The sequence below is a fragment of the Heterocephalus glaber genome, unplaced genomic scaffold, assembly GCF_053883595.1.
Source record: "Heterocephalus glaber isolate CG9 unplaced genomic scaffold, H.glaber_assembly_v1.0 deba00001504, whole genome shotgun sequence".
Classification (NCBI taxonomy): Eukaryota; Metazoa; Chordata; class Mammalia; order Rodentia; family Bathyergidae; genus Heterocephalus; species Heterocephalus glaber.
The window spans coordinates 30,189,540-30,261,628 of record NW_028258324.1 but is presented as its reverse complement, the minus strand read 5'-3'; the positions used below and the strand labels follow the sequence as shown (position 1 = coordinate 30,261,628).

The 72,089-nt window shown below is 36.9% G+C and overlaps 1 protein-coding gene across 1 annotated transcript; it reads right to left on the bottom strand.

Annotated features, from left to right (window-relative positions):
- Positions 1-47,442: 47,442 nt before the first annotated feature.
- Rap2b (RAP2B, member of RAS oncogene family) lies at positions 47,443-55,080 on the bottom strand. The gene has a single exon (XM_087186388.1). It carries the CDS (start codon positions 54,553-54,555, stop codon positions 54,004-54,006), a length of 552 nt encoding a protein of 183 aa, XP_087042514.1. The 5' UTR covers positions 54,556-55,080; the 3' UTR covers positions 47,443-54,003.
- Positions 55,081-72,089: the final 17,009 nt, after the last annotated feature.

Sequence of the window (72,089 nt, the reverse complement as noted above, 5' to 3'; positions counted from 1 at the left end):
TCCAAATATTACCCAAATTACAAGCTAGTTCCTATACCTATTTTTTTAAGGCAAGACTTACAAGAATGCCTTGCAGACCAAAGTAATGTTTGCCATACTATCCTTCATTAATGGAAACAGTCCATCAAAATTTAAAGGCAACCTGATTCACCCTTCCTATTCATTTAAACAACCTCTTTCCTACTGAATCCTGATTAGAGGTGTCCTATTACAAACATATTCTATCTAAACCATCCAATCTACTCTTTGCCTAATTTATTGCCCCAACTTCCAGTAGTTCCAGTGTTATTTCCCTAAGACCTGACTTAGCACCTGATTCAGTACTAGTCACATAATAAATACTTACTAACTCAAGAATTAGCTGATTTCCAAATAAAATGAGCACTTTTTGTTCAATGGTTCTAAAGCTTTTTGCATTGTGTTGAATTTGTTTTTAGCTGCATAGAAACTCTTCTTGTAACAGTACTGCCACTTCTCTCCGAAAAGTGCCCTGAATATAATTCTGGTAATTCTGGAGCTTCCATCAGTTTACCTTCTCCCCTGGCCAAAATATGAGCGTATGACCAGCCAGATAAGCTGTTGCTTTTAAAATGTGATTTGAAATTTGAATAAAGTTGCACAGGAAATAAATATGATTAAAATTCACCTTTTGTATTATTTGAATCTATTCTACTTCTTGCCTTTTCCTAACATTGATTCTTCAGATTTATGATCCCCACCTTGTACATTGAAATACATTTTACTTTGGCTAAACTCATCTAGAATTAGATTTTATTGTTTCTAACCAAATAATTCTAATGACATTTAGATCTGAAATTCTGTGAAATTATGTAAGAAGAAAAAGAGAAAGGAGAAAATAACACAGAAGGGCTAGGGATGTCATTCAGTGCTGGAATGTGTGCTTAGCATGTGTGAAGCTCTGGGGTAGCTCTCCATTGTGCACGCATGCACACACACACAACACACACACAGATACATACACACACATATATACACACACCTTGAGTGGAAAGATATATTAAAACACACGGTATGTTTTGACAAAGATGAGTTGTCGTGTTTTAGTTAACAAATGTGAATTTCAGAGGCTTTCAGATTTAATGAGCATAGTAGAGTAATCACTTCATATAAGGGTTTAAATGTACATTCCTAGCGCTGTTGACAAGATTCTGATTTAGCCTGGGAATCTGCAAAGTTTACAAGATTCTCAGATGACTCTCAGTCCATGCTCTGGAAATACTGCTTTCAGTCTTGCTATATAAAAAAGGCAATTCATCAGATTTATGAGCCCATCATAATCTGCCCACTCCCTGATACTTTGCTAAGCAGTGCCAAACTTCCAGTATAACTGTTTTGCAGAATTGCTTTTCAATGACAAGGGTGATTTATTAAGTGAATTATAAGATATATTTACATACAATAAAACAACAAAGACTAGTTTTGGTCCTTTATTTCATTGAGCATTGATCAATGAGATTGTATAAAGGAAATATTCAACTTTAGAAAATGAAAAGGTATCAGCCTTTTTTAAAAAATCCAATTTTTGTAATTTACATAAAAGCATCTTTCATGTGAGTTTAGTTTTAATCTCTGTAGGCCTTTTATGTACACATACGTTCATTCCAAATACCACCATCTGCATAAAGAGAAGAACTCTATCCTAAAGGTGCAGAGTCCATTATGACAATACGTCCCTTAAAATGGAAGTGGGGTATGACTGACATATTAATATGTTATTAGACCAATTCTGCATATAAAGTTATCTCTAGGACAAATATATATCATGTACTATGTGATTTCCACAAACATTTGACAAATTGAGTTTACTTTTTCAAAGGTCAAGAACAGAACAACGAAAAAAGATCCCAGGGGCCGGGATTTAGTTCAGTGGTGCCACTGCCTGCCTTGCAAGTACAAGATCCCGAGTTCAATCCCTGGTACCAAAAAAAAAAAAAAAAAAAAGATCCCATATAGAGCTACCTAAGCATTTTTACATAACAAAAATTTTCCACTTAGAGTTTTCTCCTTCACTGTGGTTAGTGCTTTTCCAGATAACTCTTTATATTAAAAACTGTAAGACAAATAAGTTCCAGGAAACACCAAGGACTTGCCTGTGCTTATCTGTAATACCCGGCTTTGATTAAACTACTATTCTGCCCGAAACTTTTTATAAAATTCTCCAATAAATTACTTTCATACTGGAAACAAAAGGTAGTATTTTAAAATTATTTTAAAATTATTAATTCTATTCAACGTGGCTCAGCAGTTGTTCATTGAATACAAAGATGCTCCTGTCTCTACTAAACTCTGGGATGAATTCAAGAAACTGTGTAAAGGAGGAGATTTTATAATAGAACTACAAAAATAACAAGTTAAAAAGTTACTTTTAAAAGTCAGAATGAAGATGTCCGTGGAAACATCACCAGAGGAATGTAAGAGTCTGGCTGCAGAATGGAGTTCAAGCACCCCAGATTCATGGGGTCTGAACACAGTTAGCTCCTCCCTGCCTTCTTCCAGCGCAGGCACTCCGGGGGTTACTCCCTGGGAGGAGAACGAGCAGTAAAACCCTCCATCTGAAGCACTGAATTGGTATTTATAAGTTAATTGTGGCCTTGGAGAAGTAATTTTCATCATTTATACAAAAGTTCACTTAAATAGTCAAAGAACAGAATGATTTCTAAGACACAGAACTTTTTAATAGAACTTCAGGTCTAAATAATTTTTTTAAAAGCTATTTTTTGCCCTGCAGCTGGTACATGTGACAATCACAAGAGATCATGTGTGCTGTAACTTTTGCCAAATATCTCCTTTCTGCAACAGAGACAGGGCTAAGTTAAAGGGGAATTAGCTTCCTTTTTGGTTTTTCTTCCCCCTTAATCTTAGTCTGTCTGGTAATCCTTACTTTTGATGACAGACCCAGACTTTAATGAGTAAAGAGGTATTTATTGCTGTTTCCTTCATTATTTTTAATTGAATTCAATGTGACTCAATAATTTTTTATTTTGTTTTGAATTTTGCTTTATTTTCATTATATTATTCATTTTAATTGATATAAAAATTATACATATTTTGGTGTACCCTGGGATATTTAAATACATGTATATATTATAATGTTAAAATCAAGGTAAATATATTTACCTCTTCAGATGTTTACTATTTCTTTGTAGTAAAAACAAACATCCAAAACCCTTCCAGTTGTTTTTGAAATATATACCAGTTTATCATTATTTATAGCCACCCCATAGTGCCATATAAAAGCAGAATTTATGTCTCCCATCTAACTATAACTTTTCCCCATATTTCTTCCCCATATTTCCCTTCCACTAAACTCCCTGTTCTCTAGTGACCACTATTCTATTGTTGTTATGGTTTACATCTAGATGTCCCCCTAAGGCCTCATATTCTCAGTTATAGGCAGGGCTTTTAGGAGGTAACTGGATCATGGGTATGTGGTACTGGATTAAAGGTGTGTGGTACTGGATTAGCCCAAGGATTGGTTTAGCATAGTTCTGGGTGTGGCTAATGGGAAGACCCACCCTGGGAGTGGGTGACACCAATCAAAAGGCCTGTAGCCTAGATGGAATAAAAAAGGCAAGAAGGCAGGCCAGCCTGCCATGGACTGTTTCTCCTCTGCATGCCGCCCACCTTGGAGCTAGACAATTATGGACTAAAACTTCTACCAAATGTGAGCTAAAATAAACCTTTCCTCCTTTAACTTGTGGGTGTAGGGATTTTGTCCCAGCAACAAAAAGGTAGTAGCTAAGACTACTGTCAACATTTTTGAGATCAAGTTTTTTAGATTCCACATATGAGTGAGATTGTATAGTGTTTGTCTTTCAGTGTCTGGCTTATTAATCACTTAAGATAATAACCTGTTGCATCCATGTCACAAATATCAGTATTTCATTCATTTTAATGGCTGAATAATATTCCATTGTGTACATGTACATTTCTCTTTATCCATTCATCACACATAGGATGGACACATGTGTCTATGTGATGGACACATAGATTGTTTCCATTCCTTGGCTACTGAAAATAGTGCTGCAATGAACACTGGAGTGCAGATATCTCTTCAACATACTGATTTCTTTTCCTTGGAGAGATATATAGATATATATAGATACATAGATAGATCTCTCCAAAGGAAAAGAAATATATATATAAATATAAATATATAGATAGATATAGATATATCTCCAGTAGAGGGACTGCTGGATCATATGGTAATTATACTGCTTTCCATGATGGCTGTGCTAATTTACATTCCCAGGGGTTCCTTTTTCTTCACATTTTCACCAGCATTTGTTACCTTTTGTCTCTTAGGTAATAAACACTTTAACTGGAATAAGGTGAATTTTATTGTACTTTTTATTTGTCATGATGATTGGTGATTTTTAGAATTTTCCATATACACGTTATGTTCCTGTATGCGTTGTTTTGAGAAATGTCTATTTCAATCAATTGCTCATTTTTAAATCAGATTATTTGTTTTGCTATTGAGTTGAGTTCCTTATGTATTCTGGATATTAACTCCTTGTCAGTTACATAGTTTGCAAATTTTCTCCCATTCTTTAGGTTGTCTCTTCACTCTGTTTATTACTCCTTTGTGATGCAGAATCCTTCCAGTTGGTATATTTGTCTCTTTTTACGTTTTCGATCAGCTTCTGGAAAGGATCCAAAATATGAATATGATGGTCCCTGACCTATAAGGACAAATCTTCAAGGTAAAATGGACAAGAAGTAGCTTAAATACTGTAAGATGACAAGTGAAGCTCTTGAATGTGGTGTGTCATATATTAGCAAGGAAATGTTATATAATGGTACACTTATTTTAATATTCAAGAAAATAAAGCATGCATAGTCTTAAGAAAGCCAGGAAAATATTCTGTTAGATTAGAAATGTGCATGTTATTAGTGAATGTTTGTCTCTCTCAATGACAGGAAGATTATCTCCCCTAAAGCAGACGTGGATAATGAGAGAGAAGAATTCCTATCTATTGGAATGTACATCTGAAAGATTTTCCTGTCAAATAACAGTGATCCTCAGACTCTTGGAAGCCTGAGGGCAAATTTAAATGAAAATAATACATAGTTAGCCATTTCAAAATCATTCCCAAGCAGTCTCACAGAATTATCAATAATGAGTAGTAAACTGAGAAATTAACTTTGAAGGAGAAGTATAAAGTAGAATTGAGCTCCAGGGAAGCCATTTTTTTCCCTCTCATTTGAAAACTAGGATAAAATAGCATTCATTCTGGACTTTGTCTATTTTTTGCAAGGACTAATCACACCTGCTTTCCTCTGCTTTCCTTGTAGAAGCTACTCTTAATATTTTTTAGTTACTGCTATAAAAATGTATGTGTTTACAAGTTAACTGTATTTATAGCTGTGTAAAACTGCTTTAGCTCCTATGTAAAATGCTACAGAGCTTTGACATAAATTTTTTATGTTGAACAAGGCCATTGGTGGTGGAGTAGAGCAATTTTAGAAGCCAATCGGCCAACTTAAACTATTTCATAAGCTATCAAATAGATAATGCTTTAGCAAGTAAAAAGCCTACATAAATTTACTATGTAAAAAGGAGTGAGGACATGGGGCTGGGGATTTAGCTCAGTGGTTCTGACGCCTGCCTCACAAGTGCAAGGTCCTGAGTTCGATCCCTGGTACCAAACAAAAAAAAAAGAGTGAGGACAAATGTTTGAAGATCAATTAGTAGTCAACATAACAGAATTCTGCTTTTCTAAAAACAAGGAATTAAATAACCTAGAAGCAAGTTGTATGAGTTGATGAGACAGAATTGATTCGAATAATCAATCTACTTAGTTTGTGAAGTCAAATGTCTCCTTTTGTCCCATGCCATTTCCCATTTTATGGTTTTTCCTATATGTGATACATATAATACAGGTTCTAGATAGTAGAGTGGAATGGAATTGTCCTTATCAATATTTTATAAAGCTACTGAAAGATGTATTCTGAGTACCCATCTTGTTCTCAGTGCTCTTCTAGTCTCAGGATTTCTCTAGACTTCTATGGGATTTCCAGCAAAGAGGCAGATACAGGTGGTAGCATTGCCTGTGCTTTCAGGAAATTTGCAAGTCCCATCCAAGGACTCAGGAACATTCTTCCCTACTCTGTATTCCCAAATTCCAGCCACCACACACACAGGTTCAATTGCACACGCATACTTCCTGCCAATACCTGGCCTTCAACGGATTCCTTGTTATACTCAGTGTAATGCCCAGTGTGTGACTGGGGATACAACAAAAATGAAAGATTGAACAGGAGAACTCTTTCTCTCTCCCTCCAGTGACTTCGGTGAAAGCAACACATCTCTTCCATATCTTTTTAAATTCTTGCAACAAAGTAAAGTATATCAAGAATGATGCCAATATTTCTGCTGACATTTTAAAGACTAAATTACCATATCAAGGCCAGACTTTCTCATGAAACTTGTCTCACTGTTAAATGAATTGGATGTGGAAAATATCAGAACTACTGAATGGATGAAGGAATAAAGTCATTTTACTTAACCTAACTGTACTTCCCAAACTCTTTCACATCGTGGTACATAGAAAACCACAGAGGGAAAGGGGGCGCATCTGGAGATGGGCTGTCCTGGGAGCCGTGGATGCCCCAGGTTCAAGAAAACTGCTATCTCAGCATACTTGTCACGTGTTCTTGCACATCATGAGGGAAACTTTAATCAAAAATTTGATTGTCATTTCATACTCAGAAATGACTCAGTTGCATTTTCCTAGTCACCATCTCCTCTAATACTTTCAATGAGACTAAGATATATCTTCAGAGGACGGGTTCACAATTTGAAATGACTGTGGGATGAGTCTTTTTATACTGCTGGGATAGCACATACGAGATAAATAGAGAAAAATCACTGAAAAAAATTTAACAAGGATGTACCAACTGAACCCTCTTTGTTTTATGAATGAGGGAACTAGGTCTGAAGTTCATGCAGAAGTGTTTAGTGGCAGGAAGTTGTCAAAATAGATAAAGGTATCATTGCTTCACTTCTGCTCTTGGGCTTTTTGCACCACATCAGTGGTTGTCAGGCGAGGTTCTCAGGCTGACAGTAACAGCCAGCTGAGAATTTAGAACTGCTACTTTCGAGGTACCGCCTCTGACCTACTGAGTCAGCAGAAGTAAAGCCCCAGCAAGCTGTGTTTTAACAACTCCTCCCTCCAAGAAGTCGTATCTTGAGAACCATTGCACCCCACTGCTTCTCGTATCTGGGGAGTCAGGAAGCCACATACTAGGCTGAGCCATTTGCAAATAGAGAGATGATGCTCTCTGATTGGAGGAAGAGACATTTGGGTAAAAGAGTTAACAGTAGAACAGAGTTCATGCTCAGGATTTAAGTGGAAACTATAGTTCTCTGCATTCAGTTCTGCTGTGGCTTAGGCGTGTGTGCCTTCCTAACTTCCCCAGTGAAATTTTCAACCTGCACATTCGTAAACTTAAGGAACTTCTAACTTCATGGTGAAAACAAGTAAAGTATTTTAGTTTTCAAGATGCCATTTCTTGCTTCTTGTGTTAAATATAATTATTTTGAAAATCACAAACCTCTCTAAATTTAGTTTATATAATATGTGGAAGATTAAAAGGTAGAGAAAAAATAATTCTTGGAGGTAAGACAAGCTTGAATTTGCCTATTTCACATCATCACTATTAAGTTCCTGTTCTCTGAAAAACATTCTGTTTTATTTTCCATATGACTCACTACCACATTTTTATTCCTTAGATGTGGGTCCTACTCTGTGTGGATCAGGATATCAAATAACAAAAATACGAAAGAAAAATGCACAGCTTACATTTTAATCCAAGAATAATTCTATCACAAGGAACTAAACAAGTAGAAAATTCTCTTTCATGATTAAAAAACTCATGTTGAGCTTAATAATATTAATAGCATTAAAATACTTTTGAGTTACATCCTCGGGACATCCATGAACAATAGCAGCTTCAATAAACTGTTATCATTAAATTCAGTTCATACAAAGATCTTAGGAACTGCTCCTAAAAGAAAAGAATACATTAAACATTACTCATTTCCCTTTATCCCTCTATATCCTTTCCCCTCTTCCTGGATAATGCCTTTTAAATTCTTCATCAAATATTTACTCAATAAATATCATTGACCACTGGAAAATAAAGCCCCTGGAACCCACTGAAGCCAAGCACATAGAGGCATAAGCACATAGGGGTCAGAATTTTGTTAGGTGATATTTCTGTGAAAGAAAATGAAGACCTTCCAGTGAAAAGTACATTATTATGTAAGAATGTTTATCCTAGACTTTATGCCTTTTCTTTGTAAAAACAGACTTAATTTTAGTTGTGAAGATGTAATTAGAAACTCAGAATTTTAAAGCTCCCAACACAAGGGAAAAGAATGCTATTCGCTTTCTAAGTTTCTAGGCCTTACACAATAATGTGGCATTGAGGTCTTTGAAAAGTTTGCTTAACAGAGAACTATAAAGCCTCAGGGATCTACCATGGTGGTGACAATGTGTTTGCTGAGATAGTTCTGAAGACATTTTTTTTGCAACTCAACTAGTCTTTTGTATACACTAAAACCACATTCATAAAATGTCCCATGGAAAGTAAAGAATGTCTCAACTCATTCTGAGAGCACTGATACAAACAAGAGAGTATTGCTACAAACCAGGCATGGTGACACAAGCCTGTAATCCTAGCACTCTGGGAGGCTGAGGCAGGAGGATTCTTATTTCAAGCACAGTCTAGGCAATTTAGTGACTGTGACTTAATGAGAACCTGTCTCAAAACAAATACATTGATAAATAAATAAAAAGGGCTGAAGATGTAGCTCACTATGAAGGGCTTGAATTCAGTCCTCAGTATCACTCACCAAAAAAAAAAAGAAGACTACTATTATTTTCTACTCCACAGGGTAAAGAACATGAATGATTGAGAAAAGGAGCTGTTTGCTTAATAAAATAATTATATTGTGAGAGTTGATCTGGGTTTATTCTGTGTGAACAGAATAAAAATATTGAAAAGTACACCTAATTCTCTAATGCACTGCAGTGACCACTGTATAACTTAATCTTTTGCCTCTGATGATCCCAAACTATAAGAGTCCTGGTTTTCTGATGTAGCCAATTAGTGGCTAGCAATTTAAATGTATTCATATAATAAATAAATTCATTATATTTCTCCACCAAAGCCTGGGATCATGTTTATATTGTTATAATCAATATTTTAAACAAGAAAATGCATTTTAATAATTTATCTTCCATTATAGCTTTGTAGCATGATTTTCATATGGCTAATACAGTCACTTTCAAATGCACCGTAAGAACAATCAGCCAGTTTTCTTCATGACAGCAGCCTGTCTTATCTGTAATGTTATTCTCATTCTTCTGCTTCTCCTTAATATTTCTGCAGGCACTCTGAAAAATGATCAAACACCCACTTAATGGTTTTAGAGGCCTATGATTCCATTCTATCACTTTTAGAAGAAAAGTGGACAAAGGAAGGGAGCCCATATTTCCAGTGAGTCTCCTATGGGTCAAATGCAGAGTTGGGGAGTTTTGACGCACATCCCTGTGAGTGCTATAATCCCAAGAAGTAGTTGGCATTGTGCCCCTTTCGCATGGGGGTAAGTGTGAGGCCCACAGAAGTAATTTAACAGCATAACCTACAGCTGTAAGGGGACGGAAATCATATATTTGAACTTAGTTCTGTGTAACTCTAAAGTTCATGCTTTTTGTAAACTAAATAAAATATTACTCCTCAAATAACGACTTAAAATTCTTACCTTTATGTAATGACTAAGATTTTCAAAGCACTGTGCTGAGTAGAGGGCTTGTGGGGGCCGTTGTAAGGATCAATGTAATAACCGGTGTAAAGCAAGGTCAGTCAATGCATCCTGGGGAGGGAGGCATGGAAGGTAGGTAGTGGGGCTGTCACCATTGCCTCCTGATAGAATTCCTCTGCAACACTGCACTGCTCGTGCAAGAATTACTTTAAAAGTAAAGTCTCACACTTCTTGTCAGGAGGAATATGTGCAAGCAGGGAGTGGAGGGAAGCAGGTGTGAGACAGGCTTAGTCTTTCCCAGCGAGGCAGAATGGAAAGCTCCCATTGGGGCTCCTGTCTCCGAAACCATCTCCATTTCTGCCTCACCTAACTGATGCTTGTTCTGAGCTTGCCTCTCCTCTCACGCCCGCTACGGAAGGCCTGTTTTCCAGGCCTGAGCAAGCCAAGGGGCGCCCCTGAAGTGCGATCTGCTTGCTTAAAAGGAGGAGAGAGCAGTTATCACGAAGGGGGAGGGGGGGTCCCGTCTGACTTCCGGGCCCGCATTCCTGCTCTCCGGATAGTAGACTGACTGCAAAGGGCATGAAAAGTGTTCAATATCAGTGACTCACAGCGAGACAGGAAATCTCAAACGGACCCGCCCTTCCTTCCTGCCCTCGGAAGAGCTGAGCTGCAGAACCACAGGCTCAACCAGCCATGAGTCTTGCTGAGAAGAGGGGCCGCGAGTTAGAGGCTCTGAAAGTGGGTTAAAAGGGCAGGGCCCCGCGCAGAGCAAAGGCGCTGTAATTGTCTTTCTCTTCCCTCTTTACTCCATATCTCCACAGGCACATCCTAGCCTTTATCATTTACAAACATAAAAACAGTGACCTAATGTAATTGAGTGGTCCTCACCAACATCTTGTTTAAAAAGTTTAAAAAGGGGATAAATGAGTCATTGTAGAAAAATGATGCACCTAGAGACAATAATGTTAGGTGAAATAAATCAGATACACAAGCTTAAATATCGCGTGGTTGCTCTTATATGAGAAACCTAAAATAAATTAAAGAGCAAAATAAAAGATTGATAATAGGAAAGAGGAAGATGGCTCTTTTGCAAAAGGAAAGGGGACCAAGAGATTGAGGGAGGGGAGGGGAAGGGAAGAGGACGAAAAGAATTAAGATGTGTTTTGAACATGAACCAACTCGCCTCCCCAGAATTAATGCAATCATTGTGTACTGCGAACATCAACTAATAAAAAATAAAATTTTAAAAAAGCATGCAAGAAATGGTATCAAACTCCTTCTAATGCACTTTGTTGTTCCCTGTCTTTGAATATAGTAATATGTTCCCTGTTTAAAATGCCATTTCCTCCTCTTCGCCACCCAGTGTGTACCCACAAGTCCTGTGGCATTCACAATTCTATTCCTCTCCCCCAAAGAATCTATGGAACACCTACTAAGGAGCAGACATAGGAATGAGGAAGAATACAGTTACAGTTTGGGTGGTCCTTGGAACCTAGTGCCGAGAAATAAAGCTAAGAAAGAAGAAAGAGTGAAAGAAAGGAAGCAGAAAGAGAGAAAGGAAGGGAAAAGATGGAAAGGGAAAGAGAAAAAGGAGGAAGGAAGGAGGGAGGGAGGGAAGAAAGGAGAGAAAGAGGAAGAAAACCACTAACTATCATATCATGGTTGAGTTATGCAGAGTCAGTCAGCAGTTACTTTATCAGGTGTCAGGGATCCAGTCACCGAAGCTAAGCTCTCAATGACCAGAAGGAATGATGCGGAGATAGAGAACAGCTTTTGGCAGCAGGAAGCATTTGTTCAAAGGAGTTAAACAAAGAGTTCCAGTTAGAGTTACCTAAGAAATGAAAGGAGCCAAAATGATTAAGGAGTAGTCAGGAGGAAATTCCCATTCACTTTATAAGGCTAGTAAGAATTTTAATGGAAAACTAAAAGCAGAGGATCAATACCATATAATCTATTTTATTAAGTCATTCTGGCTATTTAATGCACACTGAATTTTAGGAAGACAAGGAAGAAGATGAGTTAGTAACATTTAGTAACTACTCAGTATTAGCACATAATTTTTTAAAAAAATGGATTTATGAGGTTGGGGATGTAGCTCAGTAGTAGAGACCTAACCTAGCATGCATGAGGCCCTGAATTCTATCTCCAGCACTACAAAACAAAAACAAAAACCCCAACAGATTTATGTTGTTTCTTTCCTCTTCTACTTAGATAGTACCATCTGGGAAATTAGGCATGAACCATCGTTACCCAATGAAGATTTTCTGCACAAATAAAAGAAGGAATGAAAAACACAAGGTTCACACTCTCAGAAAGCTTAAAGTCTCTCTAGAACACAGACATCCATTCAAATACTACTCCACAGTAGAGAGAGACAATGCCATTACCACAGACATTACCAAACATGTTATAATTCTGAAAATTAGAGCATTTGGGTCTGACGTTTTTAACCCAGTGCAATGTTGCAACAGGTGGCAGGAGATTGGCAGTGAACTCAGTGACATGGGTTCTGTTTTCGGCCTCTGATGTTTCCGAAAATGCCTCTCAGAGTACACAGACTCAGAGTTCTGGGTCAAGATGAAACTCAATGGCCCGTTAAATAAAAAGTAAACAAGAGTGTCAGATATCTTCGGATTGTTCAAATTACAGCAAATTTCTAACATCAGGGATAAAATAAGTCCCCAATATTTCTTCTTGAAGCTATAACAAGGTCAGTCAGTCATGAGGAAGAGTGGGCTTTGTTTTATGTATTCCCTTACCCCCTTTCTGTACTTTTCACTCCTTAGGGGTTCCTTTGCCTCTTCTCAAACATTCAAGACCCTTAAATTGAAAAAAATGATAATCTAAGCCCCTCCCCTGGGGTGCTGGCTCTCCTTCTCCAACCTTCCTTAGCTACCTATGTGCATTAATTAGCCTCATATCAGAGCACCACAAAGTTTAGTGCCTTAAAATCATAATTATTTAGAAAATTTCACAATTTTTTGAGTGATTTGGCTCTTGCTTCTGGATTAGGCCAGCTCAGACGGGGCTGCCAGATCTAAAGTGGCCTCCTCCTCATGTCTGCCGCCCACCTCAGGAAGCTGGGGTGCTCAAATTCTTTCTTGACATGGTCTCTCATCCTCTAGGAAGCTAGTTCACAGGGTGGCAAGAAGGTGCCCAGAAGTAGGAGACAGCAAACCCTAAGTGCAAACTCTTTTCAAGCCTCTGCTCCACATTTGCTAATGTCCCTTTACCCAAAGCAAGTTACCTAATCACATCCAGGATTAGGGGACAAAGAAACTCAAACTTTTGATGGAAAACATGGCAAAATCCTATTGCAAAGGGATATAAATTATTAGCAATAATTTTGTGATCTATTACTCTATCGTTTTAAAGATATTTTATAAATTTAGTTTACTTAAAGGTGACAACAATTTTTTTCTCTTTTAAATTTTTATTTTTATTAGTACATGTTTGAAGTTCATAAAGATGACATTCATCGTGGGGAGTTTGTACATGTGTGTAACACATCTTAATTCTTTTAACTTCCCCTTTTCTATTCCTCCATCTTCCCTCCATCTCTTGGTCCTATTCTCATTGGCAAAAGATCTCTCTGTTTCCTATTACCTATCTTTTATTTTTCTCCTTAGTGATTTATGTTTCGGGTTTCTCATATAAAACATGATATTTAAGTTTGTGTGTCTGATTTATTTCACTTAACATTATACCCTCAAAATCCATCCTCATTAAGCTGATGAAATGCTTAACAAGGTAATCTGCTTTATAATATGGCAAAAGACTTCACCTCAAGGGAATTGAACACCAGGATAAGACTTGCAGTACGCGCCACACAGGGAGAGCTGTTCTTCTGCAGCCCTTCCAGCCTGACCTATAAGCAGCCATCATTCTGAACACAGTTCCATACCTTTCCCTCCACTCTCACCCCTTAGAAAGGTACATCGGAGTGTACTTGAGAGGCACGATTTGACTCACAGAAAAGAATGTTATCAATCCCACTACTATATGAAATACCAGCACATATATTGGTTGCATTAATGTGTGTGTGTGTGTGTGTATGTGTGTGTGTGTGTGTACAACTGTAGTGAGAGAGAGAGATGGACAGTGAACATGCATGAACACCAGCTCCATTCAGGATGCAGGTCTATGGAGTCAGGAGGCATCATGGCAGAGTGAAACTGACATGGGCTTCAAAGTCGGAGGAATGTACTTCCTGTGTAATCTAAGACAAATTCCTTAGCATCCTCATCTATGGGGCATGATGCTTTTCCTACAGAGTTATTATAAAAATTAAATGCAACTATATATATATATATATATATATATATATATATAATATCCAGAAAAACACATGATTCATTATAGACATTCAGTAATTAGGAGAGAGCAAGAGTCTAGCCTAGGTTCTTGTACAAATTACATTCCCTCCTCCCTCTCTCCTTCAGTCCTACTGCTGCCTTCCTCTATACCAGTAACCCAGCCCAATCAGAAAAATGAGCATGGCAGGCAATGAGGGAATTTAGTGCCATTTTTAGATTCTATCAGGCAGAGAGGGTTCCAGCTGAGGTGGTAGGTAGTTAAAGCAGTAGGAAAGAATGACCACAGAAGCCTTAGACTTTTAAAAGTAATCTTCTGGCCACTCATTGTCTGCCATCATGAGGCTAGATAAATTCACAGTATGAGTAACTACTTATATCTAGATTTGGCCATCAGACTATGTGAATTTAGCATTCAGAAATCATAGGTAAATTGTTGTGAAATATTGCAAGCAGAACACATGCCTTTCCCTATTGCCTCTTCACATCCCATTCTGCTGAAATCCCTGTTTTAAAATATATGTGAAAAGGAATAAGTCCGTAATAAATCCCAGGATTGGGGAATCAAAAATTACTATATATTTCTCCAAGGTAAGTGGAGTATGGGTCCACAGATTGCCTAGATTCAAATGACAGTGGGGCCAATCTTGAGCTGTATAACTTTGAAGAGCTCTGTTTCATTTTAACATGTGGGTAATTATAGTATTTTTCTCATAGAGTTCTTGTGTGGATTGGCTGAGTTAGTACACAATAAGCACTTAGGACAGTTTCTGGAATATTGCTCAATAAAAGTTAGATTTCACTGTTCTAAATCAAAGCCAAATAAATCTACAACCAAGAAGTTACAAACATCCTTCAATATCCATGGGAGATTGTTTCCATGATTCTCTGCAGGCACCAAAATTAGCAGATGCTCAAGTCCCTTAAGTGATCTAGTACTTGCTTACAACCTTCCCACAATCCTCCAGTACACTTGCAATCATCTCTAGATTGTTTATAATACCTAATGAAATGTAAATACTAAGCTTTAGTTGCTTAGCTGTTTTGTTTAGGGAATAATGACAAGAAAGAAGTCTGTGCATTTTCAGTACAGGTATGATTTTCTCCTAATATTTCCAATCTGCAGTTGATTGAATCCATAAATGTATAGCTCACAGATTCAGAGACCCAATCACATACAAATGAAAGCTGGAATTTCAAAGCTTAGAATTAGCAAGAATTCCACAAGAAAGTAAGACAGAAAACAGCAATATTGTTCTTTCTTTTCTATGGAAAAACTACACAAATCTATATTCATTGTGTTCTCCACTGTCATGTCTACATGCAGGGATCATGTGTACCCTCAGTTACACTAAAATCAAACAGATACTCTCCAAAGAAGTGAGAGAAACAATGGCTATGGCCCCTGTTGGGGTGCTGATACATAATAGATGACCTTCTGTTTTTGTTGACTAAATTAATGCTACAACTAAAGGAGATCACTAAACGCTACATTAAAAAAGGAATCCATATATGGGCACCTTTTCTGAAGCTTCACTATGTGAGAGAAAAGATTCAAAAAACTCTCTGAGAAATGAAACAAGTTATGTGTAAAGAAGTGAGAATCGGACTAGTATCACTCTCCTCCCCAGGTAAACTGGTTGATAGAACATAATGGAAAATGTTTCAAAAATTCTGATGAGGAAAGATATCTGCCATACAAGTGCTTAGGGATTTTTACTTACCATGTTTACTTTCTGAAGAAGAAGAAAAAAGAATTATCTGGTGAGACATTAAGGCAAAAGTAAGTAATCTAAGACAAAGAAGATCATGGAAGCCAAGAAAAAAGTGAACTTGACCTAGAAATCTATGAAAAATAATTATTGGGTGAGAGCTGTCCAGTAAGCTTAAAAAAACCAGAGACCAAATAGTAATAGGAAATCAGAGGATTCTCAAGAATAAGACTTCAAGTGAAATATTCCTGTAGGAAATATTATTATTAAAAACTGAGTGATCAATTACAAGATGAAAACATTTTAATTCTGTACACAATAAAAATAAAGTTGATTATAAATTTCAAGTATGTAAAAAGATGTATAAAGAAATCATGGTCGATCTATAAAGCAGACTATGATATTGGGCATTATTTATTAAACAAGAAAAGAATCTATTTGATCTACATATTCAAAATATTCTTCAAGTAGTACAAATTTATTAATGTGGGTTATATCTCTTTTATGGGTCTAATTATGCAATTTTGTAGTAATTTAAGTAGTAATATGCAGATAATTACAATCATGTCAAATAGTTTTATTTAAACATTTTTAATTAGCCTATTAGCGAAATATAATTAATCATTAAGAACAAAGCCAATGTGATAGAATATGACTGAGAGTATAGAGTTGGGGGATGTAGATGGAACACAGACAGAGCAAAGCATGTGGAGCATTCATTTGCTTCTTTTATGTGATTGTGAATCCAAATTTTTGAAGTTGGTAGATAAAGAAATGTTATTTAATGTCATAAATGTAAATTCTCAGTGTTCCAGCTGTGGTTTTTGAAAAAGTTGGTTGAAGATATATGCCCTGTGTATTTCAGCAGTGTCACTTTGAATGTCAAATAATATTAAAAGTATGTGAAGAAATAAAAGCTGCTTAAAATATAAAGTGTTTTTTGTTGTCATCAAAGTGTATTGCTTCCATAGAAGATTGACCATGTGCTTATGCATCCTAACTTTGCATCCTTTGAGCATGCATATGCTTATGCATCCTAACTTTGAGCCATCCAGCTGTTTTCATTAGCTGTCTGCTCTGCACACCGCTTTTGATATCTATTTCGTGTAGAATTGTAGGCTTTTAAAGTTCAAAGGCCTTTCCCTAACCCTAACCCTCATTTCACAGGTGAAAAAAATGAGGTTGTGTTATATTAAGAGACTTGATAAAAGTCAAACAGCTTTTAATGATAGAGATGTCTGGGAACTAAGTATTCTAAATCCTAGGGCAATGGCTTTCGACTACATGGATAAATGTTATCTACGTAACTTCAGAAAAAAGTTAGAACCCTGCATATGATCAGAGAAAGTGTTGTGGGATACATAAATAAATAAGTTCCCAACTTGTATAAGTTTATTCTATAACTTGCATGCCATTGTTATTTTATTACCTGAAAGTTATTTGATTATTTCAAATATTAATAGAGTCTTCTCAGTCCCAACAGAATAGTGTAGACTGGCAAAGGGCCCACAGTATATGGCAGGAAGGAGGGTATGAGAAGGCTCATATGGAAAGGTGGGAAGGAGGGTGCAGCTTTCTCCTTTTAAAACAATCATTTCTTAAGAACAAGAAATACTTGCATCCTTTTCTACGGGAGGATCTCAGTTACCCTAGGACTTCCTACTAGGCCCTGCCTCTTATACTTCCACCACCTCCCAATACTCATCACCTGGAGACCAGCCCCCGATCAGTTGGATCCTTGGGGAACACCCAAACAATTTCCAGACCATAGGGCTTTATTAAGTGTTCAATAAAAATAAGTTCATGGATTGTTTCTGTGACAGTAACTGATTGTGTCAACTTGAGTAAAAAATGCCCAACTAAATTGGATCAGCAAAGTTCTGCGTTTGGCTAAGGGATTACTGAAGACAGAAAATCCAATCTGGGTTGTGTGTAGCACCAGCCAATAGGCTTGACACCTGGAAGGAATAAAAGGGAAACAAAGAAGGAAAGCTTGCTTCAGTTTCTTCAGTGTAGCTCCAGTCTTTGCCTTCACCTTGGACATCGTCTTTTGGCTCCCAGCGCAGACTCTTCAGTGTCCAGCACTACCCCTCAGCCTCCTCATGTAGCCTTGCACGAGACACTACAGGGAGCTCCAGGCCTTTGACTAGATCCTTTGGATCTACAGCTCTCAGACAGCCCTTTTGTATCCTTCCATACCTGACTCTGCATGTTATTCCATAGAATACGTCTGTTAAGGTTTGCATTTCTCTGCTCTTTCTCACAGCCATTGTAAGCCTAGCTTCTAAATCCTTATATACAGTATTTATATATCTTGCATTAAATCTGTTTTTCTAGTGAGCACTGACTGATACAGTTTCCTTGTGTTTTTTTCTTTAAATATTATGTTTTGAAAAGTTGCAAGAGAGATAGAAAAAATATCCAATTGCTCTTTTCCAAGATTTACTAAGCTTTAATATTTGCTTTCTCTCTCTTTTTTATATCTACCTCTCTACCTTCCTATCTCATATATGCATATATACAATACATATATTACAAATTTAAGACACACATGTTTTTTGCTTTTTTTTTGGTGCCAGGGACTGAACTTAGGACCTTGCGCTTAGGAGGAAGGCACCGGAACAACTGAGCTAAATCCCCAGCCATACATGTTTTTTGAATCATGTAAGAGTAAGTTGGGCAAATTGTGCCTCTGTATGCCTTAAAATTTCAGTTTATCTTTCCTCCAACTAGATATTTTTGCTTTTACCGAATCACAGTTTAACGACTAAATTCAGGAAATTTTACATTAACCCAACACTTCAAAGTCCATTTTAATGTCCTCAGTTGTTAAAAAAATTCTCCTGTACAGAATTTCTCTCCAGTATGGGATACTGTCTAGGATCACATAGTGTATATAGTTGTCATGTCTCCTTAGTCTCGTTTAATTTGGAGCAGTTCCTGGGCCTGCCCTTGTCTTTCATTCTATTGACATTTCTGATGAATAAGACCAATTATTTCATAGAGTGTCCCTCTTATGGTTTGGATCTCTCTGCTCTTTTCTCACTAGGAGAAAGCAATGATTCACTCCGAGTTAGATTGCTGCATGACTGACATGGCTTTCCTGCGGTATAACATGGGAAGGCACTTGCTGTTCCTTTACCTCTTATTAGTGATGCTAATGATACTCTGTTGGTTAAGTAATATGATATCCCATTTCTACATTATTTGTCCTTTCATTATTATTAAGTAATTTGTAGAGAGGTAATTGGAGACTGCAAAATTCTTGTTTCTCATCAAATTTACCTTTGCTTGGTTGAGTATCTCTTGACATTTCTAGCTGTGATCAATTTTATGCACTGTGATGGTTCCAAAATGGTAATTTTCTAACTGCATTTTTTGCTAGTAGCTTTCTCTTACTACCAGTCAGCATTTTTACTGCAAGATAGAGCTTTTCATTTTCCTTATTTATTGTCAGTTTGGGTCTCTCGATTCTTGTTTGATTCAATTATAATCCATTAATAGCTCTCTCTCTCTCTCCCTCCAATTGTTCCACATTTGGCCAGTAGAACTCACCGGAGCTAGCTTCTCTGTCTTTTTGATGTATCGTCATTGTTTATGTACTTCCTTATTTCCCAAACCAAAAATAATTAATTAACTGTTTTTTAAATTCCAGTTTCATCCTGTGCCTTTCCTGCCATAGTCCTAGGATCTGCTTTTCTCCAAAAAGCCATAGTTCCTTAGCTAGACCAACTGATTTTTAAAATTCACATCATGGATATTAATCATATCCTTCTGAAACACAACTTCTGGTTTCACTAGGAAACAATCTGGTGCTAGAAAGGCTTTAGGTCTTATTCAGCAAGAAAATATTCTGTGCTTACTTTTTAAATTATTTTTTTAAGATTATGAAGTATATGAGAAATGAATTCATAACAACAAAACTATGATGGAAATATTTTGATTACCACATAAAATTCGTCTATAAAACAAATCAGCTCAATTAAAAACCTAAAATTTTAAGTGATTTAATAATCATTTGATTCTCTTTACAATGCAATGAAGATATAAATTATATCTTAGAATTTTTCACAAATCTCAAAATGACTCAGCTGGAAAATAATATATAAACATAAATGCAAAATATCATTTGAAATATACAATATGACATACACAATATGAAAACAATACAAAATGTAAAACTCTTAGAGCATAGTATATTTTATAGTATTTATAGTACATTTTATAGTATATTTTATAGTATTTATAGGACATTTTTCTTAAGAGATTTATGAAAAAGGTAGCCAATCATGAGAACTTAAATAAAAATGTATGTGTGTGTCATTAATACAATACAGATATGCCCTCCCTACCTCAGTAGTGTGTGCCCAATTTCCAACTTAAATAATATTTCATTTAAAATTTGACTTTTTAAAAAAGAGCCGGGCAAGAAAATGAAAAATACAGATGAAAAGAACATCATATTGCAAAGGCAGGAATTCATGTTGTTTCTGCCCAAGAACAGCAGGCCAGCCAAAACCACAGAGCCCTGTGGTAGCCTTTCATTCTGAAAACCAGCTGTGGCAATACCTCTCCTGCAGCCATGAAGCAATTAAATATCTAAGAATGGACAATCTTCCAATTACTTTGCAAGTGTTAAAACCAACACCAGAGCATGTTGTAACTCACCATATGCTGTAATTAAAGCTAGGAATTCACACTTTTATGTGGCCATAAAATCTCAGCTTGGGAAGAGAGGCTGCAACATCTGCAATCACAGCCAACATGAGATCAGGCATTGATATACGGAAGACACACCTTGCTTCCCACACTCACATTCATGTTCTCATACAATCCCTCCGTTTATTGCAGATTCCCCAGGCTTCTCAGTTGCCACATTTGTAATAGTGAGAAAGAAACTGAGATCAGAAGAGACCGCAGAGCAAGACAAGAGTCCAGGAGCATGACTGGACTAGAGTTTTCAGGTCCTGCTGTTTTCTTTCAAGTAATGAAATAAGTGAACAGAAAAGAGGAGCCAGGTTAAAAAACAGAGTGGAGGCTGGGCAAGAAGCAGTGATAAGATACTAGCTAGGAAGGATCAAAGTTGGCTGCTCTAGGCCTGCTGAGTCTTGCTCAATTAGAGAGAAGCGTCCTCTTCTTGGTGAAATGACAGGATTTTAAGGAAAAAAAAAAAATCTTCTAGTGCTCAAGCAAATTGCAGCCCATTGCAATGAAAATGTTGTAACTGATGAAAATATCTCAGTTGGAAGAGCCATATATTAGCTGGACTTCATGGCAGCCACTTTTCATTGGTCCTTCAACAGGAGAGAAGACTCAACAGGAAGCTGCAGCTTGTGAGAATTACCTGATTTACCTGCTCAGAAAACTGCTAATGCTGGGAACAGAATGGATAAACACTAATTATATTTTGAAAGAGAGTAAGGAAGAATCTGCCCAGAGGAACCAGAAGTTGCAAAATTGGCTCCCTCCTCCATAACTGTTAATGTGGAGGAGGAAAACTGCACATTGGCACACTGCCTGTTGCATTCCTAGGAGGCAACTCAGGACGCCTGAGGGGAAGCCAGGAGTGACTCAGGATGACACTGAGCCCTGAACTAGAACCCTGAAATGTGTCTATCTTTCCACAATCTGGAGAGCAGAGTTCTGAGAGACACACAGGACTTCCTGTGGGGTGGGAGGAAGTGAAGAGTGAGATCAAATTGACCTTCAAGTCATGACCTGGGTGACTAAGCTTGAGACTTTTTCACTTATTGTTTGGCTTGAGCTCCCTAAAAAAGAGAACAAGGTGGCATTGTCCTATCACTGGGCCCATACACCATGTCTCAGTGTCCTCTGGCTTTGCTTCTGTTAAGTTTATAGTGGATCCTTGTCAAAGCTGGCTAACAGCACTGTTTCTTAGATGTTATAATATATTCATAAAATAAAAACTAACATCTCACATACCAATCTACCCACTACACATTTTTTCCCCTACCCTCACTTCCATCTTCACCTATATGAGAAAGAAACAAGTGATGGAAATGATTCTTTTTATCAAATAACTTACTGAATATTACAGGACGAAGCCCGTTTCAGGCCATTTCCTATATTTTTTATAGCTACAGTGTCATTATCATTGATGTTCAAAATGTATGTCCGCACCACTGCAAATTCTACATCCTGAAGGACTAAATTATATTCATTATAGATGTACTGCTATTCATTTTATTACACTCAAATTTTTGACAATCCATGTGTAACATATTCAGCAGAAATGATAATAAAGCAGAAAAACCCACTCTTCAAACAAGCTTCCTAAATCAGTTACTGACAGGAACAGGAGAGAACAATAATGGTCCTGCGTCCCTTTGGGCTGATTGTTTTCATAAACAGGATGGATTCAAAGCAGCTCTTCTTAATGTCTTTGTGTGGATGAGATGAAAATCAAAGCCAAAATTTTCATTCTACTTTTGACTCTTTAACTGTAAAAGCAAACTAAAGATAAATCATTTAAAAATATCATTCAAAAGATCAATACTCTGTATGATCACAAACATCAATTTTTCTCACATTATTTACATTTGTGCACATCTTCGTGAGATACAGACATATTAAGGAATGAATCTGGGCATTTGAAAATAGATGAATAAACTAAGGAATCACAGAATACTCTTTCAAAGGGAAGAGAAGAAAAGGGTAATAGGTAAAAATTGGATTTAATTATAAAGATAATGATTGGTACTGACATCAGAAAGTAATGAAAATTTAATATTAAAGCCTAGAGATAGAGCCTAGTAGACTTGTTCTTTTTCTTTGTTTTTACAGAACTTATTTTTTAACTTTTTTTTGTTTTATTAGTACATGTTTGCAGTACATAATGGTTACATTCACTGGAGGGAATTGGTACATGTGCATAACACATTTCAATTCTCCCTCACCCCTTCCCTCTACTTGCCTTTTATTTTTCCAGGATCAGATTCATTTATTTATTTTATATGACTTTATAAAATAATCATAAAAACTATAATGCCATCTTTAAAATTTGACGCTGGAATTTGGAACATGGTAACAAATGCCAGCTGAGGAGAGCTATATTCACAACTTATACTTGTTTTGTTTTTTTTGTTTTGGGTTTTTTTTTTGTATATCCTTTACAACTTGTACTTGAATCGCCCTTGGAAATCTTCATACATTTTTCAGTTCAGTGTTATCATTCAACCTATTACTGGATGCAGAGTTCCTTAAAGCAAAGATTTTACAGATCATTGGGATGAATCTCAGTCACCTTTGGAGGAAGATGCTGGAAGTCAATAACCAGATTGATCCATGGTGGTCTGTCTTTCTTTACATTAGCAAGCAGGTGCAGTGAGGTCTGACACCACTTGTGTAGGCAGTGATTTTGTGCTAAAATCTTGGAGCCAAACAAGTGAAGCCTTACCCCTGCTTGACTCTGTTTCCTTTCTAGGACTCTGGTCACTGGTGGTGTGAGACCTGGTGCCATTGTCTTCCTCTTTTTAGCTCCCTGGCCATGACGTGACCAATTTTACTCTATCCTTGACCCCTTTAATGTGTTGTCTCATTATAGGCACAAAAGCAATGGGGCCAATCAACCACAAACTGAACCCTCCAAAACTGTGAGCCAAAATAATAGTTTTCTCTTTGTAAGTTTATCACATGTATTTGTTATAGTAATGAAATCTGTCCATAATTATTATATGTATGTATTTTAAAAATCTTTTTAAAGGGAGAATTAAACACATGCATTAAACATGGCAATTTACAAGATGAATATAAATTAATACTCACAATAACTGTATAATACATGCCAGTGATCTCTACATGAGGAAACTGACTCCCTGGCCAGGTGTGGTGGCACACACCTGTAATCTCAGCACTTAGAAGGCTGAGATAGGAGGATTCCTGTGACTTTCAGCCTGGGCTACACAGAGTTCAAGGCCAGTCTGAACTACATAGTGAGGCCCTGTTTCAAAAAACAAAAAAAACACAAAAAGAAAGAAAGAAACTGATTTCCAGTGAACATAGGGAACTTGACCAAGTTACAGAACTGATTGAGGGACAACAGGGATTTAATAATTTGTTCTGATTTTCAAGGCAAACAAAATCTATAAATTCTTATAAAAATTACTAAAAGAAGAGTAGGAGAGACACAATCTGAAGCAGCAGTACTAGAGAAGTACACTGATGATTCACTGGGTTAAAGTTCCTTGTTTAAAATTCATTTTCCTCAATCACTTATTTTACTCAAAGAACATGCCTATAATTCTCAGCTCTTGGGAGGTTGAGGCAAGAAGTTCAAGGTCAGCCTGGACTACATAGTGATTTCAAGACCAGTTCAAACTACATAATGAGAGCCTGTCTAAAAAACAAACAAATAAAAAGAAATAAAACAGAAATGAGTAATATGATCCTTTCTCTGCCTTTTGGCAGATGATGTTTTAGGAGTCTTGAAACACACAAAAAAATTGCATCAAAAAAGATGTAGGAGTCAAAGCTCCCAGCTGACCAAGAAATAAAAAATTGGGCCAGGGATTTAGCTCAGTGGTTCTGCCACCTGTCTCATAAGCACCCTTGTTCAATCCCTGGTACCAAAAAAAAAATTGTAGAAATAAAAAATTAGTTCATGAGAAATTGAGATTGTTCTATGGAAAAACTGTGTACTCTGCAATGTAAAAAAATGAGTTCTACAAAACATTGAAGCTGAAAAAAGAAAAGAAACTTGAGTTTAACTGATGCTTTTGCAATATTTTAAAAGTATTATGTGATTAGAATTTTAAAATCCAAATAAAATCTGAATACTTCAGCCATCCATGCCATTTTAATTTCAGTTATCTTTATTTACTGGTAGTCAGTTTCCTTTAGCTACTGCATGACTTTAACAAACTCTATTCCCTATTTGGAGTATAAATTTTCTATTTGAAAACAATAGAGGGCCGGGGATTTAGCTCAGTAGTTCTGCCACCTGCCTTGCAAGTGCAAGGTCTCAAGTTTGATTCCTCAGTACCAAAAAAAAAAAAAAAAAAAAAAGAAAGAAAGAAAGAAAAAGAAAAGAAAACAATAGAACCTAAGTAGCTAAAAAGTCTGCAAATAGTCACTCAATTTCATTCTGATTCTATGGTTCTATGAAAAACAAGTATTTCAGTTTTGTTTAAGAACTTTGTTCACACTATTCTATTGTGTAGTAAAGAAATATAGATGAGAGGATATCTTTGGAGTTATGCAATATATATGTATATAATCACGTTATAAATAAAAATGTAAAAATTGACGTTGGTGCTATGATATCCCAATCAGAGCTAGAGATAGAGAAGGTACATGACAAGGAAGATCTGGTACATGCACATGGGCCATCGTCTTCCCCTCCTCCAGCCTTAACAGTTCTACCAATAAGGCCAAATAGCTCAACCTTAGCCCCTTTCACCCATATATCTTCTAGCAGGATGTTGTCATATGTCCTTCTCCTTTGACACAGCACTTACTGTTCCTTGATAAAGAATTTTACTGGAGAAACTCAGCATTAATCATCTGACATTTCTTAAAGGTGGTGATTTTGTTTTTATTGGGAAGTCATGGACTATCCCTGATCCTGGGTTCTGAGTGCCACTGACCTCTCCTCAATTGCAACAACAAAGTCAAATAAAATCACACCCCTGTAACATTTCCATGACTCTTAGGTAGGCGGTGTTTCTCTGGTTATCAATTACTAATTTAAGCGTACCACCTCCTTTACTACAAAACAGGCATCAAGTCCAGGTTACCAATCCTAGCACCGGAAAAACAAGATGATTCTAGGAAACTGAGCCACAGAGTGATGAATAACTTGCTGATTATCCAGATCATGCCATTAATGAGTATTTTCCAGTAGATCTTTCTTAATATCTAGACAGGATTTCTGATTCATAATCAGTTCACTGTGTTATATGAAGTACTTTTCCATGGATGAATATGGTTTTGAACAGAAATACTGACCTCCTTGACAATGTGTGAAAAAGCAGAGAAGTAAGTATAAAGGTAATGTTTACTTAAATGTCAAATATTTATAACGTTTGCTGTATAAACAATATTCTTTTAGACCAGTGATTCTCAAAGTGAGATCTACAAATCACTTGAGGTCTTGGGTAAAACTGGGCAAGTTGGTCCTTCTATTGTCAAAAGAAAAATAAATAATATACATCAGCAGTAATAAATTTCAAGCTTCCCAACAAAAGTTAAAATTTTGGAAAGCTTATTATCTCCACTATAAGATTGTGGGTTTCCTAATACGCTTTTCTGAAAAGCTTGTGAATTCTAACAAATGTGGCTTTCTTTGACACTGTTGATATTGTAATGAAATGTGAAAATATTTTCAAGACACATAAAATTAGGAACCAATGTTTTCAAAATAACCAATATATAATGTTACAGACTCATGCAAGAGTAATGATTCATTTAAAGTGCAAGATAGCCAATGGATTTTTAGTATAACAGAGATGAGAAGTCCACTGATATGGTTTCATATGAACATTGTAAGCAACATTTATGAAATTGCTCGACAACCTGGGGTAATATCAAAGAAGAATATCTATAATTATCTTTTAAAAATAAAGGCTATTTCCAACTAAATATCTGATTGAAGTCAAATTTTCTTCAATCAAAACATTATCACAAAAGACTGAATATAGGGCCGGGGATTTAGCTCAGTGGTTTCACCACCTGCTGTGCAAGTGCAAGGACCCAAGTTCGATCCCCGGTACCAAAAAAACACAAAAAACAAACAAAACAAAAAAAACACTGAATATAGAAATAGAGAAGAGAATCTAAATGTTTTTCATTCATCAAGCTATTGAGAATAGCAAAAAATATTTTTAAAAATGTCATTCTTGTGGCTACTTATATTGTTTTATAGTGTTTTTTTTTTTTTTTGGTACCAGGGGTCGAACTCAGGTCCTTGCACTTGCACAGCAGGCAGCGAAACCACTGAGCTAAATCCCTGGCCCCATATAGTGTTATTTCTTAATTAAGACATATTATAGATGTTAATATTAAATGATATATTATTTTTATGTTAGTTAAATATTTTTTAAAACTTTTCTAGCCAAGCGTGGTGACTCATACCTATAATTCCAACACTCAAGAGGCTGGGGCAAGAGAATTGCTTTGAGTTTAAGGCTAGCTTAGGCTACTTAATGAGTTCAAGGCCAGCCTGGAATATATGATGAGACCCTTTTTCAAAGAAAAAAAATGTATCAGTTAGTATGGTGAATACTAATAGATAAAATTCACAAAAATAGAAAAATCTTGATTCTCAATTTTTAAGAGCAAGAAAATATGTCCTGAAAATAAAAAGTTGAGATTTTCCATGTTTGATGGTTAACACTATATTTTTTATCCAATTTGATTATTTTAAAATTTTTACTGTTTTAGATCACTCATATTCTAGTTACATGGTTTAGTCTTAATTTTGAAATTCAGCTGTGCTATAATAAAGTTTTAAGAGAACTTGGAACATCATAGTCATTAAAATTTTTCAAAAGAAAGAGATTCTCAGTCTTCAATGTGATAACATCCATATAATTCTGTATACAGGAAAAATAATGAAAGAGAATTTGAAGCCTTTTGTAAGAGTATATGACTAGATACCATAGAAATTACTTAAACTAATTTCAATATTGACTTTTATTTTGGTACTGGGGATTGAGCTCAGGACCTTGAGCTTGCAAGACAGGCACAGCAGCACTGAACTAAATCTCCGGCCCAGTATTGACTTCTTACTAAATAGACAAAGCCTTACCCAGTTCATCGTCATACATAAAATAGAACTATTAATCATTTGTTCAAAGTGGCAGAGCAGAGCAGTCACACCTAAAATATTATCCTTTCGAAGAGAAGATGAGAAAGAAATGTAACAACCTTTCCTGAGAATCAGCATATCATTTCTATGGCATAAAAGCATGAGAGCAAAAAGTGTTTATGTTTGTTTTTGAAAGTGCACTAACACATCAAAATCCAAAATGTAATAAGGACAAGATTAGATCAAATTTTCTCCCCAATATCATTGAGACATTTGATTACATGAGAAAATGTGTCATGCTCCTTTGTATTTTCTTTTTGTTTTCATCTATTAAAATTAACCTGATCTGCTGAGTATTGTAGCTAGAAGTACAGGCAATTGTTACCCAACTGGGCAATTTAATCTTAAAATAAGAGGCAACACTTACTGAGTGGTTCTACATGCTAGTTATTTTTCTGAACACTTTACTTGAATGTTGGCTCCATTTTACAAGGAAGGAAACTGAGTGAATGAAAAATAAGTGTCTTGCCTATAAACACACAGGTAGCAAATGAAGACATTCTGGCTCCTGTGTCACATGCTCTATGACCTTATGACCTGAAACTTTATCACCTAGTGTGTGGAACTTCTCTCCTCTGAATGAGCTCGTGTCCACCTATAGTGATACCACAATGAAAGTAAAGATCTGAAGAGAGAGTTGAAGTTTTAAGTTGCATATTAGAATTTCCCAGGGAGTGTTGAAAAAAATGAGAGAAATCCTGATACTTCAGAAATTGATTTTATTGATCTGGGGTGGATCCCAGATCTTGGTATTTTTCTAAAATTCTTCAGGTGATACTAATGTATTAACAAAAGCTTTAAAATTATGAAAAAATGAAGCCTCTCACAACAAACATTTCATTTTTACCTATTTACACTTTGACATTTTAATATATTCAAATATTCATATTTTTGGCATATTCACATAATCACAAGTTCTTCATGTGCTGGCATTTATCTCATCCACAATTAAACCTTAAAATAGTTCAGGTTTTCATAGTTTATCTGGTGGCTGAGACAAATGGATCATTTAATTACATCCTGGAACAGACCAGAGAAGACCATGAGGGTTTGGGGGCATTTTTTCAGATATAAATTAATTCACAAGTTAAAATTAATTCCCAGTCTCTTATTTTAATCTTATATAATTCTTGCAACTTGAATTCTTTCTAGTAAGTCAGTCATACTGGTATCTCCATCTCATTCTTCTGTGCTGGATCCCGCTCCTCTAAATGTTGGTGAAAACTTGAACTCACACATGCAGTTGGGTTGTCTATGCCATGAAAATATGGATCTCAAATATCTGTCTCTAAGCTTAACCTCCTTGTGAACTCCAAATATGCAACCACTCCCTCAACAACCCCTCATGGATGCTGACAGCCACTTGACCTTCACCAAAACCAAAACCAAGCTCAGATTTTGTACCTAGACTTGATCTTCCCTTATGTTCCTCAGCTCAGTAAATGATACCATCATTCATCTATTTGAACCTGCCCTCATAATATTCTTGACTGTCTCAATGTATGTTTACTTTGCCAGCTACTATTTGTACATGTACCTTAAAAATTCATTATACATCTTGGCCTCAATTCACTTCCTATCAATTGCAGTGTACCAATTTCAAGTTGACATCAAGCAGAATCCTACACACTGCTTTCTAAGAGCACCCTTCTTTTACACTCCTTCCCCGTTGTCCAAACTAGGTCAGATCATTTCTTACTCTAGTTCATAACCCTCCCATGGCTTTTTATCACAGTCACAAGAAAACCCTGTCTTCAGCCACATAGACAAAGCTCAGTGTAATCAGTTGTTTGCTCCTAACTTCCTTACCTACGGTTCTCCCATTGCTCACTGAGCTTGCCAGACTCACAAGCTCCCTGACTCTCCTCAAAGGTACCAAGTGTGTCCTAGCCTCAGGGCCTCTTCTCCTGCTAATTGGTCTACCTGAGTTGCTCTGAGCTCAGACAGCTCATCTCATCCCCATGTGCTTCTTTCCAGAGCCTGTGAAAGTCTTCTCCTCAGAGAAGAAGCATCCCCCCCAACTACCCACCTTGTTCTCCATCCATTTCAGATGTTGAATTTTTATTCATAGTATTTATTGCTGCCTGATGATATCTATCATCCATCTATCTATCTATCTATCTATCTATCTATCTATCTATATCTCTCTATCTATCTTCCCTATAAACTCTATCAATGCAGAGGTTTGACCAGTTTTATTCACTGTCTGTAAGCTTAAAAAAATGCTTGGGTGCACAGTAGGCAACCAATAAATGTCTGGAATTAATGACTGTTTCAAGGAGGAAACAATGAATCAAGTGTGTGTATGTGAGTGCTTTTAATACATATGTCTTAAAAGAGTAGATTTAGGCTTGCAGCCAAATGAGTGAAAGGTAGCGATTTCCCACCTATTCCCTGCCCTGAAGCTTCTCCAGCTAACAAAGTCCCCCACAAGAGCAGTAATATGTAACAGTGAATGAACCTACATTGACTCATCATTATTCAAAGCACAGAATGTACTGCAGAGCTCACTTGTGGTGTATATTCTGTGGGTTCGGACACATCCATAGTGACACTGTACATTACAATATACAGAATAGTTTCTATGCCCTAAATAGCCTCTATCTTCTACCTATTTATCCCACCCTCTCCACCAACTCCTGTTTACATTTCTTTTTTTCTTTCCCCTCTGTACTGCAAATTGAACTCAGGACCTTGCGCTTGTAAAACAGGCATAGCACCACTGAGCTAAATCCCAGCCCCTCTCCCCCAACTCCTGATGACTACTTGTGGAGTTCCTTGGACACCCAACAGGTCAGTGTCTGCTGGAGTTGACTCAGGTAGCGGAAGACTGCTAACTCCAAGGAGTAAAAACATCTTGAAGACAGGATTATTTTGCCAGCTCGGGCAGAGATGGACCTTATGGGGGAAAAAAGGAAGTGCCCCAGGAGACAATCAAATAAAAGTTAATTATTCAGCCAAACTGTCACTGTGCCTTGCTTGCCTGCCTTGCTACCTAAAACAAACATCTGTGCTCGCAAAACTCTATTGGCTTTGTGGTTCTTCAATAAATCTGGGGGTTTGAGTCAGTCGGGGCTTCACTCCATTCCAGTGAAGACTACCTCTCCCCCGCACAAAGATATTCTCTATCGTCTTCATTTGTCACTCTAACAGGGTTTTCTGGCCAGAATCCGGCAACTACTGATTCTTTTACTGTCTCCATAATTTTTCCAGAATGTTGTATATTTGAAAGAATCAAGTATTGTATTTTGCGACTTTGGGTTTATTAATTTGCAGCTGGCCAACTTCTGCCAGTCCTGGTGCTCTTCTGGTAAGGGTTTGAGAATATAGAAGAGTCATTCACTTAGGAATTATAAATTGTACCCATTTATAAGACAGTGATAATGATCAGTAAATTTAAATTTATGTGCTTATAATTTATAATTTATGTGCTTCTTCATAAATCTGCTTTTGGAACCCTTATTTTATGCTCACATTGAATCATTGTGTGGTAAATATAACAAGGGATGTATTAAAACTGAAATTCCATTCTAATTGTGACTGTTTTCCTAGTTCTAAACATGACTATATTTGATGCTAGGGCTGCCATAAAAAGTATCACAGACTGTGTGGCTTACAGAACAGAAATTTACTTTCTGATAGCTCTGGGGCTGAGACTTAGATCAGGTGTCAGCAGGATCGGTTGCTCAGAAGCACTTCCTTGGTTGGTAGATACACAACTCTCTTCTCTTTGTATCTGCAAATAGTCTTCCTTCTGTTCATCTCTGCCCTCACTTCTCCTTCTTCTAAGGACTTCAAATTGGATTAGGGTCCACCCTAAGGACCTCATTTTAATTTAATTATCTCTATGTAAACTATGTCCAACTACAGTCACATTCTGAGGCACTGGGGGTTAGTTATGACTTTAATGTATGAGTTTGGGAGTGGAGGGACAAGTCTACATAAAAATGCCACATCAGTTATTCCTAATTACTTTTCAGTCCAACTGGGCTAAATTATTCATGCCTAAATATATGAACTCTATCATAATTATAAGTCATAGTCCAAAGAACTAAATATCTGGGGGAAATACAATTATTGATATTTAAATCCATATAAAAAGTCTTTCTCAAATTAATATTACAGAATCCCAAACCCCAGCTTAACTATAATGATGAAAAACATAGTATCGGCCTGGTGTGGTAGCGTGTTTGTAGTCAGCTAGTTGGTAGGTGAAGTAGAAGGATTGTGAGTCCCAGGCCAGCCTGGATACTACAATGAGAACTTGTATCAAAAAAATACATAAATGGAAGAAAAGGAAAAAGATAAATGAATTCTCTATAATCATTTCTGTATTTCACAGAGAAAAAAATTTTTAAAGTTGATCTGCAAACTATCAGTGAAAATATGACTAAGTGCAAAAAAAAAAAGAAAAAAGAGAAAAGAAAAATACTTTAAAAATGAAGTTACATTAAAAAGTAGTGACTTAAAAATAAAACTTGAAAATGCCATAAATGAACTTGACAGTACTGAAAACATTAATTTAATTTAAAACTTTGTTTTAGAAATCGTTTTATTATTTTTTAAAAACTTAACATTACTTCTTAAGCACTAAGTCAACTTTTTCATCTTGCTACTATCTGTCTGCCTCTTTCCACATGGGTTGATAACTGAATCCCTATCAGTGCAGACCTGGCAAACAATAGAACACAAGTTAACAACAGAAGGTTAAGGATTGCAGATTTTAGTCCTAGATTCTAAGCAGAATTGTTCACTTAATATTTAATATAACAATGGGAATATCTGGAGAAAAAATTGTATTGAGTTTTGAAAACTAGACTTGTTGATCCAGTATTACATCAATTTGTCTGGGAGATAGGCTTAAGTAAGTTATTGGGTAGAAAATCATTTTAAAACAAAAAGCAGGATGCAGTACCCCTTGATCTTCTTATATATTATTTGTACCCTAGCACTAAAGGACAAAAATCATCTGTTATTCTTTTTCTTTCTTTTAGTGATTAATATAAAATGTAGAAAATAAACCAGATTTTTCTAAATCCTTTATTATCTATAATCACAAAAACGTTATAGAAAAAACTCCATAATTTGAAAGCACAAATGACTTTGATATGAAGCAATGGTTTAAAATTTTTTGAATAAAAATACTTAATGCTATAGGGATTATTGATGTATTACTTAATCTGTTTTCAACTAAAGCCAAAGAGATGAATCCTGAAGTGCCAGCCCTGAGTTATTCACCATAAAATGCCTTGTTTAATGCTTCTTTAATGAAATCAAATTGTTAAGATAATGAAAATAAAGAGAAAGGTCAGGTCACTGAGGATAAGCCACTTAACCTTATATCTTATTGCATATAACAGCATAGAGTAAGAAACCAATGTTCATAAATTGAATTTATTTCATATTCCTAATGCTCATGAATAAATCATCTTCGGTAATTGAATAATGTGTGCTGCTTTTCTGAAAAACCTCCTATCAACTGTTAGGGTTGGTTTGTGCTTTCCAGATGTGATATGTTTCTGTGAGGGAACTCCCTATGGAGTCAGAGACAGGCTGCATGCTGGGATACTTACTGAATATGAGTATTTAAGAAACAATAGGAAAAGTCAAGTAAATAAAGACTCCCGTGGTAAAGAAGCTCAGCATAGTTCTCTCAACTCCCTAAATTAGCTAGAAATTAGATCTCGTTTCTCACAAAAGAAAACAAAAGGTAATCTCAGTACATTGTTTTAACCCCTTCCCACAAGATACCCTTGTCCAGAAATCCAATTTAGATTAAAACTAAACTTCAAACTACTTGTGTGTGGACATACACCTTCATAACCACAATAAAAAGGCCCATTTCTTTGTTCTATTGCTCCAGATAATTTTTTCTGTATTTGTATTACAATTACACAATTCTCCCCCAAATCTAAAATATAATTGAAATATATCCGCAACATATCAAAACTAAGTATAACATTTTCCTTTATCTCTTAGTAGCTTAGTAATCCACTTTCAATCATCTTTACCCTTCTGAAATTTTGTTGATTTTTTCATCCAAGAAATATACATATACATATAGAAATTTGAGACTTTTCTTTTATTCAAGTTTTATTTATCCAAAGTCAAATGGGAATGCTTCGAGTCTATTTAGGGAAACTAAAGTAAATCCAAAGGAAAAAGTAAGCATTTATTTGCTCTATATAAAGTGTATCTTCCTCCCTATTGTTTTCTGTGGAATTGGACACTAAGTTAAAAGGCAGCTTTCACTGTGATCATAAGTCCTGCAAGAGCAGCAATCTGCTGTTTTCCTGCAGAAAACCCAACAAGTGATGATGCTTGCGCTGCAGACTCACTCTCAGCCACAAACACTGCAATGATTCCCTCTAACTCTATTTTTCTTTTTTCATTTCAAACAAGTCCACCACAAGGCAAATGAACAAGAACTACTCTGGCCTTATAAAATGGCTAACCTTACATATACATCACTTTGTAAAGAAAATAACGATTTCTTAAACTTGCAGAATATAATTACTATTGGTGAATAATACATATGATACACTGACATACTGCAGAATCATATTTTAGGGGTTTTTTAAATATACAATTTCCCTGGGTATATTTAATTTCTCATGCAAAAACTAAGAAAATATATTCAGTTGTTCTTCCCAGAATTTGAGCCTGCAACATTCATTTCACTGTCTTATTTCAAGTTGTGTCTAGCATTTCTGTAGGACACTTTTAAAGTCATCTGACTTGGACACCAATTATTTAAAAATCTGAAATGCTTGAATGGATTGAGTTCTTAAGATTAATATTTTATAAGCTTCTTCCTATTACTCTTTTAATTCTAAACTATAACTGATACTATGGTCTAATTAAAACACTGGACATTAGTGTGATTCAACAGAAGAATAAATGAAAAGTCCTTTTCAATAAAATAAAAATCTCAGTTACGTTTCTGAACATCTACCCAAAGTATTTAGTAAAAAATAAGACTTTTATCTTTTGACTGTAGCTAAAGGAACGCATTTGCTAATGGTAGTTAGGTACCCAAAATGACATTTTTAGAAAAAGTTTGTCTTTGCAGCACTTATAAACAGAACAGCTCCATTGCACAGAAATAATTGTTGCAGTCTAACAATGATCTCATTAGTCATATAGCAAAAAAAGTTATTAAATAAAACAGAGGCAGGAATATTTCTCTGCTAATAACACAAAAGAAATTCCCATGTAGCGAAGTAATTTTTAGAACCAAAATCAGGGCATTTTTGTCTCAGTGAATGTGTGGCAGACATTATTTTCCTTTGATGAGAACAACAGATATGTGGGGAAATTGTAAAACATCAAACCATGTCATATAAACATGTCCAATGGTGAGTAAACAAATATAATTTGCTGAACAGCATTGACAACATTGAATTCTGATTTCCCTCTACAGCTTCATGAAGATATGAGATCATTTTACACTTACAAGGCAGACAAAACTTCTGAGGAAACATTCTAGGCATAACTTGAACCATAATTATTTGAGTAAGAGTTACATGAGTGTATGGAAAAGTTTCTTGGAAAAAAGTTAGAGAAATGCCTTCCTAAGCAAGAGACGTGTCTCTTCAAAATCTGTGTTAGTTACAATCACATAATTTAATGTAATTTATGTGTAAAGTAATGTATAAATGAATGAATTTCTCATTTCCTGGCTATTGGTAAATCTTGTGGCAGGGTTTTAAACGGTTATAAATGAAATGTAGAAATCAATGGGAAAATGTAAGTAGCTGCCCCAAACATAATCTGCATTTCTTTTTACCCTACCACTCTATTCTCATATCTCGTTTTATAAATAGACAAGACAAAGTACTTATTATACCAACTATTTGAAAAAAAACATAGACATAAGCCAGTATAAAAAGTCTTCACATAAAGGTTTCCAAAATTCAACTGAATCAATTTACTTATAAATTTCTTGAATTATTTTCATATTGAACATGTTTTATTATAATAACAAAAAAGGCAATAAAATTATGAGGAGATACCAGTAATTCTATCCAGGGAAATGATCCAGAGACAGCTATCATGCTTCCTTTAATGAAGTACAAACTTGGATTGGCATTTTAAATACAATTATTATGTAGCCATCCAATGAGAGAAAAAAGGTAGTTTGATTACCTTTAATTTACAGAGTGAACCAACACAATTTGGAAATGAAAGGAAATAATCATAATTATTTAGCATTAGCATGTAACATAACTTATTTATGTCTGTAACAATAAGGACATAGATCACAGTTGCATTTGTTGTAGACAAATATTTAAATTAGTTGGCATTTCAGGAGGAGGAGACTGTGAGGATAAGAACATGATCTTTGAAGATAGTGGACACATTAGAAAACAAGTTCATTGTCTTTTTATGAGAACTACATCATAAATCAGTTACATTTTTTACAACTGAAAAAAGAATGTTATCTATATGTATGATTATGCTGAAGATTACATGAGATTATACATATAAAATACTTGGCACATAGTAAACTATTACTATTAACCATCAGCGTTTCTAGATAAAAGTATCTGTCAACTAGCCTAGAAAAACAACAGAAGACCTCTTGATGTCAGGAAGGACAGCACAGGGGAGCACTCAGAATTTAAGTGACATACAAAAAAATTTCTACCAATAAAAACTGAGAATTATATATGATAAAAATATAGATTTTATAAAACTCATTTTTTAAAAACTATACCTACATTGTTAAGAGGGATTTAATTCAGTGTTAAGCATTGAATTAACTAGACTGTAAATACCAGAGAAATCAAAATCTTTACAGATATACTTTCAAATGGAATGCAAAGTCTATGTTAAACACTAATCAGGTTTATTTTGGTAGTACTTTATCAAAAGCAAATATTTTCCTATGGGAATATAATAAACAATATATTGCTCAGGCTATGTAAAATGAAACTACTATGGAACATAGCTGTCAAAAATATAATTTCTTTGGTGGAAATTCTAATTATCCTGTTTTAATCATCACAGTATATACATATATTGAATTATTTCATTGTATCTCCCAAATATGTGCAATTATTATATATATTAAAAATATAAAATTAAATTTAAATTTTAAAAATAATAAAAACATAGAACTTCCTTAATTAAAAATGTTTTAAATTTATTCTCTAAATTTTGGAGTTGTATAAGGTGTTAATGAAAACCTCTTACATCTATTCACTTAAATTATTTTAGTTTAGTAATGATCAAAATATTATCTTTGGGCCTAGGGATGTAGATCAGTCTTAGAGTACTTCTCTGCATTCATGGCTCCTTGGATTGATCCCAGGTACTGCAAACAAAACAAAATAAAAATAAACAATAAACTATCTTTGCCTTCAAGAGAACTGCAGGATTTCACAGATACTTAACTATCTTTGCATAATCTGCCACATAGCCTATAAGGGGGTAATTTAAATGACTTATTCTTATCTGCTAGGCTTTTTGGGTTACAATTTAATTATAAATTGAATGCAGAATATGCATTCACTAGCACTGCAATTCACTAGTGCTTTCACTAGCCCTGTAAATTTTCTGGGCATATTTTCCAAAATGTATTCTTATTAAGAGAGGGCAAAAAATTCAATAATTCAACCAGCATTGACCCCTGTATATTTAGTTGATATTCAGACTTTTGGAATACAACATTCTAAAATTAAATTTAGCCTGCAAATCACTCGCTGACATTCATAACCTTGGTACCTGATTTTGAATGACACCAAATTTCTAAGCCTTCATATTCTTTTCTAAAAGAGAACTTAAGAATCCAGAATAGTCAAAATAAATCATTAGAAATTAGACACATTTTCAAACTTCTTAACTTTTCAACTTATGTCTTCTTTCACTTACTTGAAAATAAAAACAAAAATTAACCTCCTAAACTCAAATTCTCTACCTTGAAAAACAATTCATTTTAAAGTGTTTTTTCCCAAAACCACCTTTTTCCTACAATGAAAGCCTTGAATTTCAGAGAAATTATTTAATCTTGAAAATTTGTCTACATGTAAGTAAAAAAAGTATAGTAAAGACAAGATACCTATTTATAAACTCACTTAATGGCTATATTGTACACCTACACTGCAGGTATTGGAAATGAGGTCTATGGCAATAAGGTCCATTAGCATCATTGTGGAGCTTCTTAGAATTGCAAAAACTCACAATAACCTAGACAATTAGAACGTGCATTTCATTGAGGTCCCTGGGTGACATGCATGCATATTAAAGTTTGAGCTTCACTAATAAAATTGATTCCTAATTAGAACCATCCAATTTTTATATCTTAATACAGAAATTAAGTTTATTCTATGACAAAATTACTCTATACACTTAAAAACCAGGAAATGTAGGCTAAAAGGTATTTCAAAACTCATTTCTTCTAAACCTCCACCCACAAGAGAAGTCAATTGGAGGAAAAACAATCTAATAGAGATCCATTTCATCCTTAGTTTAAACTTTATTTTCCTTCTCACTCAACCATCACTCTCCTTTTTCTTTTTAGAGCCCATGAAGCCCATTGCAGGAAACTGAGCTAAATTGCATTAGAAAACAGCTCAACTTTCAACCAAAGTGGGATTATTGAAGGCATAAAAACTATTTTTAAAAAGAGATGATACAATTACATGACTTCATTTCATATGGGGCAGAAGTTCGTGCAATTTCTAGCAACACAATACAGGTACTTGAAGTAAATGTTTTCATGCAATTCTAAGAATGCTATATTTGGAGCCAAAACAAACCAGTTGTTCTCAGGAAGAAAGCAATAAATGGTCATCCAAATTACATTGAGTTCTTGTCTTCCTTTAAAGAGTAGATGATTACTTGAAGTTCTAGAGAATCAGAAATAGTTCAAACTGAGCTCCACAGGAAGTGGGAAATAAAGCTCATCATGTCCTACCCAAGAGAATCTGAACAGCTGCTCTTTAATTTGGGAGACTGGATGATGACTGTGACAAGTGAAAGTGCCTCAGATTTAACTGCGTTGGAGTCTGAGTATTTTTTATATTCTATTTGACAAAATGGGAGAAAGGAGAGATTAACTACAGGGAGAAAAGAGACTACAGACAGACATTTCTTCTACCTTTTAGAGAATACTATTGCTTCAGTGGTAGGAAATTAGCACATATATAGTAATATATTAATAATATAATTTTCATATATATATATATATATTAAGTGTCTAAAACATGCTCTTAGCCCAATAGTCCATTAATCACTAGGATTAACTAAATCAGCGCATCAGCATGAGGAGTCATCTGTGGCCAAGGCCCCATCTGGCTCTTACTCTTCTTCCTCATTTCCAGTCCTTCCTCCCTGCTAACCTTCAGGTAATCAAGAGTTTGCTTATAAGACTTGATTTAAAGTGAAAGCAATTAAAAATACATTTTAAAATTACCAAAATAAATCAAAATTCAATTCAGAATATATTATTTTCACCCATGTCCAATTTTTCTACATAATCATTTAAAATGCAATTACATGATTTGTGCTGAAAGGTCTGAGTTTTTAATGTGATTTTTCAAGAATGCAAAACAGATTAATTAAATTTGGGGGAAATCTATCTTTATCACCATTCAAAAAGAGATTAATATATTTTCTCTAATTTACAGAATTAGAGAACTTAATCTCGGATTTATAGATAAGCACACACACTTCTGGAATAGAAGTTAATTATTGGCAAAGAACTTATAGCATATTGTTTTCATTAATTGACTTCCAGGATATATTTTAGCTCCTTATTCTCTAAAACAGTTTTTTTTGCTAGTGGTACAATTAATCATCTAACAGAGAGTTACTACAGAAAAGTGCTTTGTAATACAAGATCTTTGTCCTCAGAAAGACTATATTATTATCAGAAAGACTAATAGGATGGGATGTGCTAGATTTACCTTTTAAAAGTGATATTGTGATACAAGTATTACTTTTATATACAGAGCAATCTCCAGAAACAAAACAGGTAGCTTAGAGGTTCACTATTGCATTGCAAATGTCAGGAATATGGTTGATTTTGCAATAAGAAGTTAAATACAACATAAACAAGAGCTAGATAACATGTCATCAAGTTGTTAATTCCTCACTCTTGTGGGTATTAGAATTACTATGAGATCAAGTAGGCAACCTCTTTCCAGGGAATCACAAAGGCAGACTGCAGTGGAGGTCATGCTGAACTGAGAACTGAGTGTGTATTATTTCCAATTTAGCCATCACCTAACTTTGTTGGGCAAATCACCTTTCTGGGTATTAGTACTTTTATCTTTAACTTGAAATTTTCATCATCAGTGAATCTTGGATGGACTCTCAAATTCTCCTGGGAATTTATCAGAAGTGCTACTTGTGAGGCTCCACATGCCCTTACTGAATCAGAAATTCTGCAGGTGTGGTTCAGCAGTATGTGTTTGAATAAGCCAGCCAAGTAATTCTGAGGCACCCTCAAGTTTGGGAACCAATGCACTTAGTAATCTAGCTATATGTGTTTACAAGCTTGCTTATTTGTCCTAGTATTAGGCAGGTGGATAGATATAAGGGGAGGAGGGGCCCAAAAGAGCATGCTTTACCAATTAAGTAAAGAAACAAAGATGTCAATGTGTATTACATTTATAAACATTTGTTAGGTCTCAGACCTAAAGCAATCCCACATAGCACAATGGCATTTTAAGGGTACACATTGTGTAAAGTCCTTCTGATAGGTGGCCAACTGTCCATCTAGTTCCAAAACAAGGCATTTGGCTGGGCTGGCATAGCCTACAGCCCAGTGATATAAGGAAAGGAAATGTTCTTTAAAGATTGTCCTACCTTGGACTGGGACCTGGTTTAAATTAAGAACCTTCTCAATTTTCTTCTGTAAATTTCTTACATGATTAAAACCCCGGAGGAAACACTGGTCATCTAAAAAAGACAGGAAGACATCTTGCAATTCCAAAGTGACTTCTAAGTAAAAAGATGGTAAGCATCATAATTACCCTAGTTCCCTGAACTCCAGGAGCAATTCTTATGTGCATAAAAAGATATCCAAACTTGAAATCAGTGCAGATGCCTTCATAGCATCACTTGCCTTCTGGCTTGAAGATCTCTCTCTCTCTCTCCCCTGCCCCCCACCCCCATCTGCTTTACAATAACTATGCCTCTAATTTTCGATGGTGCCTATTCATCTTGACTGAAAGACCAAGAACGTGAAGGGCCTATTCTTTCCTGTATCGGGACCCAGCTTCCCAGTGACACTGGCCCCTAGAACCCCTCAGTGAATGAATGAATGATTTAAGGTATCATCTGCATAGTAATCTATTTTTCCCTCAAATTTTCATCAGCCTTCATCCATGACAATTTTATGGCATGTATCACTCTTATACTATTGTCAGCCTGTATTGTCATCTGTGCACATGCCTTTACTTCCTCTACAAAATAGACACCATCCATAACTCTCCTTTCTCATATCTTATAAAGCAATGGTTCTCAAACTTGAACGTGAATGAAAGCACTTGAAAGGCACAGATTATTGGGCAACACCCTCAGAGTTTCTGACTGGGTAGGTATTAGGTGACACCTAAGAATCTGCATACTTAAAAAAGGTGCTGCTGATGCTATTGGTCCTGAGGTCCCACCTTGAGAACCACAGCTACAAAGCATAGCACATTAGGCACATAAAAAATTTTAATGTGTTATACCATAAATTTCAGTGGTTAGCTAGCAGTGATTTGCTTTATAAAACAATGCATTTGTTTTCAAATGATTAAAAGGCTGGTCTATTAGAATGAAAATTTCTTACCTATGCAATAAATACTATGCAAATTTTATTTACAGCTTTTTAAAGACATACCAAGGCATAATTGCATTTGGAAAACTTACGCACGGGAAGGCACAGGTTTATAAGACCAGATACTAATTTCTCCCAAAGTTCTGAAAACATTTCAAGGTTGCTTTCAACAACCTTAGAGAAAATTTAAATTCCATTAAATGAACACTCCTATTCCAAGCCATAGGTTTTCAGAGTTGAGGAATAAAATAACCTTCACACAGCTTTTCATTCTTCAATATTATTTGACTGAAGTTGATGCAAAACTTTGAAATAGTCTAAATTTTCTAGTAATTGTGACCTAGAATTTTAATGTTGCAGTAAAAATTATTTCTTTTTCCTTTATAGCTGTTGATTAATTCATTCAACTAATACTGAGTGCAATTTGCACTGGTCCCAGTTGTGGGCACTGGGAATAAAAGAGTAAGTTAGAGACCTTGCCTACAAGGAAAATCCATAATAAAAGTCATTGAGAATCTGTAATGTCTTATCAGTCAAGAAAACTCAATCATACACACTACCCATCATGAATTTAAATGTCCATGCTAAAATAATTTTTTTCCTGATTCAAAACACAATAAACATGAGTGAAATCCTAAGTAAATATTTCTATTACCCTCAATCTAGAGATTGTACAAACACCCCACTGCTCTCCACCATCATCTACTTTTTCTTCCTGGAAACCACACATTTTATCTAAGGAAAGATAAAATTTAATTAGAGACATATTTGCACATATTTACAATGGTATGAAGCAGCAAGTTATATAAGAGTAAATAATGGTTGCTATGAGAACCTTAACTTAGTATGTATTTTGGACAAAAGCTTTAACTCTTCAGGCAAACTATGCTATATAAAAATTACCAAGAGAAAAATATGCTGAAGGATGAATTTTTTAAGACAACAAACTACACACTAAGTTCATGTTTGCTCTAAAATATACACAAACAATAGCCAAGAAAATATGTTTTACAAACTTAAATAAGGGAATTATATTTCAGCAAACCTGATACAACAATAATCATAAAGTTCACTGACTTTCTTAACTATATCCATTTGATTTTTGATAAAGTATTCTACTTCTTAATGAAACTAGACTCTATACAAAGTTTGCATTCTGATACTAAAAAATGTAAATATCAACTTCCTGTAATCTATTTAAGCTCTGATGTGTAATACTTTAAACTCTATTTGGAATTCATTGGAGAAAATAAAGTCCATTCCTATTTTCTGGCAGAAAAAAAAAAGACTATGTTTTCAATAATCTAAGTAGGCCAGTCTTGAAAAATAATAAAAGAAGATATTTATGTAGTTAAAAAAATTTTTAATATGTGAAAATTGGCAATTCTCATTGTATGGTTTTTTTTTTTTTTACCATAACTGATCATTTTCATCATATAATTAAAAAAAAAACTGCATGTGCAATGACTGAGCAAAAGTATTTTTCTAGGAGGTCCATTATTTTATTTCTGTTGTATTATCTATTCTATTATTCAAAATTGTTAATAACAAATAAATTCTATTACTGTAATTAAAAGGATACATGTCATGCCAAAATCACTAACATCATGATAAATCTAAACTATGATATTTGGACAATTAATATATATGCTTTTTTTCTATTCAAAAAGTGCTAGTCTCTTGAGTAAAGAAAATTTAAACAGGAAAATAGGTGGTATTTTTCTATAAAATATTAACTAGGTTAATTAAAAATATTAATCAAGGGCCAGAGAAGCTCAGTGGAGCCATGCCTGCCTGGCAAGCACAAGGTCCTGAGCTCGATCCCTGGTACTGAAAAAAAAAATTAATCAAATGGTAATTTATCAAAGAGTGACTTTCATTTTCACTGAAAAGACTCCAGTGAAAATCATTTCCATGCTATAAAAAATAAATGCAAATAATGACATTGCAATATGTCCTGTATACTTTATTTGTTTAAATTTATGAATACATAGATTTTCTTGACTACTGGATATGGTGATTCATAATTGAATATTTCCCTTGTTGGAGATTTTTTAATTAGAGAGAAAACATAAAGTTGTGAAACATCACAGATGATTGTAAAAGAAGAAAACAGTATAAGAAAAACAGGAAATTTAGATATAACAAATTTGTTCTCTCAATCTTAACTGTGATCAAATTACCAATTAAATATAATATTTTCATTTTCAATTCAATGCAAATATACTATGGGGGAAATAAAATATTATTACTGACACCATTCCAACACAATTATTCTTAAATTTGAGTAGCATGTTTCAGCTACTCAAATCACTTCCTTTCACTAGTGTTCTGCTTTTACTCTAAAGATTATTTCATATTCTCTCAAGCTTCTTATAGAGATCCATCTAGCTAGGTAGAAACTTATGGTGGGCTTGAAGATTGCTCTTATTCATTCACAAAACTGTGATTCTCCCTGTGTACTAAGGACTTTTGATGTCCAAATGTGCACCCCATGAAATGTAAAACCACAGTTGCGCCAACAAGTAGGGTGCTTAACAGTCTGACTGCTTAAAGTTTTAATGGGTCTATTGCATAGGTTTTTAAATACCTATTTCATTTACAATGTGAGGCCCAAAACAATCATGTCTGGTTCTGAGTAAATTAAATATTCATGGTTATTAAGTTGATACCACGTTAATGAACTTTCTGACAAGCTACTTAATGCTGAATTCTGGGGGCTGGCAGCTACAGCATATGTACTAAGCGGAGACTGCCAGCTCTCAGAGGCACTTCATTACACTGCAGGCACCACTGCCTCTGCTGCTAGGTTCCCGATGCCTGGCTAAGGACCTTGGGCACAGGTAGGTGTGTGCAGTTAAGGAACAGCAGTTTATTTCAGACAAAATTAGTCATTTGTAGCTGATAAAAAAGAAGGAAAGGAAAGAATAAAGAAGGGAAGAAAAAAGGGAGAAAGGATTAGATTTAAAGAGTGAAAATAAAAGGGAAGAGAAGACACACAGGGCTTTCTTTCCATCCCAAAGTAATGAAGTCAGTTGTTGAATTAGGGCCCTGGATTCAGTTGGAAAGATTGGGAGGTGAACTGAGGGAAGCTATGTAAAGGATGAAAACCCTCCAGCTGTCACCCAGTGAAGACTTAGGAGCACCCAAAACAAAACTGCAACACAGTTGCCCTTGAATTCCCTTCCCAGGCTTTTCTCATACTTCTTCTAGATCTACCTAGTGATCACTCTGCCCTGAGATTCTCTCTGGCCATCACAGCAACTAGAACACACTTTCCTTTTAAATCCTTTTCTCTTTCAAGGTAAGCAACCCCTGCCCCCCATCAATAGCAATGCTATGTATTTCTCTTTGGTGTGGATTTGATGAACTGATCAAAATCACATTGTCTAAAGCATAAGTATTGGTATTTTAAAAGAAAATCATTATCTCCAATGCATCGGAGTGAGGAAAGTCTTAACTGCTAGATCACTCTAGGTTCAATCTTCCTCTCCTCTAGTTTATGCCTCCTCCATCCCCCCAGGTCAGGTTTAGAGCAGTGGCCCTTAACCATGGGCTATTTTGCCCCTAAGAGCAAGAGGCCTGCCTATAGCTTGGATTGTTACAAGTGAGGTGGAGAGGGTGCTTCTGCCATTTAGTGGGCGGAGACCAGGGTTGCCACTGAGCATCCTAAAGTCCACAGGACAGCCCCACAGCAAAGGATCATCCAGCCTTACCTCTTCATAGGACTGAAGTTGAGAAGTCCTCAGTTGAATTACATTTATTACAACAGCATTACTTCTCTAACACACAGGTTCCTTCACTTTTTTTTTTTTGGTACCGGGGATTGAACTCAGGACCCTGCGCTTGCAAGGCAGACAGTGCCACTGAGCTACATCCCCAGTCCCGGTTTCTTCACCTTAGGCTAGCAGAAGTCCTGGGCCTCAGAAAACTTAAGTCATAGTGATCACAGTTTTAACACAAGGAATTCCTCTAGAATTAGAGGAACATAGGACTGGGGTGTGGGCTGAATAATAATTTCATCCCAGCCCACAGTTTATTCTCATTTACATTCTTATGGCTTAGCAACAATACCAAGACCACCTGCTGAATAAACACTACTAAAATGATTTAAAAAGTTTTTCATTACCCTTACCAGTATTTATTCTTCATCAATAACAAAAGTTGGATTGTACAAAAACATAGGGAATCTGTTTTGCTTTTTAGGTTTTGACTCTGCCTTTCATGATATTCTCTCAAAGAGAATGTTAAGTGGATATAGCACACACCTGTAAACCCAACACTCTGGGAAGCTGAGGCAGAAGGATTACAAATTCAAGCCCAGCCTGGACAACTTAGAGATCAAGACCCTCTCTCAAAATAAAGACTAAAATAAAAAAGGTTGGGATTATAGCTCATTGTGAAGGCCTTGGGTTCAATCTCCAGTGCCACTACCAAAAAAAAAAAGTTTTATTTCTAATTTTTTTTTACCTCAACCCACCCAGGAGTAATGAGAAAGAAGAAATGGCTTGGAAATATTTTTTGGCAGTTCTAAATATTTCAACAGAAATATCTCTACAATCTAATTCTTTTTTTAAAAACTTCAAAACTTCATTTATCAGTTTTTTAAAAAGAAATCCAAAGATTATGCCCAAACTGAAAAAATAATGTGTTTATGGACAATCTTCTCTTGTTGGAACTGTCTCAGTTTGGACCTCAAATATAGTTTGAAAATATTTCTTTACATGATTACATAAAGACATTTATATAGCCATCAGTTAAGCAGTTCTTAGATTGTTAACCAATTAATGTAAATTACATTGGTGACAAAGAAAATAATTAGCATAAACTAGATGTGGATAAGTGAAATGATACACAAAAGGAAAAATAACAGTTTATATGACTTAGTAAAGCAAAAATAACTACACCAAAAGGAGAGAACTCCAACTTCAAGACTTTTTCTACTGGGTGATGAATGTTGAAATTAAATTTAGAAATAGTCTTGTAATTCTGTTACCTAAATTTAAAACTATAGAGAATATATTTTTATATAAATATATTTTAATATATTTTATTACAATTACACTAATACAGATCTCTACAGAGGTGCTTTTCTTGAATGAAATATAATTCAATGTTAGCCTCTAAAGAGAATAAAGTATTATATTCTATGCTGTACATTGTACTTTTGTGTCATGGGTATGTACAATATTAATAGTAAAATATTCTGAGTTCATGACTAAAACTAGATTTTAAATTTTTTTATAGTCAGACAGCATATAAAATACTGAAATCCTTATTGAAGGTATATAAAACTGTAATAAATCTGCATTTCATAAATTGTCCTATAGCAGATTTTTAGAAAATAAACAAATACCCTTACCTGAACTATTCACTTACTTCTGTGATTCTGCAGCTTTCCATATTTAAAATATATTGTTCAATTCATGAGAAAATCTACACAAAACAACTCTAGAAATCATTTTGCAAACTGCAGGTGGTTAATAATCACAAGCCCTTTCAAGTCACATGATTTTCCAATAATTGCTATTATTTTTTCTTACTTGTAACCCTGCATCTCTTTACCTGAGCTCATTGCTTCTTCTGTTAAGTACAAAAGTCTTGAGAATAAGAGCTTTTATATAAAATAACTATTAGCCCAGCAGACTTAAAATTTCAGCTTAATACTTTGGCACATTCATTTTTGCAAAAGATTATCTTCCAAAAGGAATACCCTACCCTGAATTTTCTGTACACAAGGGACTGCAAAAGATATTATGCCAAGCATTATTTCTTGCTTTGAGAATATACCCTAAATTGTCCTTTCCTTTTAGTTCCACATCTTAAAGACACTAAAAATTTCATATGGCCTTTTTCTCCATTTTTCCTTCTTTCCTTTAACATGAACATAGGAATGCAAAATGATTTCCTAGGTGTTCAATTTTACCTAATTTCAGAAAGGAAGTTGGAAATGCACAAGAAATGAAATGGCAATAGTCTTATTATGCAGTGCCACATACAACAAAACAATTATTAGTTACTTAAACTTCATGGGATCAATTTTTATTTACAATATCCACATGGCTAAGAAAAGGTCCAATTTTCAACAAATTTATCTACTCTATCACCTGTCAGACAGACCCACAGCATTATAACTGATGTCACATGCAGATATGCTTTTCTATATGCTATCAATATGTTATTCTTGCAGCTAAAAGCAAAAAAAAGCATAGTTGTTGCTGTTTAAGCGTTAAAGGACTTTCATTCAGTTAAGCATTAGTCTTCACATCACAAATAGTAGTATGTGCTCAAGTAAATGTTTCTTAAATAATGAATCTATTTCAGCTATGTTTGACAACTTCCATTGCAATTCTTAACAATAAAGGAACAATCTCAGGCCTTTTGGGTTGACACCTATATTCTCAATGCACCAATAATCTTTCTTTTTTTCTATTAAAATTTTTTTTTGTTGGCCTTGCAGTTTTTCACAATTACCACAAATAAGCCAACCACACATTTTCAAAACTCTGATAAACTTAGTCTCACATAATCTTGCAAAATTCATTTTAAAAAGAGTAAGTTTGGTCAATTGAACAGGAAAGAATATAAGCTGGTATTCTCTCCAATTTATCCAACAGATGAACACTCACAATTCCAAAAGCAATAAGGCCATTTTGTTTTTCCTCTGTATGCTAGTTAGCTATTTGGTTCTCAAGTCAAATAATTTCACTAATTAAGGCTTCAGAACTTGTCATCCCTTTATTATTTTCTTCTCTTTAAGTAAAATAGTTCAGTTCTAATAAATGTTAACCAGTATTAGAATGAACTATAAAATAATTCTGATTGTCTTAGACATGGTAAATGAGTTCATAATACAGGACACTTTCAAATATATTATCCCAAAATAAATATAACCTGAAAAGTTCAACAGTTTAACAAAATCAAGGAGCAGCAATCCAAATTAATAGTAGAAATAACCATAAAATGAAAGCCAAGATAAAAATGTAACAGTCAGAGTTTCATTACACTGTTATTAGCAGTAGCTTTTCCACTATGGAGCCCTCTAAAACTGTCATAGATATCAAACTATCAGTCATAAATGCTTTAACTTTTAAAGTAAAATTTAAACTTAGATCAACATATAAGAATGTTCTTTTACCAAATGGGCAAACTAAATTTAAAAAATAAAAACACAGTCATTTCATTTTATGTGCATCTTAAAGCAATCAATGGTAGAAGAGACAAAAACCTACCATACTCAATAATTATTCAGCTTCTATTATTATTACTATTGAAAGGCAAGCAAATAATCCAAGTGCAAAAAATATTAAAAATGAGTAAGATCTGAGTAAAGTTCTTTCTCCCTACTCAAACATGTTATTATTCCAACTTCTAAAACTTAGCTATTACTCCTTCAGCCTATGAACTCGTACTCAACTCTTGGAATTGTAAATAAGAAATTTGTAAGGAGCAATTCCACTGTTATTAGTTTTCAACTCACTAAAATTTTGGAAGCTCCCCAAAGTACCATTAAACCCAGATCTGTTAACAGAGTTATGGGAATTTCCATGAATAACAAAATAAGAAGTATGGTACAGTTTTGAGGTACATATTTTTCCAAGAATAGATAACAACAGAACTACATGAGAATGAATTAACTTGTGGCTAGAAATCTAAGACACACATGTGTGCTTAAAACGCACAACCTGATAATTTAAATTTTCTAACACAATTTATTTTCATGAAAAATTAAAACATTGCATTTTTAAGTTCAAAGATTAGACAATTAGTTTAAAGTATTCCCTTTTGTCAAAGATATTATTTTCAAAATTGTTTTTTTCAAGGATTGGGGATGGTATGTTGATCAATAACACTATGCTTCTATTTATAATTATTTTCTCTTTTCAAGCCAACTCTGAATTAGCACTGAAACCACAAATTGTTCATATCATAAGGTGCAAATGATAAAAAAACTACCTGCAATGTCTACATTATTTCATAAACCACAGTTGAACAGTTTTAGTGCAATTGATTGTGTCCTCTTTAGCTGTAAATTTCTACGGAGATTTTTAAAAAACTGAACCCAGGGCCTCATACATACTAGACAAGTGCTCTACCACTTAACTACCTCCCACCCCTTATAGACATTATTTTATAGCTGTGTAGAGAGCACTCTAGAATGTATACACGGGTCTTAAGTCCGTGCCTCCAAACACCTGGGCAGCTCTAGATATAGTACTCATTTGGAAGTTTGAACCAAATCATTGGTTCTCAGCATGTGGTCCCCAGGCCGGCAATAGGACCATCAGCTGAAAATTTTCTAGAGATGGAAATTATGAGATGCAATCCTAGATCCAATGAATAAGAAACTGGAGGAGGGCCCAGCAACATGTGTTCTGAAATTCAAGTGACTCTAATATGTGGTCAAGTTTTAGAACCTCTGAACTAGATGATCGTTAAAGCCTTCTCAAATCAAAATCCTACTATGATTAAATCAATCATTTCATCTACAATGAGTGCCATATTCGACTGAGTGCATTCAATGATTTCAATAGTCTAGATAAAATGCTTTAATGAATAGCACCTCTGTTAGTATTTAAAAATTTGCATTTTCATAAAGACAAAATTTATATTAGCAAACTTTGCATAATTAAGCACAGTGACAAGTGTTTGATATATTAACTAACAGAGGTAATTTCCACATTAAATCTTGGTTCCTTTCACATTTATAATGTAGAGATTTATACTGACACTTGTAAAAAAATAACTCATGCTTTCTGACAGTTAAGGTGCAGATATTTTGCATCTATTTCACAAGGCCAGTTACTATACACAGCCTCTTCTCACTTTCCCATTTTCCCTGTGACAAATAAATACCTGGATATCACTTAAAAGGCAGTGCTGCAACAAAACTACAGTTCAAACAGCTGAAGCATTTTAGGCTTCCATCTACAGGGAATATGTAACTAATCAGGAAACATGAAATCTCATATATTAAAAGAAGATTCTAATCTCAAATAGATATGGTTCCAAAATGTGATTTAATGAAGTCTATTTCAACAGTTAACGATATGGAAATTGTTTTATCCAAGAACCGCAACTCCCAAATATGAAGTCTTAGACTTGAGATGATACCTTAACTTTCCTGAGGCTACAAAAGGAGGAAAAAACAATTCTTTGAAATGACACAAAACCTGGATTAACTGTCATGGACTGAAGGAAAAGCTGTTAAAAAAACAGCAGGGGTCAAGTTTAATAGTCAGGTTTTGCTTCCCAAGAAGGCTCTTTCCCCATCCAATTTCTGTTTTGACAGGCAATTGCCTGACAACAAACCCCTCCCTCCTAGACTCACTTCCTTTAACACTCTTAACTCAGCCCAACTTCTTCACTGAAACAAATGCTCTCACCTCTCCCCACCATAATACCAGAAGGGTTCCTCTGGCCACATCAACTGATGTATTCTTAAAAACATTTTTTCTTAAGTAAAAGGAATGTCTCTAAATTTCAATTTTGTTAAGAAATTAATGGACAAAGAGCTCAGAGTTTGTAACTATTTTCTTGCTCCAGGCACACACAAAATTGTTGTAATCGAGAAGCAGAAAGCATTTGTTACAGTAGTTTGTAAAGACATATTAAAATCTCCTCTGCCATCCTACACCTACAAAGAATTTAGTCATGCAAGTGACTAAATCCTGTATGGAGATGATTAATGCATCCAACAATCTATTTATTTCCAATTTTCCACTTTCAAATACTTCCTGTCAGGAGTATATACATTTCTTAAATTAGCTGTATACTTGGCAGCATTTTTGTCAAAAGGTTCCCACATCATAATAAGTCAACAAATAGCTTTTCAAAGAAATCCTTCAGACAGTACTTGAAACATCTTCAAAATTTTCAACATTTTAGATCTATTTAAACCACTAAATTTATTCAAATGCCAGAATAAATCTTTGCGAAGACATAATTTGAGAAATTTCCCTCAATTTTTTCTATTTAGAATATTTATGATATTGCCTTCCAATTATGTTTAAGTTTTGATTCAGAGTGGAAAAAAAATGGCATTAGGACCATTACAGGACAAACTGGTCATCCTCACACTGAATATTGAAATGCCTCGTGGGAAAAAACATAGTTTAAGGCAAGATATGTTAATGCAGCTCAGAGAAACTCTGACCTGTAAATTCTTTTGGCTTTGCCAAGGGAATAAATCCCTTTGTCAGGCTTCAGTTACACTTCATAAACCTAAGATATATCAAGTACTCTTAATGTATACACACAATGCAAGGAGGCTGAGGCAGGACGATCCCAAGATCCAGCCCAGCTGAGCAACTTAGGAATTTAGTGAGCCCCTGTCTCAAACTGAAAAATTTAAAAGATGGGTGGGGATGTAGCTCAGTGTGAAGGCCTTGGGTTCAGTCCCCAGTACTGCAAATACACACACACACACACACACACACACACACACACACACATGGATTTTTCTCTTATTCTGTTCTGACTAAAGACATTTTTAAGAAAAATAAATAGAAAAGCTCACACTGCCTCCTACTGTTAGAAAGAAAACTTATAAGGTCAGATATGGTCCGTCCACAAACAGCAGTGTAATGACAGCAAGGGAAGTTTCTTAGCTTTTTTCTTTTAAGTAATCTAACAATGTTTCCAAATGAAAACCTTGAAATGGTTAGAATATTGTCTATAACCCATATAGATACACTGCAAAATGCACAAAGTACGACTTCAGATTTAGAAACTATGCTTCCCAAACTTTAGACTTGATATGTGACACACAACAACTTAAAAACAAAAGGTGTCACCCTACTTTGCCAGATGGTTACTGTCCCAGATCTAAGGCAGTATTAGAAGTTGGTTTCTTCCTTTCCCTACTTAGAGTGGAATAAATTGCTCCATGTCAGCAGAACAGAATCAAAATATACCTTTTCATCTTGTAGTGAGACTGTATAGCCTTACCCAGGGCTTCCTAGACACTGAGGATTTTCTCCCCATTTAAGAAGTTGGAAATATCACCCAACTTGTCACTGAGATACGTCTTCAAAATTCGACAACTCTGACGACATCATTCACCTGCCCCTGCCCGCCTCAGCCATGATACTATTATTCTGATACCGTAAACCACTGAATATGAAATACAGAAACACAAACAATAGTTCTGGGGTTGTTTCTTTAAAAATGACGTTTGTATTAAAAGTCTTAAAATGAAGAGACAATGATTAAATGAGAGGAATTAAAAATTACAATTAGAATTTTCTTGATACATCACAATGGTGAAATTTTGCTCTTTGCTTCTTCTGGAGGAATACCCTCTGAGAGTTAATCAAAACATTTAAAAAGTAATATAAAAGGGGAACTAAATACCTGAAATTTGAACAAAGGTTAAAAAAAAAAGGAAAAAATATTGCAAGACATGGACATTTTAAAATGCGGAAAATGATAAAGAAATTCACTAAACAACAGGCCCTATTGTCCTGGCTCCTTCAGGAAGATTACTGAAAGGAAACTGGGAAGTGGTTTGGGGAATAGCAGATTCTGGGATGTGGGAAGTTCACAGGTTGGCACCGGCTGGAACAGCTGAGTTTTGAAGGCACTCTGCAGACACAGGGGTGCTGGGGGCCCTGAATCACATTTACAAAGTCTTTGTATTGTGTTTTTAAAAGCTAGTCTTTAAAATTGTTACCACCAACCAAAAGAAAAAGAAAGCTAAACTTAAAAAACACACACACACACAATAGTACACACAAAACTGTGCAGATCTGTAACATTTTTTTTTCACAGCTGATAAAAAAAAATACTACCATTCTCCCCCAGACTCCCCTTTGATACAGTAGGTAAACAAAATAGATTTTTTCCACAAATATCAGCAGACACTTTCTGGCACCCCACACTGTATTGGCATCAGTGTTAACAGTCCCAGTTCAGATGTGCAATACTTCAGATTGGATACACTGTAACAAGAATCCAACTTTGCATAGACATCCTCAGAATCGCAGTCACAGGGTTGCCCTTCCAAGCTGGTAGAAAAGGAACCCGATTTTAATTTCCAGCTATTCCTGGAAAATAAGGGAAAAAACAAAAGTTTCTTCCTCTCCTCCTGCTCCTTCATACGGTTTTCCCGGACTTCCTTCGACGTGTGTAAAACTTGAAAATAGAAAACAGTTGTTGACAACAAAAGATGGAGGGGGGATTCCCCCCTTTCCACCTTCCCTTCCACTTCCCCCACCTCCCAACCCCATTTTTTCCAAGCTGAAACTTTTGCTTGCCGGGTGTCAAGCTGCCAATACAACGCCCTAATGGCTACTTAAATGGGGAAATATGCGTCAACCAAACATCAATGAGAAACGTACATGTTGCAAAGAGCCACATTTCCACCAGGGTATCAGATGGTCAGGACCGGACAACCCCCTCGAACAAGAGGTGAACAAGGCAGGGGATGCTGGCCAAGGAAGCCAGTAGGGCTCCCAGGACATCCCGACCAATACAAAGTCGTCTCCAATCTCAAAGCAAGAACAGAAATCACATTTAGAGTCGGATGCGTTTGGCTTTTGTGCACAGAGCGGGGCCAGCGCTCAGCAACCGCGGACGCCTCAGAGGATCACGCAGGCCGAGCAGCAGCCCTCGTCGCCGTTGGGCTGCGCTGCGTAGTTCATCTGCCGCACTATTTCGGCAAACAGCTCATCCACCGAGGCTTTGTTTTTGGCCGATGTCTCCATGAAGGGGCAGCTCCACTCCTCGGCCAGAGCCTTGCCCTCGCCGTAGGAGACCTCGCGCTCGCCCTCCAGGTCCACCTTGTTCCCCACCAGGATCATCGGCACGCGCTCGTACCGCTTCACGCGGATGATCTGGTCCCGCATGGGCTTGATATCCTGGAAGCTCTGCTGGTTCACGAGGCTGTAGACCAGGATGAATCCCTGGCCGTTCTTGATGTACAAGTCCCGCATGGACGCGAACTGCTCGGTGCCCGCCGTGTCCAGGATCTCCAGCACCGACGGCGAGGAGTCCACCTCTATCTCCTTGCGGTAGAAGTCCTCGATGGTCGGGTCGTACTTCTCGATGAAGGAGCCCGTCACGAACTGCACGGTGAGCGCGGACTTGCCCACGCCGCCCGAGCCCAGCACCACCACTTTGTACTCTCTCATGGCTCCCTCAGCGCTCTCCCCACGCCCGCCGCGGCCCCGTCGGGGCTGCTGCGCGCCTGGGAAGGCTGGGCTTGGTGGCTGGACTGCTCCCCTTCCTCACTCCGCAGGAAAAACCCAGGAGGGGCTGCTTCAGGAGCTCGGGGCGCAGTGATCACCACCCGGGACCCGGCGCGGGCGGCGGGGTGCTCACCGGGCGCGGGTACGGGGCCCCGCAGCAGTTCGCGGCGGCAACCCTGGTGGCGGACCGGGAGGGAGGACAATGCCGGCTGCCTGCGCGAGGCGACGGCTGGGGTTCTTCGCCGCGGCCGCCCGGGAGGTTGGGAAGCGGAGGTGGCGGAGCGCTGCGGAGGTGGCTGCTAATTGTGCGTTGGGCCGGGCCACGCGTGGCATGGATCGCCGCGGAACGTGCGCCCACCGCCTCGGCCCATCGCGCTCTCGCCCGCAGCCTCCGCGGGGCGAGGGCTTCCTACTCGCCGCGCGCAGCCCGGCCCTCCCGTCCCCTCCCTGCCCGGCGGGGCGAGCATGCCCAGTGCGAGCGGCCGCGCCCCGCCCGAACTTCCGTTCCTGGTTTTCTGCTGGGTCGGGCGGGGGCGGGACGGTGGGCCGGGCTCCTGATTTGAGTGCAGAGGAGCGGATTCGGAGTGCGGCAAGCCCTAGAACGGGATGAGGAACCGTCTGTGCATAGGGAGTTGGGACAGCTCGGAGGAGAGGGCGGCAGCTGCCTTCTTCCACGGCTCTGCGGCTCTGCGGGACGGAATGGGCCGTGCTTGGGCCAGCCCCGGTCCTCAGGCGTGAACCCTGCCCCGGGCCCCGGGCGGGTGTATGTCTGCAGGCCGCACCTCGCCACCCAGTTGGCCGGCTCTTCCTGCTCTGTACTCCCGGGACAAAGAAAACTCGAGGGACTCCGCCTGTGACACTGTCCCGAGTAGGGATGGAGTGGCCCTTGGGGACCCAGCGCTACCCGGTCGGCCCGGACGGCCCCCCCACCCCCACCCCAGGCCCTGGCCAAAACCCGGAAAGCGGACGGCTTCCCAATCCAGTAGTCTCGGGGTGCCCGCAGTCAGGGTTTGCTCAAACAGCACAGCAGCTTTTCGGGTTTGGAAGTAGGAAGCTTTTGCACCACACACCCACACTCTGTCTCAAATTACCTCTCCCAGACTCTGAACCTATTGGTCCTAGGGCGCGAGTCTTACACCCCGAAGTGTCTTCCTATTGGCTGCGGCCAAGGTTTTCTCAGTTTGGGCTGCTTCATTGGCTGAAAAGTAGCCTCCGCTGGCGATTGGTTATTTATAGAGATTGAGTTGGGAGGCAGAGGCACAGCTGTTCTTTCTCCGCCGCTCCCCCGCCCCCTTCCTCCCACTTCCCCAACCCAGTCGTTTTGAAGCTAAGAGTGAAAAAGGAAGAGGAATTTAGGCGGAGAGCTCAGAACTAAATATAGTCAGTCCTTTGTTGGTTCTTTAGAGAGAGTCTGACTTCTCGTTGCCCAGTCACGACTGTCCCCTGAAGGGAAAACCGCTAAGGCTGATTACAGTTCTTGGTGTGCAAGGAACAGTTTCCACGATTTTTTGCAAGGAGGGGGAGGGCACTAGATGAGAAATGAGCCACTTGGAATTCGTTTCACCTGGAGAACTGAGGGGGAATGTCCAGGCTTGCCTCTCGGGAAACGTCTGCGCTACTGGGTGGGTAGTCGCTAGATTTGGCTCGCTTTCGCGGAGGCGCGAGGGAGCTGCCCTGACTTGTTCCGAGTCTCCCCGGTTCCCCACCAGGAGAGACGTCAAGACTTGTCTGCAGAAGGCGCTGGCAGCGTGAGCCCTAAGTGGGTGGGGAGGGATTTCAGCGTCAACCTGGCTCCGTGACCTGCCCTTTCTATCTGGTGCCCTTGCCCTCCGTCCTCATCCGAGGGATGAACCAGCCGGTGTGGTGACACTTGGTTTCACTTCCTAGTCTAACCGTGATTCATGGCCTCGTTTTCGAGTTATCTTGCAAACCCCTGACTACCTCTAGCTCCGCAGCGGGAAGTGACCCAGGACGTGGTACTGGGCGGACGAGGGCCGCAGCCTCTGTCTTGGGCTAAGGGAGTCTCACCCCTGCGCCCTGCCATGTCTTTTAGTGCAGCGAGGGCTTTCACCTTAACTATTGGAGTGTTTGGATATCATTATGCTTATGTAATTCTCCAGGAAAATCTCTCAGACATTCTTTTGTAATGTAGCTGGATAGACTCTCACCAACCCTTACCCAGTGTTTAATGTCTGCCAATTATTACTGTACACATTTTACAGACAGGAAACCGAAGCCCTAAAATGTTCAGTAACTTGCTTGAGATTCCACAGCTAGAAAGTGACAAAGCTTAGGTTCCAACCAAGTGTTTGGCTGCAGAGCCTGGTCTCAACAGTAACGGGTCAGACGCATTTACAAGAAATTTCTCAGTTTTTACTCATTTTTAGGTAGAACCTAGAGACAGTATAATCAGACAGGCTCTTAGAACCAAGCAAGAGAAACCTCTGCTTACCACCAGCCCCTGGCAGTCCCCTTGCCCACAGGGCCGAGGTAATGACCATCTAGATGCTGAACCCTCTTCTAGACCAGACTCCAGATACTCTGAACTCTGGAAAGCTCATCCCACATGGTGCCAAACTCGCTTCCGGGATCTATATGGGACTGATTTCAACCTTATGTCAAGAAATGGCTTTTTATTGGGGTGTGCACTCTTAGGTGCTTTGGTGCAGCAAGAAGTGTCAAGGTCAGTTTTATCCTCCCTTATAAAGTCTAGATCTGCCTTAGGGAGAGTCCAAGAAGTCCTGATTCATATCTTGGTTGTCCAGGTCCTTGTGGAGAGGTATTTCTTAAGGTGGAAGGATAGATCATATTTTCAGTTTCTTATCTTGATTTATAACTCAAATACTTAGATAATGCTGTATGGGCCTGCCTGTATACTCACACAAAGGTGTGGTTCTGAGTATGACATCGAAGAATATGCTTTATCCTTATAGCTCTGGTGTCTAATCTCAAGTATTGGATATTAATTATTACTTTGGTTCTTGGACAAGTTCCTTAGGGTTCCTGAACTTAGTTTCCCTATCTTTAAAATGATGATAATAAAAGTTGCCTTACCCATCCAGCTGTACAAAGACACTTGGCAAGAATCTAGCCACCAGAGCACTCATTTTACAGCAGAGAAAGCTGAGCAGAATTAGAACTCTGGTGTCCTGGCTGCACTTTCCACAGTGCCCTAGGAGTAATGATTAACAGGTAATGGAGAGGTGCAGTGGCCCATGCCTACAGTTCTAGCACTTGAGTGGCTGAAGCAAGAAGATTGTGAGTTCAAGGCCAGATCGGGCTAACTAGTGAGACTCTGTCTAGAACAACCAACCAAACAAAACATAAAGCTAATGGTTGGAAACTGCTTTTAAAGTTGTAATATCCAGACCCAGGTGGCCTGATAGCCCCATCTGGAAGGGACCATCCATAAAACTCCACATAGCATATGGATGAGGATTATTGAAGCTTGATGACCTTCCCAGGACCAGAGAGGTAACACAATTTGTTTCTATTACCAATTCTTCAATAGCAATTTCAATTACACTCATATTGTCTCCCATAGAAAGACTTACTATGTATGGTGTACTGGGATTAAAGATAAAGGAAAGAATATTACTGATGTACAAATTTTGAGGCTGGTCACTTCCTCCAATGAAATATGTTAGGAGATTTGTTTTTAACCTCCACTTACAGCATGAATCACTATCCTATACCATAATTATTTACATAGCTAAGTCTGGTATCCTAAACACTGTGTGAATTACTTTAGGCTATGGTCCATGTCTGATTTATCTTTAGAGCCTCCTCTGTCTTTCACATCATTTAGCACAGTAGGATGTCTTCAATAAATATTTATTGATGAATATATGAATGCCACTTTATTCCTTTTCTGAATTCAATTTGTGACATATATCAGTCTTAGGAGAGACATAATATTTCACAGATCTAAGGAAAAATGTTTACTTAACATTTCAGTTTCCCTGAGTCAAAGATGCTAGGCTGGTGAAAGTCTACACTTTCTTGAATAGAAATTCTTTTTTTTTTTGGTACTGAGGATCGAACTCAGCACCTTGCACTTGCAAGGCAGGCAGTAGAACCACTGAGCTAAATCCCCAGCCCTGAGTAGAAATTCTTAATTAGTGATATCTTGAGAAAAGACACCAAAACATCCTCTGGATAAACCTTTTCTCTGATGAAGAAGACTAAATATTGTCGGATAACAGGGAAAAGCTTTCCTGGAAAACAATCTAAAGTAAAAGCTAGGACAGCTCAGCTTTTCATACTGAATACTGTTTAAACAGGTTCCAGCCTGGCTGCTCTTCTCACAGAGGTATTACTGCACTCCTTTAGGGTGCTGGGGTTGAGCTTTCAAAGACTATTAGATCTGAAGCTTTTAAGTCCTAAAAAATGAAAAATGAAGAAACTCTCTGCTCACTGGTCCTCATTTACGTAAAGCAGAGGTTGATTTCATTGATGTTTGTACTATTAGCTAATGTCACCTATAGGTAAACAAATATAGACAAATTCTTCTAATTTTGAAAACACCAAGAGTAAGTTGATAGTGGCTGTGTATCCTTATTTTAAAATGGAAATGTAAGATTAATTTAGTCTTGCAAAATTCTCAATAAATATTTGTTAAGTAAGTGAATGTGTTAATGTATAATAAATATAACCATCTAGCCAACTTGGGATGTCTTATCAGTGATCCTTTTAAAATAAGCTCCAGTAATACCTCTAAACATATTTTGTACATTGACCAAAACATCACTGTTTCATACTGTTCATACTATTGAGATTACACTTTGGGTAGCCAACATATTATACACATCACTTCATACTACAACATACTATTCATACTTCACTTAAGAACAAAGACTTATACTACTTGTAAAGAAACTTTGTATCTTTATATCTTGAAAATGTCATAAAACTCTAGCATGATAACTAAAGAGAAATAAAGATATGCCTAGTCTTATCATTAGTCTCTTCCTGTAATCACTTATACTCCAATTTCTTTTTCTTTTTTAAATTATTCACTAAAGGAACAAAAATCATTCTTGTCTCCATACAGAAGTTGGCCCGAGCTGAAGTGTCATGCAAACATAGGCTAACACCACACAACTGCTCAGTAAGTTTGTGTTCCACCATAAACTCATATCAATGGTTTGGTATATCTTAGTTCTTTTATTGGATTTTAGGAATAAAAAAAAGATAAAGTCCCTCTTCTCTAAGACAAATGATCTGACCTTTTCTTTCATGTCTTAGATTTACCTGACACCTAATCTGTAGTGAAAACAAAAGAAAACAAAGAACACCACAGTCTGCTCGTTGCATGACTTTTATATGATGAATGTGCTCTAATTCAAGGGAAATTTTAGAGAGATTTCATTGATCCTGGTTTTCTTAGTTGAAAGCTCAATTTCAGAATCCAGTCTGTTTAAGATTCAACTCCTCAGTACCTCCTGTTCCAGAGAACCAAATTTAGAAAGAATAGGAGAAATTGCTTAGCTGTGTTGCAGAATTTTTCTCTTTTTTTTCTCACCAACCAGGAGGAGCCCCCTTTTCCCCTGCAGCGCTGAGAATCCAGCAGTTCCACAGCTGCATGATCTAAGCCTGTCACCCTTTCTGCAGCAGGGACTCCAGTGAGGCTTTTAGATTGTGGTTTTGATGGAGACCATGAGAGTTTATACTGGTAGAAAGGAAGTTTTCTTTGTAAATTATTGCCAGCAAAAAGGTCTGTTTTAAGGAATCTGCCTAATGTGAGCTCTGGTCTACTGGCAGTTACATAATCTAGCAACCAGGAGATAGAGCACAGGATCTGTGAGTGTTGGTTAAGGAAGATAACACAAAATCACAACATTCCATCTATTCAAATAGTTTCCTGATTGTTTTCCTCAATTCTGTCATGGATGTTTTTAACTCTTCCAAAGGTTTTAAAAATCTGTTTTAAAGCTTATGTATAAAAGAGAGATTATTATTCTGTTATTCAAGTATTATAATATGGCTATATTACCAGAAAATATAAAAATTAAATCCTTTCTGTTAAGGAACTTATTAAAAAAATTCTCATTACTTTATAGAATACAACTTTGTGGAAAACATTCAATATTTCTGTGTTTCATACTACCAAATATTCTAAATAGTGTTTTTTCCCCTTATACAAGACCAGATGATAAATTTTTCAGATTTTGCAAATGATGCCATCATTTTTGCAAGTATTCAATCTTATCCTAGCATGAGAACTGCTATAGAAAATATGTAGATAAGTGTGTGCTGTATTTTAGTCATACTTTCTTTGTGAAAACAAGTGGTGGACTGGATTTGGCCTGCAGGCTCATAGTTTATCAATTTCTAAACCACATATTGAAGGAGCAAAAAGTCTTCACTTGTTGCTGTAGTTTCTTTTAACCAAAATGAACTAGTAATCTGTCCATAGATGTAGTCACAATTCTTGGCCATAAACTTCAGTAAAATGTCATTCAAACACTGAATATATATGAACAAGTGCCTTAGTAACTTTTCTCATGGCTGGGGTGAAATACCCAACACCTCTAATTTGAAGGAGGAAAAGTTAGAGCCCAATGTGGTGAACACCTGTAATCCTAGCACTCAGGAGGCTGAGGCAGAAGGATTGCCTTGAGTTAGAGGCCAACCTGGGCTCCATAGCAAGACCCTGTCCAAAAAAGAAAAAAAGAAAAGAAAAAAAAAGAAAGAAAGAAAAAAGAAAAATTGAAATAAATTAAATTTTTAAAAAGGAAGGTTTATTTTGGCTCACATTTCAGTAGTTTCAGTCCTCTCAGTCCTTGCCCAGTCGGCTGAGTCCAAGGCAGGACGTCATGGCACAGGGGCATGGTAGAGGAATAGCTGCTCACAACATAGTGGCTAGAAAGGGAGTGAAAGGAGAAGCTGGGGAGGGAGCTAAACTCTTCCAGGCCACACCCCCAGTGACCCACCTCTTCCAATCAGGCCCAAACTCTTAAGCCAGCTATAAGTTTCCATAATGCAGTCACCTAATAGCCCTGCTTATGAATGCATGAAGCTCTTGGGGGACGTCTGGATATAAACCATAGCTAGCATTCTACTCTGGGCCCCCAAAAGCCTTGTGTGCATCCATTTATGCAAAATAAATTTAGTCCATCTCCAAGAGTTGCCAAAGTGCTAACAGTTCCACCATCTCTGAAAGGTTTAAGTCCTACATCTCCTCTGAAAATCAAAGCCAAGTCTTAAATGTAAGCCCTGTAAAAATCAGAGAAAAGTTACACATTTCCAACACACAATGGCCAAGGGTAAACATTCCCATTCCAAAAGGGAGGAATAGGGGAATAGATCAATCCCATAGTTCCATGTCCAGCACCCAGGGCAAGCTATGTTAAGATATGAATTATAAAGGCCTTGAACGGCCCCACCCCTACATCATTGCCAGTGATTGCAACCCCTTGGCTTCTCTCTTAGGCTGGCTTTGCTCACTCCTTGCAGTTTTCCTCATATGTTACTCATCGGGCTTCTACAACATCTTGTGGTCTCTAGTGCACTTTCAGCTTTACTCTCACAGCTTCATGCACTGCTTGCTGTCTTAGGGGCACGTTGCCTGACTTCTGAAATCTGGGTGGAAGCCTTTCTGACCCCACAGCTCTTCTATTCTGCATGTCTATAAACTAGCACGACATGGATGACACCAAGATATGCCACTGTGTGAAGCAGTAGCTAGGCTTCCTGGAATCATAACTATAGGGATCCATGAGTGCCTTGAGGGTTGGCTACTACAAATGGAATCTTGAGGAATAAATTCTCTAGTTAGACCTTCTCCAGCTTGGTGCCCTCAGACTCTCTTTTTGAAGCAGTCTTTCACTTTTGCAATTTTGAACCTGCACAAGTAGTGCCTTAGTAGTTCCTCTCATAGTCTTAAGCCATTTTTCCTATTGTCCTATTGTAAAGTACTTGGATTCTCTTTAATGTTAATCATTTTAGCAAACAAACTGTCCTCTGCTCCAATTTTATAGGCCCTAACTTTACCAGAGTTTCCTTTCTGAACAAACTCAAAACTTTTAAAATCATTCAGCTGTGCTGTTTGCTCTTTTTTTTTTTTTTTTTTTGTACTGGGGATTGAACTTGGGTCCTTGCACTTGTACAGCAGGTGTCAAAACCACTGAGCTAAATCCCCGGCCCATGTTTGCTCTTGATTTTCAAGGTAGAGTTGGCTAAAATACCCTCAGCAGTACCCATGCCACAGCTTTAACATTAGGCTGTCTTGAAATTCCCTCTACCACATTAATTAGTCCATTGCTTGTAATCTTAGTCTCCTGCAAGGTCAGGAAATAGGCAAAATGTAGTCAAATTTTCTGCTAGAGCATAACACACATGGTCTCAAGTCCAACTGCCAATGGAATACTTGTTCCAAACTGGAACCTCCTGAGCCTGGTCTTTACCACCTGCATTTCTAGCAGCTCCAACCAGAATATCCCATCAAGCTTGGTTTACAGCATTTCAGGGCTGCTTCTCCAGCTGGATCTCCAAAGCATTCTAAACTCCTCCCATGAACCAGTTCCAAAGAGGCTTCTGAACTATATGATCAGATCCCAGCAACAGCCCCACTTTTCTGGTATCAAAATTTGTCTAGTCACTTCCCTTGTCACTGAGACACAATACTGAATACCTGAAAATTAAAGGAAGGAGAGGTTTATTTTGACTCACAGTTTGTAGAGATTTGGCTCCAAAGAAGAATGGTATGACATAGGGGCATGGTGGAAGAAAAATGCCTTCAAATTCTATATAATTTATAAAATGCTCATTTAGATGTCTTTACACAAGTAATATTACTTCGCAGCAGTTAAAGCATCAGCCTTGCTTTATTGGACTTTTCATATTCATTTGTAATCATTGCTTATGGATTAGGGTTATGTTACATAATACATGAGGATATAATAGTCATATGTCAGTTATATGGCTTGAAAATAATTATCAATTTGTGATTAATCTTTGATTTGCTTATACTTTTCAACTGATATTTTAAAAATATTTTTATTCTGAATTTATTGATCCTTTCCCTCATAGGTTTCCTTTGTGGATGTCATGCCACAAATAGGAAGGTACCTCATACTCCGAAGTTTTACACAACTAGATTTTCTTCTAGCATTTTTATAGTTACATTGTGGCTTGCTTTTCAGTTGAAAAGTGAGTGTTAGCAAAGATAAGAGTAAAATCCAAGTAAAGAGAGATCTGCTGAATGGAAGTTTCTGAGTAAAGATCAAGAAGAGTCTGAGAGCTCTGGTGAGAAGGAAGATCTTCCTTCTCCACCAGAAAAGGAGCCAAGAGACTTGAAAATGAACTGAGGAGGTGAAAACTTGCAAAGCTGCAAATAACCTCTCCATAGGTAAAAACAGCAAGGCACCTTCTGGAAAAGGAAAGTCAGGTGTGTGTTTAAGAATATTGGTGGAAATGAAATTGTTTCTAACAGTGCCTGTGGAGCACACAGCATGATAAGCTAAGCTGCTAAATTTGGGTCATGTAAATTTGCAAAGATACCAATTCAGCTTTCTTTTAAAAGATGGTATTCATAATTCCCCTTAAGTATGTCAAATTAGATTTCCCTTAAGTATGTCAAATTATGAAGACTTTTTCAGCACATATATAATTATAAAATGAACTATATATCCCTCATATGCCCATATTCTTAGTGAAGACACACACTTACCTGTAATTAAAAATTTCATTATTAATGGGAAATGAATGAATTCAATAAAACTGCCTTACTTATGTAGTCTCTTGAGTTTCCTTTTGTATTGCATGCTGAATTACAATAAAACTTTGACTACCTGAACTCTCAAAGAATGAGTCGTTTTGAGTAGTTTAATATCTGTCCCCAAAATATTTCTGTTGCCCAAGGTGTTCTTTCACAGTAAGAAAAATATTTATATTCTTCTCATTATGTATGCGGTATATCTTTATTATTTAGAAAAGCAGAAAGAATAAAATAAAAATGAATTAAACACAAAAACTCAACATTTGGTTTACAGTCTTTTTGTCTTGTTATCATGGAGTTATTTTATGTATTATACCAGGCCAATTTTCTCATGACTGTCTTAACTTAAACCTCAATTTAGGCTTCAGGTATTCTGTAAACTGCTGGTCAGAATATAGGAAGTCAAATAAGATAGATATCCTAAGTACCTATTTAATGAATAATTTCTCTCATTAAGTAGTTTTTTATGGAAATTTTTATGCTCTTTTCTCATATGCTAAAGTTGTTGCAGTGCTGTTGAGGTCAAAAGTTGCTCAAGAAGTTGCTCCATTGATAAAGTTCCTGGTGTCAGGCTGTTTTGGGGCTGGGAGCTGGTTTGTCCTGAACATGGCATAAAGCATGTACAGGTGTTCATGACCTCTGGGGCAGCAGAACATGGCTGCCTATTTGCACAATCAGTTAGTGAGTCAGGCTTTATCTGCGTTCTCCCAAATGGCTTGGTCATTCTCCAGAAATTATCTTCCTCTTTGTTGCAAACAGTGCCCTTTGATGTGTCAGTACCATTCAAATTGGGTATGGTGACTTCTGCATCACTGACATATTTCTACTTTCTTTGTCTGTCTGCAGCCAGGCTTCTATTTTCTCTGCTTATCCAGAGGTTAAAAAGAAATCTGCTCCTAACACTTTCCCAAGTGTATCCTTATATGTTGAGACTTATTCTGAAGCCTGAAAATTCTTTATTTAAAAGATACTTTTGCTGGCATGCTTTCAGACCCAAATTTTCTCTAAACTGTTCTTAGAGTTTGATTTGAATAGAATACTAGGCATAAGCAATATTTAAAATTATGTATTGAAAGGATGGAATGAGAATTCCTGGATATTACATGCCTGATAAGTCTACTTTTCATTAAACTTCACATGCAGTAAAATTTCTTATCTTTCATAACACTTTTTCTATAAGCTGACTCAGGGAGTTAATATTTAGTGGCTGGAAGATAGAAATACTGTTCACAGATACCACACTATTTCCTCTGGGTGAGCTGAATAATTGTGTAGAAACAGGGTAGTTTTGTTAGCCTCAAATAATCCTTTAGTTCTGAAAAGATCCTTCATTAAATGTAAACAAAAGTGGTGAGAGGAGGTTCAATATGACAACGGAAGCTACCTGATTTTCCTGGCATTATTTGCAGACAGGCATGGTGGAGCTCACCCATAATCCTAGAGACTCAGAAGCTGAGGGAGGAGGATCACAAGTTAAAGCTCAATTTGGACTAGTCAACAAGACTCTTTCTAAAAATAAAAAGAAGGCTAGGGATCTAGCACACTAGTGGCACATCCCTGGGTTTAGGCCCCAGTATCAAAACAAACAATATAAACACCAAGCTTTATGATCTGCAAGCAAAGATTACACTCTAGAACCGTGCAATTTCCCAAATATTAAACTGTGAAACTATTCTTACTCTGATTAATTCAGATAAGTGGGTTTTTTTCCCCCATTAAATTTATTGGTACATTTTCGGTATAAAATACAGTTACATTCATCATTGGGATCTTGTACCTTTACATGAGTATCTTGGGTTTTTTTTCCCCCGTCCCTTGCCCTCCCTTCACCCCCTCCACCCTTCCCTATTTGCAAAGACCTTGTTTCCATTTTTTTCCTCTTCTCATATTTTTTCCTTTCCTTTTTTTCTCTTCCCCTACCCCTCCCAATTCCCCTGGTTTTTTAGACCTTTTCTTCCTGTTGCACAATATCAGTTATACATTTTTTAAATTACAATGCTAAGATCTAGGAGACATTACCACAGATTTTACAGAATTTAAAAGGATATAGAAAGTATATTACAAAAATAATTTTTGAAATAAATTTGACAACTTCTAAGAAGTTCCTTGGAAGACAAATTAATGAAACTAACTCTGGAGGAAATATAAAACTTGAATAGCACCTATTAAAGAAAGTATATTCCTAGCTTGAAAACCTACCTATATGACAACAGCAGGCTCATATACATTTTAACTGATAAATTATATCAAACAATTAAAGCAGAAAAAGAAGGAACACTTCTCCCCTCATTTTAGGAACTCAACATTGTGCTAATCCTAAAACTGGATAAAAATAATAGAAGAAAAAGTATGAACATAGATAGAAATTTGTTTAACAAAACAAACTGTTGGAAGTCAGATCTGGCAGGATATAGAAAGTGGTTTTGTTATAGGGATGGCAGTGTTGGTTCAGCAATGGAAGATCCACCCCCAAAAGTCACCATTTAAACAGAGGAAAGGAAAAAGCTATATGATCTTGTCACTAGTTGGAGAAAAAGTATTGGACTAAATTCTACAGCTGTTCATGGTCAAAGCTATCAGGAGACTAGAAGTAGAACAGAAACTTCTCAACAGATTAAAGACATGTAGTCCATACTTCCAGTGAGAATGCCTTGTATAAATGGAGAAGATACAATGCATTCTCCTTAAGGTGGGGAACAAGGGCAGATATGCTTACTCTTTATCTGTCCATTAAACTTTGAAACCTAGTCCCCACCAAAATAGTCTGGCAATAAAATGAACAACTAGGATAGGATTGGCATGGCAGAAGCAAACTCTTTATATGTAGATGAAATGATCATCTACAGAGAAAATACTAAGAAATCTCTAGGAGCCCCTAGAACTTGTGCTTGAATTTAGCAGGATTAGAAAACACAAGGTATATATAAAAGTTCAGGTCTGTGTATACTTGCTATAAATGAAGAACTGGATATTGAAATTTAAAAGTTATGTAGGAGTACAAAGGACCTAGAAAAGTAAAAAACAAAAACTGTTGTAAGACGTTTAGTACCTAATTTTAAGACTTCTTCTAAAGCTACAGTAATCAAGGCAGTGTTGGTGTAAGGAAAGACATATAGATCATTGGAATAAAACAGAGAATCTAGAAATAGAACCACACATATATGGTCCACTGAGTTTTGAAAGATTATTTAACATTAGCATTTTATAGAATATGAACTCAATTCAAGAGCCAAGGAAGAGATAGTGTCTTCAGCAAATGGCACTAGAACACCTGGTATCCGTATATAAGAAATTAACCTCAACCCTTTTTTTCCGTACACGAAAATAACTTGAAGGGATCTATGAACCTAAATAAGAAAGCCTAAAAGTATAAAACTTTAAGAAGAAATTATAAGGGAAAATATTTATGAATTCAGCATAGGCAAGAACTATCTAGGATACAAAAAAACATGATGTATAAAAGAAAAATATTGATAAATGGGATTCCATAAAAATTTAGAACTTTAAATGACATCATTAAAATGAAAAGTAGTCCTTAAACAGACCATATTTACAATACATATAACGTATGACCAGAATATATAAAGAATTCTTAGAGCCTATTAATGGACAACCCAATTAAAATGTAGATGTAAGAAGATGATGAATAGCCAGTATAGCACAAGGAATGGTGTGCAACTCTAGAATCAGAAAAATACTAATCAGTACAATAATAAGATTGAATTATACACTCATTAGGGAGATGAAGTTAAAAGTTTTAAAAGCCTTGTGATGACTTTTCCTTTTTGTTGGATTCTCCCCCTTTGCATTTAGTTTGTCAAGCCCGATGGATTCATTCTGCTGGATTTCCTGGGGTTGTGATCCTCATTGTTTTTTCCTAGGGTATTGTCTAAAAGTTTTTGGAGTGCTCGTTTGGTATTCATGAAGTTCCTGAGGTGCTCTTTATCATGAAAGTATCTTATTTCTCCATCAATTTTGAAAGATAGTTTTTCAGGGTACATCAGTCTGGGTTGGAGGCTGTTTTCCTTTAGGGCTTGAAATCCATCACTCCAAGCTCTTCTTGCCTTGAGGGTTTGCATTGAGAAGTCTGCTGTGATTCTGATGAGCTTTCCTTTGTATGTAATCTGTTTCTTTTCTCCCACTGCTTTTAGAATTTTGTTCTTCAGTTGGATTTCTGGAATCCTAACTACTTATTATATGCCTATGCGTAGATATTTTTTGATTAAGGCTAGCTGGAGTCCTATATGCCTCACTTATCTGTATGTCAAGTTCTTTTCCCCTCCTTGGGAAGTTTTCTGCCATCACTTCTGTGAACAGTTTTTTTTTTATGTCATCTGCACTCTCTCCTCTTTCTTCATTGATTCCATTCAGTCTTATGTTATTCTTCTTTGCATCATCTAGCAGCTGCTGGATTGATTTCTCATGTTTCCTTACAATTTTAAAGCAATTTTTCTTTTCCTGGTCACTAATTGCAATCTTTTCTTCTATATGTGAAATTCTATCCTCACATTGGTTCATTCTGCTCTGCAGACTTTTGATGGAGTTTTTAATCTCTTGGAAATCTGTTTGTATCTGTTTTATGGATTCCATTTGTTTCCTATGTTGGGATTCCATCATGTTCCTCAGATCCTCTATTTTTTTTATCTGTGTCCCCTCTAGATTTATTAATCATGTCTTGCACCATGAGCAAAATCTTTGCTGTTATCTGAGTAATTATTTCTGATTTCATTTTTCCCAGATCCTCTTTTGTTGCCTGTTCAGAGAGTCCAGGTGGTTGAGTATCAGAGTGTTCCATCTCATTTCCCTTTGGGGTTGCTGTAGGTGATCCAGAAGTCTGTTTTTGAGACTTGTTTACATGTCTTCTCATTTCCACGGGAGCGGGGTGCTTCTGGCGCTCACGGGGCTGACCTTCTCTGCCCTAGGAGCTTGGGATGGCAGTGGGGAGCTTCCTTCCAGGTTCTGGGACTGGCTCAGCTTCTCTGCCCTAGGAGCCTGGGATGGAGGCGGGGAGCTTCCTTTCGGGTGCTGGGACCAGCTGAGCTTCTCTGCCCTAGGAGCCTGGGATGGAGGCCAGATAAGTGTTTATTAGTATATAAAACTGCAAGTTAGATTAGCCCCACTTTGTATGACTTTTCCATATCAAGAATTGTATCTTGAGCCTAAGCTGCTTTCATTCTAAAATGCAGGCCAGGTAGGGAAGGAAGGGCAAGCACAAGTAAATCAATCCAGGAAACACACTATCCTGTAGGGGTCCATGTTAACACTGGGGAGGTAAAACAAGACATGGTTGAGGGTCAGAAATGTGATTCAATGACAGCAGTGAGAAGAAAAAGAGAATCTCTGAGGGCTAGGGATTTAGTTCAGTGGTTCCCAAGTTGGATCCCTGGTACCAAAAAAAAAAAAAAAAAAAAAAAAAAAGAGAGAGAGAGAGAGAATGTCTGTTCCATGTAAAGATTAAATTTAGATCATTTAGGATTGCCAAAATGATATATCTTGGAAAGTGACTACCACAGAATAGCGATTTCCCTTGGTCCTTGATTAAGATCAAGGCGCCAACTATATTGGGACCCATATCTTCCACATTTGATGTCAGAGTCTGCAGCTCTGGTGGCTGCTGAAGCTACAGAGCTCTAGAATGATAGATCACCACAGCAACAAACAGTCACTTGTACCAGCAGCACTAACAGTCACTTTGGGCATTGGCAGCTTCAACAAAGATCCCAATATAATGAGCTGATCCAGGAGCAAAGGTCAGGGAAAGAGCAAGGGAGACAACCCTGATGGCTCCAGGGGCTGTTTGTGAGAGTCGAGGAGGTCTGGCCTTCCAACACCATAGCTAGAGTCTAAGGCAAATTAAGAACAGTAAGATATGTGATTGTGGTTGTCTTACCCCTCAGCTGGCATATTACAGGATGTTAAGATGCAAAGGAAATTGTTTCGATATGCTTTTCAATAAGCCACAGAAGTGGCTTTTTGAAGCCACTTTTTGAAGGCCTTTTTGTCCCTGTAAGATTTGCTGACTTTATTTTTAATACAGTCTAAAGTTACCTTAAACTGAAAGAATTAGAAATATTTACAGCTGCACTGAGGAGGAAACTCAACTAACAGGTTATAGAATTAAACAAATTAGGGTTTATTTGCCATATAACAAAAAAATCTGTATTGGAGTGCTTCTGACTTTGTTTTAATAGCTCAATGTAGAGAAATGATATCCCAGGGAGCAAGTTAGCTTTAGTAGCAGAAGAAAGGTGGGCTGAAAGAGCTGGGTGAAGAATTCAATGGAGGGCGTGCTGTGCTCTCTCTCTCTCTCTCTCTCTCTCTCTCTCTCTCTCTCCCCTCCTCCTCCTCCTCCCACCCCCTCCTCTTCTTTCCTGTAGTACTGGAGTTTGAACCCAAGGCCTCACACATGCTAGATAAGTGCTCTACAACTAAGCTACATCCCAGCCCTTCTTATTTCTTATTTTGATTATTGAACTTGAATTTTTGATCCACCTATCTCAGCCTCCCCAGTAGCAAGAATTATAGGTGTGGGCTGCCAAGCTCAGCTATTTTCTTATCTTTTTATAGAAAATTGTGTTTCAAATGACTTATTTTCAAATTTGATTGTGTACATGATACAAACTTTTATATAATCCAACTTTGATTACACAAAAATCTGCAAAAAATTAATTTAAAAATAATTTTTGGCTCCTGTTGTCCTACAACTCATATGAAGGAACACTGGACTTTTAGACTGACATACAGTGGACCCTTGTCTTATTGAACTCAATTGGTTCAAGAGGGCTGGTTGTGACTCAAGTTAGCACTGAAGGCTTAGTCTCCTGTACACAGCCTTCAAAGTCTCTCTCCTGTATCCAGGCAGATCTCAGTGCCCTTACAGAGCCCAGGATTTCTCAATTAGCCCCACACAGGAAAGGATGTTGTAATGTTCCTTCCAGAACTCTCTAAGGGTTAAGTCTGTATCTGAGACCATCTGGAAGCACAAGTGGCTGGCATTAAGATTATAACTTGACTTTGTTAGTAAAACTAAAATTCCAGTCATAACCCCAGTTGTTTATATGTCAGGCTGGTTATAACTTGAGGGTCCACTGAAATTGCTTTTAAAATTTAATTTCAAGCTATGAAAGTTTAGACAACTTACTCAATTTCTTTGACAGTCTGATTCCAAGAGAGCTCCCACCTATCCCATCTCTCAGGATTTATACCTTTGAGTGATCTACACGCCTGAGTGATCCTCATCCAGGGTGGACCAGGGTTAGTCTGAATGAATGATCAACGAAACCTGACAAGAGTGAGAAAATGTCACTTTTTAGGTTAAGTTATAAAAGTCTAAAGTTTCTCTTGTAGTCAGGGTTTGCAAGGGAATAGATTTAATACAGGACACATAATTTATAGGATTTCTTTATAATATTCACCCCAAAAGTCAAATGCAGAGGAGTGCAAGAGATCTGTCCACACACTATAGACCCGAAGAATGCAGCCTACAGCCTGGATCCCGGAGCAATGTCCGACATAAGTCCAGCTAAAGGCCTGGAGCCTAAGGCAGTGTCCTCCATGAGTTCAGCCAGAGGTCTAGATCCCATGGCAATGTCTTGGGCAACTCTGTATCAAGGATTTTCACTGGGAAGGCCTAAAGGCCACTGATGGAAGCTAGAAAATCTGTGCCACTGGGGTAAAGGATTTGTGCCACCAGGCTGAGGGATCTACACTGGAGCCAGGAAGTGACGCTCAAGGCAAAAAACCAGAGCTTCCCTGA

Excerpts from the sequence above, each read along its gene's own strand:
- Rap2b (XM_087186388.1), bottom strand. The coding sequence starts at position 54,555 with ATGAGAGAGTACAAAGTGGTGGTGCTGGGCTCGGGCGGCGTGGGCAAG.